Source organism: Podarcis bocagei (assembly GCF_964188305.1).
Source record: "Podarcis bocagei genome assembly, chromosome: 5".
In the NCBI taxonomy this organism is placed as follows: domain Eukaryota; kingdom Metazoa; phylum Chordata; class Lepidosauria; order Squamata; family Lacertidae; genus Podarcis; species Podarcis bocagei.
Window position 1 is genome coordinate 85,625,035 of NC_138129.1, and position 72,089 is coordinate 85,697,123.

At 42.6% G+C, this 72,089-nt stretch overlaps 1 protein-coding gene across 3 annotated transcripts; it reads right to left on the reverse strand.

The window, feature by feature from the left end:
* Positions 1-10,398: 10,398 nt before the first annotated feature.
* On the reverse strand, positions 10,399-53,419 carry LOC308587015 (complement factor H-like). Of its 3 annotated transcripts, XM_081194297.1 has the most exons (23): positions 53,235-53,418; positions 44,737-44,928; positions 43,524-43,629; positions 43,002-43,078; positions 40,987-41,181; positions 37,932-38,102; positions 36,879-37,052; positions 35,645-35,845; positions 34,036-34,218; positions 33,340-33,516; positions 31,445-31,621; positions 30,045-30,218; positions 28,904-29,086; positions 28,069-28,248; positions 26,073-26,237; positions 24,975-25,145; positions 24,302-24,478; positions 22,762-22,938; positions 20,639-20,815; positions 18,886-19,062; positions 16,386-16,568; positions 14,319-14,515; positions 10,399-10,896 (listed from the first exon to the last, which is right to left on the reverse strand). In XM_081194297.1, exons 1-23 carry the CDS (start codon positions 53,296-53,298, stop codon positions 10,894-10,896), a joined length of 3,681 nt encoding a protein of 1,226 aa, XP_081050423.1. In that variant the 5' UTR covers positions 53,299-53,418; the 3' UTR covers positions 10,399-10,893. The 3 variants fall into 3 exon arrangements, with proteins under 3 accessions (XP_081050423.1, XP_081050421.1, XP_081050422.1); XM_081194295.1 differs by lacking the exon at positions 10,399-10,896 and having other exon boundaries at positions 14,022-14,515; positions 53,235-53,419; XM_081194296.1 differs by lacking the exons at positions 10,399-10,896; positions 26,073-26,237 and having other exon boundaries at positions 14,022-14,515; positions 53,235-53,419.
* Between the last annotated feature and the right edge of the window lie 18,670 nt (positions 53,420-72,089).

Here is a 72,089-nt window from a genome sequence, read left to right on the forward strand (position 1 = left end):
GCCGAAAGTCAGATTTTTGATGAAATTGTGACCCCGGGCCTTAGGGATTTTTTCAAAAAAATCTTTTTCTGCCAGTTAAGTTGTCGAGGGCTGATTTCTTGTCCTGTGATAAAAAAGCCTTCTGTTTCGACCGCCAAACCTCTCAGGGGAGGATTTGCCACCGTTTGGCATCATTTTTGAGTCAGCTGCCGAGAGTCAGATATTTGATGAAATTGTGACCCCGGGGCTTAGGAACTTTTACAAAAAAATCTTTTCCTGCCGGTTAAGTTTTCGGGGGCTGATTTCTTGTCCTGTGAGAAAAAGCCTTTTGTTTCGACCACCAAACATCTCAGGGGAGCATTTGCAACCGTTTGGCACCATTTTTGAGTGAATTGCCAAAAGACACATTTTTTATGAAATTGTGACCCCGGGGCTTAGGGATTTTTTCAAAAAAATCTTTTTTCTGCCGGTGAAGTTGTTGTGGGCTGATTTCTTGTCCTGTGATAAAAAGACTTTTGTTTCGACCACCAAACATCTCAGGGCAGCATTTGCAACCGTTTGGCACCATTTTTGAGTGAATTGCCAAAAGTCACATTTTTGATGAAATTGTGACCCCGGGGCTTAGTGATTTTTCAAAAAAATCATTTCTGCCCGTTAAGTTTTCAAGGGTTGATTTCTTGTCCTGTGATAAAAAGCCTTCTGTTTCGACCGCCAAACCTCTCAGGGGAGGATTTGCAACCGTTTGGCATCATTTTTGAGTCAGCTGCCGAGAGTCAGATTTTTGATGAAATTGTGACCCCGGGCCTTAGGGATTTTTTCAAAAAAATCTTTTTCGGCTAGTTAGGTTGTCGAGGGTTAGTTTCTTGTCCTGTGATAAAAAGCCTTTTGTTTTGACCACCAAACATCTAAGGGCAGCATTTGCAACCTTTTGGCACCATTTTTGAGTGAATTCCCAAAAGTCACATTTTTGATGAAATTGTGACCCCGGGGCTTAGGGATTTTTTCAAAAAAATCTTTTTCTGCCCGTTAAGTTGTCGAGGGCTGATTTCTTCTCCTGTGATAAAAAGCCTTCTGTTTTGACCGCTGACCCTTTCTGGGGAGCATTTGCAACATTTTGGCACCATTTTTGAGTGAATGGCCAAATGTCACATTTTTGATGAAATTGTGACCCCGGGGCTTAGGGATTTTTTTGAAAAAAATCTTTTTCTGCCGGTTAAGTTGTCGAGGGCTGATTTCTTGTCCTGTGATAAAAAGCCTTCTGTTTCGACCGCCAAACCTCTCAGGGGAGGATTTGCAACCGTTTGGCATCATTTTTGAGTCAGCTGCCGAAAGTCAGATTTTTGATGAAATTGTGACCCCGGGGCATAGGGATTTTTTCAAAAAAATCTTTTTCTGCCAGTTAGGTTGTCAAGGGCTGATTTCTTGTCCTGTGATAAAAAGCCTTCTGTTTCGACCGCCAAACCTCCCAGGGAGGATTTGCAACCGTTTTGGCATCATTTTTGAGTCAGCTGCCGAGAGTCAGAATTTTGATGAAATTGTGACCCCGGGGCTTAGGGACTTTTTCAAAAAAATGTTTTTCTGCCAGTTAAGTCCGCAAGGGCTGATTTCTTGTCCTGTGGTAAAAAGCCTTCTGTTTCGACCGCCAAACCTATCAGAGGAGCATTTGCAACCGTTTGGCACCATTTTTGAGTGAATTGCCAAAAGTCACATTCTTGATGAAATTGTGACCCCGGGGCTTAGGGATTTTTTCAAAAAAATCTTTTTCTGCCCCTTAAGTTGTCGAGGGCTGATTTCTTCTCCTGTGAGAAAAAGCCTTCTGTTTTGACCGCCAAACCTCTCAGGGGAGAATTTGCAACCGTTTGGCATCATTTTTGAGTCAGCTGCCGAGAGTCAGATTTTTGATGAAATTGTGACCCCGGGTGTCAGGGGTTCAGGGACAGAGGCACAGGCGAGGGGGGAGACGGAGAGCGATGGGGAAGAATCCCAGGACTGTGAGGAAGAGGAGGACAATGACTTGAGGTCTTCCATGAGTCTCTCAAGTGAATCGGAGGATTCCCAGAAGGGGGCGCCCCTAGTCAGGCCAAGGGGGTTCACAGGGGGGACATGCCAGGGGCAGGGAAGCAGCAGGGAAACCCCGAGTGGGAGTGAGAGATCGGGGCCGGCTTCCCAGCAGGAACGAAGTGAAGAGAGTGGAGTTCCCAGTGTGACACACGGAGCAGAGCAGGAAGGAGACAGGGGAAGGAGATCGGGGGAGAACGTCCTGCCGGAAGAGGCGGAGAGTAGTACAGGGAGTAGTGTAAGTGTCAAGAGGAAGGTCAGGGGTAGCGAACGCGCGCCAAGTTCAAATGTGGAGGCGCGCGGAAATGGAGAGAGCCCGGAGGAGGAGCCTGGCCCCAAAGCACGAAGGAGGATGGAACAGGCATCTGAGGAATCCGCTTCAGGAGAGAGCAGGAGGGAAGGGACCCAGGGGGGCAGAAAGACCCTGCGGAAAAGGAAAGACAGGAAGAGGTGGACTAGCACAAGCCTCTTAAGCTGGTGTAGGGGCGGGACCGATTCAGAGGGGACTTAATACGTCTAGGCTAAGAGACGCGGGGCTGCGCGCCTCGGTTGTGAAAGCAATAATGAACTGCAATAAACATCCTTGTATATAAGAAGAACCTGGCGTTGGTCTTTTGTGAGCTGAGACCTGAGGCGGCCCTGACACCGGGCCTTAGGGATTTTTTCAAAAAAATCTTTTTCGGCTAGTTAGGTTGTCGAGGGTTAGTTTTTTGTCCTGTGATAAAAAGCCTTCTGTTTCGACCGCCAAACCTCTCAGGGGAGCATTTGCAACCGTTTGGCACCATTTTTGAGTGAATTGCCGAAAGTCAGATTATTGATGAATTGAGACCACGGGGCTTAGGGATTTTTTCAAAAAAATCTTTCTTTACCGGTTAAGTTGTCGAGGGCTGATTTCTTGTCCTGTGATAAAAAGCTTTCTGTTTCGACCGCCAAACCTCTCAGGGGAGCATTTGCAACCGTTTGGCTCCATTTTTGAGTGATTTGCCAAAAGTCGGATTTTTGATGAAATTGTGACCCCGGGGCTTAGGGATTTTTTCAAAAAAATCTTTTTCTGCCGGTCAAGTTTTCGGGGGCTGATTTCTTGTCCTGTGAAAAAAGCCTTTTGTTTCGACCACCAAACCTCTCAGGGGAGCATTTGCAACCATTTGGCACCATTTTTGAGTGAATTTCCGAAAGTCACATTTTTGATGAAATTGTGACCCCGGGGGTTAGGGATTTTTTCAAAAAAATCTTTTTTCTGTCGGTTTAGTTGTTGTGGGCTGATTTCTTGTCCTGTGATAAAAAGCATTCTGTTTCGACCGCCAAACCTCTCAGGGGAGCATTTGCAACCGTTTGGCTCCATTTTTGAGTGATTTGCCAAAAGTCAGATTTTTGATGAAATTGTGACCCCGGGGCTTAGGGATTTTTTCAAAAAAATCTTTTTCTGCCGGTTAAGTCGGCAAGGGAGGATTTCTTGTCCTGTGATAAAAAGCCTTCTGTTTCGACCGCCAAACCACTCAGGGGAGCATTTGCAACCGTTTGGCAACATTTTTGAGTGAATTGCCAAAAGTCACATTTTTGATGAAATTGTGACCCCGGGGCTTAGGGATTTTTTCAAAAAAATCTTTTTCTGCCGGTTAAGTTGTTGTGGGCTGATTTCTTGTCCTGTGATAAAAAGCCTTCTGTTTCGACCGCCAAACCACTCAGGGGAGCATTTGCAACCGTTTGGCACCATTTTTGAGTCAACTGCCGAAAGTCAGATTTTTGATGAAATTGTGACCCCGGGGCTTAGGGACTTTTTCAAAAAAATCTTTTTCTGCCGGTCAAGTTTTCGGGGGCTGATTTCTTGTCCTGTGAAAAAAGCCTTTTGTTTCGACCACCAAACCTCTCAGGGGAGCATTTGCAACGGTTTGGCACCATTTTTGAGTCAGCTGCCGAAAGTCATATTTTTGATGAAATTGTGACCCCGGGGCTTTGGGATTTTTCAAAAAAATCTTTTTCTGCCGGTCAAGTTTTCGGGGGCTGATTTCTTGTCCTGTGAAAAAAGCCTTTTGTTTTGACCACCAAACCTCTCAGGGGAGCATTTGCAACTGTTTGGCACCATTTTTGAGTGAATTGCCAAAAGTCACATTTTTGATGAAATTGTGACCCCGGGGGTTAGGGATTTTTTCAAAAAAATCTTTTTTCTGTCGGTTAAGTTGTTGTGGGCTGATTTCTTGTCCTGTGATAAAAAGCCTTTTGTTTCGACCGCCAAACCTCTCAGGGGAGCATTTGCAACCCTTTGGCTCCATTTTTGAGTGATTTGCCAAAAGTCAGATTTTTGATGAAATTGTGACCCCGGGGCTTAGGGATTTTTTCAAAAAAATCTTTTTCTGCCGGTTAAGTTGTCGAGGGCTGATTTCTTGTCCGGTGAGAAAAAGCCTTTTGTTTCGACCACCAAACATCTCAGGGGAGCATTTGCAACCATTTGGCACCATTTTTGAGTGAATTGCCAAAAGTCACATTTTTGATGAAATTGTGACCCCGGGGGTCAGGGATTTTTTCAAAAAAATCTTTTTTCTGTCGGTTTAGTTGTTGTGGGCTGATTTCTTGTCCTGTGATAAAAAGCATTCTGTTTCGACCGCCAAACCTCTCAGGGGAGCATTTGCAACCGTTTGGCTCCATTTTTGAGTGATTTGCCAAAAGTCAGATTTTTGATGAAATTGTGACCCCGGGGCTTAGGGATTTTTTCAAAAAAATCTTTTTCTGCCGGTTAAGTCGGCAAGGGAGGATTTCTTGTCCTGTGATAAAAAGCCTTCTGTTTCGACCGCCAAACCACTCAGGGGAGCATTTGCAACCGTTTGGCAACATTTTTGAGTGAATTGCCAAAAGTCACATTTTTGATGAAATTGTGACCCCGGGGCTTAGGGAATTTTTCAAAAAAATCTTTTTCTGCCGGTTAAGTGGCTGTGGGCTGATTTCTTGTCCTGTGATAAAAAGCCTTCTGTTTCGACCGCCAAACCACTCAGGGGAGCATTTGCAACCGTTTGGCACCATTTTTGAGTCAACTGCCGAAAGTCAGATTTTTGATGAAATTGTGACCCCGGGGCTTAGGGACTTTTTCAAAAAAATCTTTTTCTGCCGGTCAAGTTTTCGGGGGCTGATTTCTTGTCCTGTGAAAAAAGCCTTTTGTTTCGACCACCAAACCTCTCAGGGGAGCATTTGCAACTGTTTGGCACCATTTTTGAGTGAATTGCCAAAAGTCACATTTTTGATGAAATTGTGACCCCGGGGGTTAGGGATTTTTTCAAAAAAATCTTTTTTCTGTTGGTTAAGTTGTTGTGGGCTGATTTCTTGTCCTGTGATAAAAAGCCTTTTGTTTCGACCGCCAAACCTCTCAGGGGAGCATTTGCAACCGTTTGGCTCCATTTTTGAGTGATTTGCCAAAAGTCAGATTTTTGATGAAATTGTGACCCCGGGGCTTAGGGATTTTTTCAAAAAAATCTTTTTCTGCCGGTTAAGTCGGCAAGGGATGATTTCTTGTCCTGTGATAAAAATCCTTCTCTTTCGACCACCAAACCTCTCAGGGCAGTATTTGCAACCATTTGGCAACATTTTTGAGTGAATTGCCAAAAGTCACATTTTTTATGAAATTGTGACCCCGAGGCTTTGGGATTTTTTCAAAAAAATCTTTTTCTGCCGGTTAAGTTCTTGAGGGCTGATTTCTTGTCCTGTGATAAAAAGCCTTCTGTTTCGACCGCCAAACCTCTCAGGGGAGCATTTGCAACCGTTTGGCTCCATTTTTGAGTGATTTGCCAAAAGTCAGATTTTTGATAAAATTGTGACCCCGGGGCTTAGGGATTTTTTTTTCAAAAAAATGTTTTTCTGCCGGTTAAGTTGTTGAGGGTTAGTTTCTTTTCCTGTGATAAAAAGCCTTCTGTTTCGACCACCAAACCTTGCACAGGAGCATTTGCAAATGTTTGGCACCATTTTTGAGTCAATTGCAGAACGTCAGATTTTTGCTGAAATTTTGACCGCGCGGCTTAGGGATTTTTTTTAAAAAAACCTTTTTTTGCAGGTTAATTTGTGGGGGGCTGATTTGTTGCCCTTTTATAAAAAGCCTTCTGTTTCCACTGAAAAACCTTACAGGGTAGCATTTGCAACATCTGCATCCCATTTTTGAGTGAATCGCAGAACGTCAGATATTTGCTGAAATTGTGACCGCGCACCTTAGAGATTTTTTCAAAAAAACCTTTTTCTGCAGGGTAAGTTGTCGAGGTCTGATTTCTTGTCTTCTGTTTCGACCGAAAAACATTTCAGGAGAGCATTTGTAACAGTTTGGCACCATTTTGGAGTGAATTGCAGAACGTCAGATTTTTGCTGAAATTGTGACCCCGGGGTTTAGGGATTTTTTTTAAAAAAAAATTCTGCAAGTTCAGTCGTCGATGGCTAATTCTTTTTCTGATGATAAAAAGCCTTCTGTTTCCACTGACAAACCTTTCAGGGAAGCGTTCGCAACAGCTGGGCACCAAATTTGAGTGAATTGCAGAATGTCAGATTTTTGCTAAAATTGTTACCGCGCGGTTAAGGATTTTTTCAAAATAAAGTTTTTCCTCAAGTTCAGTTTTCGAGGGCTAATTCTTTTCCCGACGTTACAAACAAATCTGTGTCCACCGAAAATCATTCAGGGGAGCAATTTTGAGTGAATTGCAGAACGTCAGATTTTTGCTGAAATTGTCACTTAGGGTTAGGGATTTTTTCAAAAAAAAGTTTTTCCGCAAGTTTAGTCGTCGAAAGCTAATTCTTTTTCCGATGATAAAAACCCTTCTGTTTCCACCAAAAAACCTTTCAGGGGAGCATTTGCAACATCTGGGCACCATTTTGGAGTGAATTGCAGAACGTCAGATTTTTGCAGAAATTGTGACCGCGCGGCTTAGGGATTTTTTCAAAAAAACGTTTTTCCGCAAGTTCAGTCGTCGAGGGGTAAAACTTTTTCCGATGATAAAAGGCCTTCTGTTTCCACTGAAAAACCTTTCAGGGGAGCGTTCGCAACAGCTGGGCACCGTTTTTGAGTGAATTGCAGAACGTCAGATTTTTGCTAAAATTGTTACTGCGCAGTTTAGGGTTTTTTTTTTTTTAAAAAAAGTTTTTCCGCAAGTTCATTCGTCGAGGACTAATTCTTTTTCTGATGATACAAACAAATCTGTTTCCACTGAAATACCTTTCACGGCAGCATTTGCAACAGCTGGGCCCCATTTTTGAGTGAATTGCAGAACGTCAGATTTTTGCTGAAATTGTGACTCCGGGGCTTAGGGACTTTTTCAAAAAAATCTTTTTCCGAAGCTTAAGTTGTGGAGGGTTTATTTCTTGTCCTGTCAGTAAAAGCCTTCTGTTTCCGCCGCCTAACCTTTCAGGGGAGTATTTGCAACCATTTGGCACCATCTGTGAGTGAATTGGAGAAATTCAGATTTTTGCTGAAATTGTGACCTCGGGTGTCAGAATTTCACAAAAAATCTGACCTTATGCAATTCACTCAAAAATTGTGCCAAACCGTTGGAAACGCTCCCCCGAAAGGTTTGGTGGGGGAAAGATAAAGTTTTTTATTCTAGGCTTAGAAATTAGGCCTTGATACCTTACGCTGCAGTTTTTTTTTTTAATCCCAAACAATTTTAGCAAGAACCTGACGTTACCCCATTCAGTCAAAAATGGTGCCAAACGGTTTTAAATTCTCCCCTGAGAGGTGTGACAGTGGAAACAGAAGGGTTTTTATCATAGGCCATGAAATATGCCCTTGACACTTTCACATTCGGAAAAACATTTTTTTGAAAAAAACCCTAACCCGCTGGGGTCACAATTTCAAAAATCTGACATTATCAAATTCACTCAAATATGGTGCCAAACTGTTGCAAATGCTCCCCTGAATGGTTTGGTGATGCAAAAAGCACGTTTTATTATATACCAAAAAAAACCAGCCCTCAGTACTTTAACCTGTGGGGAAATGTCAGTATTTTGGCGAAGACTGTGACCCCTCGTTCTGGGCGCCGAGGGCTCATTTTTCAGCTTACATGGAAACGTGGCATTTGCACCAAAAAGCCTTGCAGGTGGCAATTTGCAGGTTTTTGGCAGCATTTTTGAGTGAATCGCACACTTTTGGGATTTTGGCGAAATCCGTGACCTGCGGGCATTGTTTCACTGATGGTTTTTAATTGTTTTACTGATTTACTAATGGTTTGTTAATTATTTTATTTGTTTTATGTTGTATTTGTGATGTTCCATTCTGTTATTGTTATTTATTGTTTGTAAGAGGCTTTGTGACTTGTGTGAGTGAAAAGTGGCTTTGGAATGTAGGAAATGAGCTGTAGGCATTCTTCTGTCTATGGGTGATCAACATTCCTCTGCCAAACTCATAGGCACGGGGTCACCAAGTTCATTATTAGGAAAAAGGAGACTTGAAATACACTGGCAAATTTGGGACGCAAAATGGTTTGTTTAGCATGAACAGATTTTTTTCTTTTTCAAAAAATGTGAAATGGTTTGGACAAGGACTGATATCCTATACTAGCGGTGGCAAAGATATGGCATGAGTCATTGTGCCAGCAATGCTGTTGTTTGGAGTTTTCAAATTGGGCAACCACTTCCCCCCACATTTCCTCGTGCGTAAACCGATCCCTCAAGTGCGCGGCTCCCACAGCAGCTTAGAGACTGTCTATCGGCTGCCAAGCAGGTGTTTTCCTGCCTCCCCCCCCCCAGCGATTGGCGGGATTTTTTGCAGCGAGCAGGAGATAGTCAGAGGCTGTAGTTCGTGTGATTGGTTGCTGCCTGCGATTGCTGAGACTATGTGTTGTTTCTGCTCCGTGTGCTACAGGAAGTATTTATAATGCATGTGAGTGTTCCACCCCCAAAAAAGAACAGTGATCCAAGCCCCTGCAAAAGCTCTGCAACTCTTGGCACCCCCCCCAAAAAAATCCCCAAAGCTCAACAACTCAGGGCAGCCCCCCAGCTCATTTTTAATGGAATATTAAATATTGTTGTTTAGTCATTTAGTTGTGTCCGACTCTTCGTGACCCCATGGACCTGAGCACGCCAGGCACTCCTGTCTTCCACTGCCTCCCACAGTTTGGTCAGACTCATGTTAGTAGCTTCAAGGACACTATCCAACCATCTCGTCCTCTGTCGTCCCCTTCTCCTTGTGCCCTCAATCTTTCCCAACATCAGGGTCTTTTTTCCAGGGAGTCTTCTCTTCTCATGAGGTGGCCAAAGTATTGGAGCCTCAGCTTCACGATCTGTCCTTCCAGTGAGCACTCAGGGCTGATTTCCTTCAGAATGGAGAGGTTTGATCTTCTTGCAGCCCATGGGACTCTCAAGAGTCTCTTCCAGCACCATAATTCAAAAGCATCAATTCTTCGGCGATCAGCCTTCTTTATGGTCCAGCTCTCACTTCCATACATCACTACTGGGAAAACCATAGCTTTAACTATACGGACCTTTGTTGGCAATCTGATGTCTCTGCTTTTTAAGATGCTGTCTAGGTTTGTCATGTTAAATTGCCGTGTTGGCACTTTGCGATAAATTAGTGGGTTTTGGGTTGCAGTTTGGGCACTCTGTCTCCAAAAGGTTTGCCACCGCTGTCCTATACCCTTTTAAAATGTGGGTGGTTTTTTTTTGGGGGGGGGGTTATTGGGTTGTTGTTTTCATTTTGATTATTATTTATTATTCATTTATAAAACAGCAAAATATATAAAGGGAGCAAAAGAACTTAAGACTGGGAAACAGAGAAGCAAAAGAAACAAAATCTATCCCTAGTTAGGGAACATGCACAAGATAATGTTATTGCATTTTGGGCGTACCAGAGGTATATGATTGCTTACTGTGGAAAACAGGACTAGAAGGCTGATCTGACAGGTACTTTCATGGTTTGTTAATATTGGGATTTAAGGACATAAGAAACAGATCTTTACTCCCAAATTCCAGTAGCCACCAATGCAGCCACATATCTCATCTGTGGGGCTGTTAATATGCCAAAGGGTCAATACACTTGTCTGAGCATATTCAAAAGCAATAGTAATAGCAATAGCCAGGGACATAATTTGGTGTTTAAGATTTCAGCAGTGTCCTAAGTGGGGCCCAAATTCAGCAACCCCCCCTTCTGTTCTGTTCAAATCACCATGTCATAGTTGTGATGCCCTGTGATGCTGCAGGCTCAGTGCCCAGTGCAGCAGAACCAGTCACACTGATCTAAATCCGCCTCTGTAATTCTACAATCCTATAAACGTTAACCCAGAAGTAAGCTTCAATGTACTCAATGGGGTTTCCTCCCACAGGTATGTAAGTTTGCTACTAGTACATTAAAAAACAATAATTTGTATGCTATGCGTTTTTATTATATACTAACAAAGGAAAGAATTTTTTATAAACAAGTGCTTTTATTTTTATTTTGTAATGAACATAATAGCCCTACAAGCTTAGAAAAATTCACTGCAGTTTTACACAACTAGTGTATTATTTACAGCTGCTAGGCCTCACTGAGAATTCAAAAGTCCAGAGCTGGAAATGTCTATATAAAACTGTTGGGTTCTTGTCTCCTGGTGTATTTCTTTCCTTCCTATAACATTTTCCATGATGCTTTCAAGTAGAATTTATTGAAAGTGAACCAGGCCTACATCTATACTCATTGTATCAATCCTTAAAAGTTGCAAGTGTGTCTTCAAGGAAGTCGGCTTCCAATTTTAGGTCCATGATCCATTGTGAGCAGCTGCATATAATCCATGGGGAAATCTATTGGTGTTTGTGAAGAAGTAGCTTGATTTGATAATATGAAAAATAAATCATCAATGAATTTTGAAGATCAGGTGCTGGTTAAAAATGTCTTCTGTATGCTTCTTCCAATTACTTTTGCTGTCACTGTTAAATAGAAAGTAAGCAATGAAAATGTAAGGTTACATACATACATAATTATCCTTTGTGTAGATACCTACTAAGAGTCTTTGATTAATTTATTATATTAAACTGGTTCAATATGCAAGTAACACTATGTAATAATTATATGATTTCAATTTTTTTTGTCTAGAGTCACTCAACAGACACTGCACAGACCCCATTGCACAATCATTGCTGCCATTATTACTTTCCAAATTATCTGTGTTACAATAAAAGGTCAAACATCATTTTCCATGAGTGATGGCATTAAAAATCGCATTCCACATGTACAAAATATGCCTTGTTAGGCAAACATTTCTGATATTGATAGGTAAACTTTAACACTAATTTAAAGGGTTGGACTCAACCCAAGATTTAAAAAAAGGGTAAAGGACCCCTGACAGTTAAGTCCAGTCATGGATGACTATGGGGTTGCAGTGCTCATCTTGTTCTATAGGCCGAGGGAGCTGCCGTTTGTCTGCAGACAGTTTTTCTGGGTAATGTGGTCAGCATGACTAAGCCACTTCTGGCGAACCAGAGCAGCGCATGGAAACGTCGTTTACCTTCCCGCTGGAGTGGTACCTATTTATCCACTTTCACTTTGATGTGCTTTCGAACTGATAGGTTGGCAGGAGCAGGGACCGAGCAGCGTGAGCTCACCCCATCGTGGGGACTTGAAAAACCAGTCAGAAATCAGGTGCTAATACAGACTCAGTGTTGCACCGCAAAGAAGAAGAAGAAGAAGAAGAAGAAGAAGAAGAAGAAGAAGAAGAAGAGTAGTAGTAGTAGTAGTAGTAGTAGTAGTAGTAGTAGTAGTAGTAGTAGTTTGGATTTGATATCCCGCTTTATCACTGCCCAAAGGAGTCTCAAAGCGGCTAACAATCTCCTTTTCCCTTCCTCCCCCACAACAAACACTCTGTGAGGTGAGTGGGGCTGAGAGACTTCAAAGAAGTGTGACTAGCCCAAGTAATAATAATAATAATAATAATTTATTATTTATACCCCGCCCATCTGGCTGGGCCTCCCCAGCCACTCTGGGCGGCTTCCATAAGAACCAAAGATACAGTAAAATATCACACGTTAAAAACTTCCCTGAACAGGGCTGCCTTAAGATGTCTTCTGAATGTCAGGTAGTTGTTTATCACTTTGACATCTGCTGGAAGGGCGTTCCACAGGGCGGGCGCCACTATCGAGAAGGCCCTCTGCCTGGTTCCCTGTAGCTTTGCTTCTCGCAATGAGGGAACCGCCAGAAGGCCCTTGGCGCTGGACCTCAGCGTCCGGGCAGAATGATGGGGGTGGAGACGCTCCTTCAGGTATACTGGACCGAGGCCGTTTAGGGCTTTAAAGGTCAGCACCAACACTTTGAATTGTGCTCGGAAACGTACTGGGGGCCAATGTAGGTCTTTCAAGACCGGTGTTATATGGTCTCGGCGGCCGCCCCCAGTCACCAGTCTAGCTGCCGCATTCTGGATTAGTTGTAGTTTCTGAGTCACCTTCAAAGGTAGCCCCACGTAGAGTGCATTGCAGTAGTCCAAGCGGGAGATAACCAGAGCATGCACCACTCTGGCGAGACAGTCCGCAGGCAGATAGGGTCTCAGCCTACGTACCAGATGGAGCTGGTAAACAGCTGCCCTGGACACAGATTTGACCTGTGCCTCCATGAACAGCTGTGAGTCCAAAATGACTCCCAGGCTGCACACCTGGTCCTTCAGGGGCACAGTTACCCCATTCAGGACCAGGGAATCCTCCAAACCTGCCCGCCTCCTGTCCCCCCAAAACAGTACTTCTGTCTTGTCTGGATTCAACCTCAACCTGTTAGCCGCCATCCATCCTCCAACCGCCTCCAGACACTCACGCAGGACCTTCACCGCCTTCACTGGTTCTGATTTAAAAGAGAGGTAGAGCTGGGTATCATCCGCATACTGATGAACACCCAGCCCAAACCTCCTGATGATCTCTCCCAGCGGCTGCATGTAAATGTTGAAAAGCATGGGGGAGAGGACAGAACCCTGAGGCACCCCACAAGTGAGAGCCCAGGGGTCTGAACACTCACCCCCCACCACCACTTTCTGAACATGGCCCAGGAGGAAGGAGCGGAACCACTGTATAACAGTGCCCCCAGCTCCCAGCCCCTCAAGACGGTCCAGAAGGATGCTATGGTCGATGGTATCAACGCCGCTGAGAGATCCAGCAGAACTAGGAAACAGCTCTCACCTTTGTCCCTAGCCTGCCGGAGATCATCAACCAGTGCGACCAAGGCAGTTTCAGTCCCATGATGAGGCCTGAATCCCGACTGAAAGGGATCCAAATGGTCCGCTTCTTCCAGGCGTGCCTGGAGTTGTTCGGCAACCACTCGCTCAATCACCTTGCCCAGGAATGGAAGATTTAGACTGGGCGATAGTTGGCCATCGTGGCCGCATCTAAAGATGTTTTTTTAAGAAGCGGTTTAATAACCGCCTCTTTCAGCGGGTCTGGGAAGGCTCCCTCACGGAGGGAAGCATTCACCACCCCACGAAGCCCATCGCCCAGTCCTTCCCGGCTAGCTTTTATAAGCCAGGATGGGCAAGGATCCAGGAGACAGGTGGTTGGTTTCACTCGTCCAAGCAGCCTGTCCACATCCTCGGAGGTAACAGATTGGAATTGATCCCACTCAACTTGACTAGACAGAACTCTAGCACTCTCCCGCCCGGGTCCTGCTCCCACGGTGGAGTCTACTTCTTCCCGAATCTGAGCGATTTTATCTGCAAAAAGGTCACCCAGCAGCTGCATGTGGAGGAGTGGGGACGCGGACCCGGTTCAACAGATTACGAGTCTACCACTCTTAACCACTACACCACACTGCTGCTGTATTTATGATACCAGCTGAGATTTTGGGGGGGTATGTGTGTGAATTATGGAACTATCCTGGGGAATATTATAAATCCATTCATTCAGAGTAAAAGAGCAACAAGAGATGCTTACTCCACAACGTGACGATTCTGATGCTTAGGAGCACTGAAGTTTAAATGGTCCTGGTGAATTTATTCTAAAGGCTGAGTAAGGAAGCGCTAAAACACTTGTGGCATTTCATACCCAAAGGTGGATTGTGTCATGGCTTAATTTGGGCTTTACTTGTGGCAGCAGAACTACTTTTTTCTCATTTTAATTCTGTCTAGGACTTTGAGAGAGAAAGGAGAAAACAGTGAAAGAAAGGGAAGGTGAGGGGAGAGAATAAGAGATGATGAACAACAAAGAAGAGTAACTCTGGGAGGAGATGAGAAAAACGGGTATAGATGGGGGGGAATTGAAAATCTGCTGGAGACCAAGAAAATTTCAAAGACATTTATTTTGTAATGCACATTGCTTTCTATAGCTAAACAAAAATCACAGATTTTTCTGTTATTATGCTTTAACTGCAATGTACCTACAGGCATACATCTTGGGTAGTCCAACTTGCCATCTCTACATTGGGCTCTGAAGGGAGGTGAGGATGGATCTGGCTGAAAGCCCCTTTTGCAGGCAAACTCTGTCACATCTCCAGATGTGGAATAGATTTTCTGAGTGGATATCCACTTCAGCCGTATATTGTTTTGATTCATATCTTCTTCAGTTGCTGTACAAGGAACTGTAGAAAGGCACAAATCATGCCATCTAAGAGATTAATTTGACAACGAGGAATTCACTTGACCAAAACGAGAAACGAAAACCAACAACCCTTTGGATTGTGTCCAAAGTTAGTCATACTCAGTCAAACCCACTGAAATAAATTGAGATTGATAATGTGGTCCCATCAGTGGGTCTCCTCTGAGGAAAAATAAGTAAAGCTTCTGTCAAATGAATAAATAAATAAATAGCAATTTGAATATTTTCCCCATTAAAACCAATTGGGAGTCACAAGCTTTAGATTTTCTGAGTTGAGATTCAGCCAATGTGAAGAAACCATCAGTAGCAGTCCACATTTAATTGGGTGCTTTCTGAATTGGGGTCTGATACCAATATTATTATACATTATATAGGAGTATGTGGCTGTTGTCATGATAGAAGAAGAAGAGTTTGGATTTGATATCCTGCTTTATCACTATCCGAAGGAGTCTCAAAGCGGCTAACATTCTCCTTTCCCTTCCTCCCACACAACAAACACTCTGTGAGGTGAGTGGGGCTGTGAGACTTCAGAGAAGTGTGACTAGCCGAAGGTCACCCAGCAGCTGCATGTGGAGGAGCGGAGACACGAACCCAGTTCCCTAGATTGTGAGACTACCGCTCTTAACCACTACACCACACTGGTACCTATGAGGTCCTTGAGTCAGTCCAGACTATGCAGCCTCAGCATGTAAATGAAGTGTCCAAGCACAAATATCGCAAGGGCTGTCACATGGGAGAGGGAACAAGCTAGTTTTTTCCTGCTCTGGCTCAAACCAATGGCTTCAAGTTACAAGAAAGGAGATTCTGACTAAACACCAGAAAAAACTTTCTGACAGTAAGAGCTGTTCCACCTCCCTCGGGATGTTGTGGACTCTGCTTCCTTGAGGTTTTGAAGCAGAGGTTGGATAGCCATGGATGCTGAGATTCCTGCATTGCAGGGGCTTAGACTGGATGACCCTTGAGGTCCCTTTCAACTCTATGAGTCTATGATTCTATGAAGTGCTTGGGGATTCTCCAGTACAACTCCCCAGATCATCTCCACTAGCTTAAACAGAGAGGCTGGTGAACATCAGATCGAACAGTACACCAACAGGATCCTTGTTTTGTGTCTCTGGCCCAACAGGAGGAACAACTCAACCCTGGCTCCCAGGTGGACTGGCTTCCTGGAGAGGAAGATAGCAGGTCAGCCCCCTCATCCATGATCAAGTCATGGAGGAATGTTTTATTGAGGCCTATCAGGGCATTCAGTAACATCAGAACAAGGTGTGAGGGTTGCCTGTAATGACAGCCCAAATTTTGTCAGAAGATGCAACAACTGTAAGATATCTCCTGTCCCTTCGCCTTATCTGGGGTAAAGAACAATATGGTCTCCATAATTGGTTATTGTTAATGTTCTTCTTAAACTATTGATTTTTGTCCAAAACATTACAACGTGAAGTTTGAAGGCTCATTATAGATGTTATTAACCTTAAGGCCCACCTAATAGTTTGTTGATGCAGCTGTTTGCAGGAAGAGGCACTGAGGGGAATATGGATTCACTGCTGTGAGGAAAGTGGAAAGTCAGTGTATGGGAGGAAAACCTTGCAAAGCGAAATACCCACATGGCTGCCTATTATCAGTAAAGCACCCAAAGTTTGGTGGGTGGCTCACTTTGCTTCATGAGAGAACTACCTGTAGTTCATGGGAGGAGCTGGGATGGAGGGTAACTAAAAGTGTGTAGTAAAGCAAAAACACATATAGAACAATGCCAACTGCTGACACCACACGGGTGCCACTAGGTCACAGGTTTTTGAATTTATTGAATATCCTTCAATAGAACAGAAAAAGCAAAGATTTAGAGAAATTTCCTGTACCTGTGCATGTTGGTGTATCTGTCCAATGACCGTTGAGACATTGTACATATTGATTTCCTTGTAGTTTGTGGAAAGCTTGGCACTTATACTCTACATATGCCCCTGGCATATATTCTGAATTTGCCAGGCCCAGAAAGTCTCCATTTTCAATAGGAGGTGGAGGACCACAATTTCCTGCAGCATCTGTGGTGATGCATTGAAACAGAAAAATGAATCTATTACATGGCACTTACTAGGATTACACATATGGCTGTGTACACAAGCATTTCTATAATTCAGCTTCTATATCAGGAAAAAAGAAAAGTATCATGCAAAGATTTAATTTAAAAAGGAAGAAAAGTTTTAATATACGTTTTATTGAGCTATGTATATCTGCTTGGTGAAATAATCAGTGAACAAATTGTCTTTCTATTGTCTCTTCAAGTGTGGCTGACATTCTGTCAGCACCTCCTTAGTCGGTCAAACAGACCAATCATTAAAACAACTAGAACCTATTTTGACATGGATGGGATCTCATTGGGAGGAGGAGCCGGCTGTCCTCTGAATTTTGCTCAGCTCTTCACTATCAAAATTTATCATATTCTGCTGTTTTTGAAAATCTCTTTCAGTATCTTGCAAGTGTCTATTTGTAAAAATTGATTGTGCAGAAGCTTAAAAGGTAAAGGTAAAGGGACCCCTGACCATTAGGTCCAGTCGTGACTGACTCTAGGGTTGCGGTGCTCATCTTGCTTTATTGGCCGAGGGAGCCTGCATACAGCTTCCTGGTCATGTGGCCAGCATGACTAAGCCGCTTCTGGCGAACCAGAGCAGTGAACGGAAATGCCGTTTACCTTCCCACCGGAGCAGTACCTATTTATCCACTTGCACTTTGACGTGCTTTCGAACTGATAGGTTGGCAGGAGCAGGGACCAAGCAAGGGGAGCTCACCCCGTCGCGGGGATTCTAGCTGCCGACCTTCTGATCAGCAAGTCCTGATCTTTAGTCTCATCCAGTATTGTGTTTATGTTCCTACCTCTCCAGTCTGCTAAAGTTCAGTTTGCATTTTTTAAAAAAATATTTTATTAGCTTTTATCAATAGAAAAGTTCAGAAAAATACAAAAACAGAAAAATACAAAATTACAAAATACAAAAATACAAACATTAAACACAAAAAAGAAGAAAAAAACACATATAAAAGAAAACAAAAACTCCCTCTTTCTTAATTTCTCATCTTTAGTTAACTTATTTTCCTGACTTCCTCACGTCTCCCTTTTTTGTATCCCTTTTAAAAATTGGTTCAGCAAATTCATGTCCTATTAGTTTATCTATTATCAATCCCATCTTACATTTTACCTTGTTGCTAGAACCCCTTCAATTCATTTCAATGTCATCAGCATTCAAAAATTTTACAATATTTCTGTAAATAAGTTTTAAATTTCCTCCAGTCTTCTTCCACCAACTCTTCTCCCTGGTCTCGGATTCTGCCAGTCATTTCCGCCATTTCCATATAGTCTATATTATTACTCTGGTTTCTCTTCAGATCGTATAAATCTTTCGCCTTTTACTAAAGTTCAGTTTGTAAGCTCTTTCAGGAACGGACGTGTTCTTATTTTTCTGCATTGTCTCCTCTCCACCCCCACTCTTATGCTTTAAAGCACCTTATGCATTGATGTAAAAAAACCATAATATTCCTACTTATGAGGTTATAAGGGTTAGCCAAATGGTGGAACGAATGTCTAAATGATCCACAGCACATATAACAACACAACTCTCACCACCTCAAATGGCATACTTCAAGGTACACAGGTAGCTCCCAGTCATCTAGAGCTGAGTAATCCAGCTGAACAATTGACTCAACAATTTCCTAGAGAACAAGAGGGCACGTGTGTGTCTTGAGAATGCATCAAGTATTATAAATTCTACTTGAATTTATTATAGAAAGGTTGAGATATTTCAGTTCTTCTGTACTTATTACAGTTCAAGGGACGCTGGCTACTAGTGCTGGAAGAGACAAAAATACTTCTAGTCTATCCTTTGCTATGAATCACAGTCATCTGGGAGGGAGACAGGAAACAGATCGGCATAGACAGTCTAGATCAACATGTGCCACAAACAGATGATTACATCGCAAATAGCTCAAATTGATTTAAATAAGCATTGCAAGCCACCTTGTGCTGTGGAAGACCAATTTGGTCTGCATGGATTTCTTCCCAATCACAATCGTGATGATTGGTCAATGAAGGAAAACTACCACCAACTACTGAGTGATCCCATAGGAATCTCCATCAGGCCCATTCTAGATGAAGCTTGTTGGTTTTCCCATAGCATACACTTCAGTCTTGACTCCCTCTGGTATATTCCTAATAGCCCAGAGATTAGCAGAAGGTAAATAATAAATGACAGTCCAAGACTATGCAAGAATCCGCACAGTGCAATATTTAACATACAACTTTATTTTTTTAAAAGGAAGAATGTTATATTCCTCTCTTTTAGACTATTTAAAAAACTGGACATCAAATACCTATGCATCTTGGTGGTTCTGTCCATTCTTTGTTCACACACTTTACTGTAAAAGCTCCAAAAAGGCTGAATCCTTGGCGACAGCGATAGCGCACCTTCTCAAGAGGCAAGTACCTTTGCTTGAGAGCAGTCGTAATCTGACCATTAGAAACCCGGGGTGGGGGAGGGCATGTTACATCTGAAATGATAGAGAAAACTTCTTCAATCCTTGAAAACATATTTTGTTTCCACAAAACAGCACCTACCAGTTTGTTCCAACATTCTGAGAGTGGACAAAAGATGTCATAAGCGAGGATACTGTCCTAACTGTGAGAATTGCTGGTCTCCAACCCCCATCAAGGGTATAGGTTCCTATCTACCCAGCTGTAACCATAAACACATGGACTTAGGAAAGAGCCCTGTTTGACACAGAGTAAACCTGCACTGGGGGAAGCTAAGAAAAGAGCACATGCTTGTGGGGTTGCAACCTCAAGCCATGAGCCTGCTATTTGCAACCCCAGTGCTGTCATTCTTTCTTATAAAAGTTAGAGGTCAAAAGTGTGTGCTTTTGTCAATGAGTCCAGGAAGAAAAGTCCCTGAAAATGGCAGCTGTATCAGGTCATTTAAGGATAAGTCAAGGTGCATATGGCAACTCTTCTTCCCTGCTGCCTGGAACACAAAAAGCACTGAGGTCCACCTAGATCAATTTTATCTGTGTCAGGGATCTTGTGGCCCTCCAGATGTTGTTGGACTACATCTCCCATCATCCCCAGCCAGCAAGGTTGATGGTCAGAGATGATGGGAAGTGCAACAACATCTGGGGGCCACAGGTTCCCCATCCCTGGTCCATATGGACTGGTAGAAGCTCTACAGGAGTTCAGGCAGTGGTTTGTTCTAGCCTCCACCTGGAGATGCCAGGGATTGAACGTGGTGCATTGCGCATACAAAACCCGTCTTCGATCCCTGCTAGTACATTACAATATTGAAATTCTCCTATACAATTCAAGTCTTCTTTGAGCCCAAAATGCACAGTCTGAGAGGCAGTTTCCATACCTTATTGCTGCCCTTCCCCATCTGAGGCTGACTGGAAAGAGGCATGTCTTAACACTGGGATACCATTTTTTCATGCAGTATTTCCTAGTGCAGAGGCAAAATTGCCAGCCTTCAGAGGAGGGCACATGGAAAACAGGGACTCACACAGGTGGATAATTCTCCTTGTTAGGACTTTAAAAATAAACTTCTTTGGCTGTAACAGTAAAGCATGCCTCCAGTTTTAACTCAAAAATAAAATATCTGCCTTGGCCACCAGGCATTTTGTAATCTCTTTCCAGTTTCTTCCACTTCCTTTTTCACATTTATGTTTGGCACACAGAAGGAAGATCAGGAACCCAGTATACCTGAAGGAGCATCTCCACACCCATCGTTCTGCTCGGACACTGAGGTCCAGCTCCGAGGGCCTTGTGGCAATTCCCTCCCTGCAAGATGTGAGGTTACAGGGAACCAGGCCAAGGGCCTTCTCGGTAGTGGCGCCTGCCCTGTGGAACACCCTCCCATCAGATGTCAAGGAAATAAACAAATATCCAACTTTTAGAAGACATCTGAAGACAGCCCTGTTTAGGGAAGTTTTTAAGGATTGGTGCTTTTATTTTGTTTTTAGATATCTTGTAAGCCGCCCAGAGTAGCTGGGGAAATCCAGCCAGATAGGTGAAGTATAAATAATAAAAAATATCATCATCATCATCATCATCATCATCATCTGCAATGCCAGGTCTTACCTACACATGTCGGTGGTTGTGACCACTCTTTATTTTGACATGTTACATTAGGCGATCCAGAGATTTCAAAACCTTCATGGCACTGATAATGCACCTCGTGGTCAGGCAAATAGACCTCTGCTGTCCCCGCCACAATGTCAGCACTGGCAACTGCAGGGGGCTCTCCGCAGGTTGCATCTAAATGGGGAGAGGAAACCAACAAATAAGCTTTTCCTCCACAAATTGTGCTTTCTGCATGATAGATACCCATCATTCTTCTTAAAAAAAGAATGCCAGAACCTAATGTGAACGAACACAAAGAGTGCAAGAGCTTAATGCAAGCAAACCTTGCTTACAGACAGAGTCGCCAACTTTTCAAAAACATTGCAGGGGCCCCATGCAACGCCCTGGTGTCACATGTGCAACATCACAGAGAGCTGAGCGGTGGAGCCAAATGCGGCTGCAACATGGCCCCAGCAGCAGGTGGACCCCGTCCTCCCCAGCGAGCTGCCGTGCAAGGGAAAGAGGTAAAGGACCCCCGTTAGGTCCAGTCGGGGTTGCGGTGCTCATCTCGCTTTACTGGCCGAGGGAGCCAGAGTACAGCTTCCGGGTCATGTGGCCAGCATGACTAAGCTGCTTCTGGCGAACCAGAGCAGTGCACAAAAATACTGTTTACCTTCTGGCTGGAGCGATACCTATTTATCTACTTGCACTTTTTGGTGTGCTTTCGAACTGTTAGGTTGGCAGGAGCAGGGACTGAGCAACGGGAGCTCACCCTGTCGCGGGGATTCAAACCGCTGACCTTCCGATTGGCCAGCCCTAGGCTCAGTGGTTTAACCCACAGCGCCACCCGTGTCCCTGTGCAAGGGAAAGAAGTCACCCCCAAATGTCTCGGCCCCTATGTTTACAGATCATGGTTAAGGAGGACCAAGCTTAACTGCAATCCAGCTGTCCAATGCCTAACTAAAGCCAAACCTTGGTTTAACTACCACACCTGCATGCAAAGACCAACGGTGGGTCCAACAGTTAAGAAGGCAGTTTCTGCAAATGCTATGAGGGGCAGATGGGGCTCACCAACTAGGTAGCCCATCTAGGAAAAGGAAAGCTCTGATCCTGAACCTTCACTGATTCTTGCCTGATCGAGCACACTACAGTGGTACCTTGATTTAAAAACAGCTTAGTTTATGATCAAATTGGAAATAGAATGCTGCAAACCCGGAAGTAGGTGTTTTGGTTTATGAACTTTGCCTTGGAAGCTGAACATGTTCCGCTTCCTGTTGAGTGTGTTCTGTTTGTAAATTGAGTCCCCCGCTGCTAATCAGAGGCTTCCTGTTGAGTCCCGAGCACCCACACAATACAGAGGTGACATCTGGAGCTTTTGTTTTTGCTATATTTCTGCGTTTTTGTTTATGTGGCTTTTACATTCTTTTTGACTGTGACTTGTTCTTCGTTTTATGGGACTGACTTGTGACTGTGGCTTGTGACTTTGTTTTTGTGACTGTAGCTTATGCCTTCGTTTTTGTGACTGTGTGGAACCCAGTTCAGCTACTGGTTGATTGTGTGACTGCAGAAATGGATAAAAGCCCCCCCCCCATCCAAACAATGACTATCATCAGTGTACGTAAGAAAAAATAATAATTTTAATTTTTATCATCTACAATACTGTCTTATACTACAGTACATTGATTATTGCCTTCATTTTATGGATCAATGGTCTCGTTAGATAGTAAAATTCATGTTAAATTGCTGTTTTAGGGGTTGTTTTTCATCGTCTGGAACGGATTAATTCATTTTCCATTACTTTCTATGGGAAAGCACACCTTGGTTTAAGAACACTTTGGTTTAAAAACGGACTTCCAGAACGGATTAAGTTCGTAAACCGATGTAGCACTGTATTGCCAATGCTGATCAGCAGAAACTCTCCAAGGTATCATCAGAGTTCATTCCAAGCCTTTCTACCCCAGATCATTTTAACTGGAGATGTAAGGGATTTAAGCAGAATCACATTTGTGAGCCTAAACATCTACAGAGATGAACTTGCTTGTTCACTATGCCCCTTGCTGTTCAAACCAGTGCTTGAATTGCTCTGTTCCCAGAAGCAAATTACCTTTAGAATTGTTACCCAGGCATAACATGCAACATACCTTCACAGGTTGAAGCTTCCGACCACTTTCCTTTGTGGCATGAAATATTCCGTGGTCCTTCTGTAGCATAACCTGGTGCACAGTTGAAAGCTAATAGGTCCCCAGGCTCATAGCGATTTTTTATTAACCCTTCATATGCAGCATCAGTGAGTCTGGGGGGTTCCCCACACGACTTTTCTGCGAAGATAATACAAATGAAAATATGATTCCCAAAAAATGTCACCACACCTGTGTCCGGATTTCCCTACTAAAATACTGAACAAAGCTGCATTTCAAAGGCTGAAGGGAGTTGTGTGTTGTTGGTTGTCCCCCCCCCCCCCAAGAGTGAGATATGAAGGCAGGCAGAAAGTGTGGAGAGGGATCAGTAATCAGAGAACTTCACAATGGGTTAAATGCTGAAGAACATAAATATTACCGGGAAAGAAAACAGATGGTTTAGTAATTTAATATGTCTGCTATGGCCAATCCGCAGAATTTAGATACATGTTTAAGTCTGGCCAGGTCCTTAGTCCAGTGGTTTTCAAACTTTTATACCACCTTCCTAATTGCCTGCTCTCAAGTTTCAATTTCACTCCCAAAAAAATCCTAAATACTGCAGGATTCTGGAGTCACAACCTAAAGTACACTCTCAATTTAAGCAGGGTAGTGGCTATACCCAGTGCTTTTTTTTCCCCTGGGGTACGCATACCCCTAAACATTTTGTGAATCTTTGTACTTTTGTCCATTTACTGTATTTATTTTCCCCAATCTGAACTATAAAATGGTGATTTTCTTGAGTCAAAATGAGAGTACGCCTAAACATTTTCTTAGAAAATAAGCACTGGCTGTATCTGTTGGGTTTTGCCACTGCCCCATATAATCTTACAGTGCAGCCCATAATACACATTATGCCTTTTGCTGCTGTGCATTACAGGGGGAAACCAGTAAATGTGGATCAGGTTCTATCAATCAAGTTTTCTTTCACAGACGCTTGTCTGTTCTGACTAGGGATGGTAAGCCAGTAAACCAGCGTCTCACTGAGAAGCCCCTGAAAAGTTTCTGAGACATTCAAGTGCTGCCCAAAACCAAAAGCAAGGTCATGGTTGAAATATTAAAGCAACCAAATGTTAGACTGCAAGTTGAATTACCCTCAATTCTGCAAGAGGGAGAATATTTCAAAACTCTGAATGTTTGCTGGTTGGCAGGACACTTCAAGTGAGGCAGTGTCACAATTTCTATAGGTTTGGCAAAATGTCTTCCATGCATACTCTTGATGGAACAAGACTGAAGTCTCATTGAAAGCTCTTCATTGGCTATATAGTTACCCCTCCACTTTTGAATGGAAGCTGAGGTCCAGCTCTGAGGTTCTAGGAAATAAACAACTATCTGACTTTTAGAAGACATCTGAAGGCAGCTCTGTTTAGGGAAGTTTTTAATGTTTAATGTTTTATCGTGTTTTTAATATTCCATTGAGAGCCGTCTAGAGTGGCTAGGGAAACACAGCCAGATGGGTGGAGTGTAAATAATAAATTATTATTATATCATAAATGTATTTTCTTACCTCTGCAAGTTGGCGGTGGGGACCACTCCCTATTTTCGCATGTTGAAGTACTTGATTCGCCAAGTTCAAAACCTTCATGGCAATGATATTCCACACTTTCACCAGAAAGATACTTTCTCTGGGAACTATTATTTACCTCACCATGGGCAATTGCAGGGGGGTCTCCACATCTTGTATCTGGAAAGGGAGTAATAATAATAATAATAATAATAATAATAATAATAATAATAATAATAATAATAATAATAATATCTTTATTGTCATTGCCCCCTTCGGGGACAACGAAATTACTTGACTGCTCCATAAAAACACTAATTAAACAATACAGTATAATACAGCAAGGGAGATTAGATGACTTTCAAATATATAGCATGCAGTCTTCATGAATACAATTAAATGGCATAAAAACATTTCCAGAGTGTTTCATATGCAGAACTGCTCTCTCCTTTTTCTTCTGGTAGAAAGTTTCAGAGGCAGCCATTCAAAGTCAGTTTACAAAGTGAGGCAGGGAAGAAAGAAATTTGGAGGCTTATAGTATTGCTGTGATATCTGTTATTTTATTAATATGTGCACTGCAGATGGGAGAGTGGTTAGGTACCTAGACACCACCACCCTCAATTCTCTGACTTCTTGAAAACAAAAAAGGGAAATATGAAAGGAAGATCATACTAACCTAAACAGCGTGGTGGGGTTTGCCACTTTCCATTGTCACATTTTATTTTTTGTGGCCCTTGAAGAAAGAAGTTCTCCTGACACCTGAAGCTTATCTCCTCACCACTCTTATAGTTTCTCGTATCAGTTATGTCAATGGCATTGGGAAGCTGAGGTGGTGGTGGACAGAATGCTTTAATAAAGAAATAAAAGTCTATTAGAATTCAATGATATAAAGTTATGCAAGGAAACTATGAAAAGTGAGCATCTAGTCAAACCTCCTTATCCCTTGAATGGATTCAATGTTGCAATGAGTTAGTTGCATTGGTCTTGAACCAAAGAGCTGCCTGGTAAAACCTGCAAGAGAAGCAGAACTTCTCCAGTTTAGTTCCAGTGAGATCCCCATGTTGCCTCATCAGGCTCTCCAAAACTCAGTGCAGGTGAGGTGTCTGTCTACAGAAGTGTGGAGAGTTGCTGCCGCTCCTGAAATTTATATTTGCATGCTACCCTTCCTCTATTGCAGTGTTTTAAGCTGCATATGGTTCAGTTCAGCTTTGCACGCTTGTGGTATACCAAAAAGGTTCTTGCTGGCAACCTAAATCTGACATGTGATCTCAACCCAGATTTTACTATTATAAAGCTACCGGAAGGTCACTCTTGAGAAAGTAGCAAGATATGCCACCCAATCCAGTTTTATGTGTTTCTGAATCCTGGGCACCACAGTTAAGTTGACCTCCAGGGATGGTGCTCTCAGACAGGGATGCAGAAGGGAAAATATACCCTGTGCCTCTATTTGCAAGAACCAACAGCCTGTAGTGACTGCTTTGCAAGCTGCTAATTCTATCCTTGGGTTGAATGATTGCCTTTCCCATGTGGCAGCAATGCTTCTGCTCCTGAAGTGGATAAACTAATATCCTGATCTCACACCAGCCAAGTACATAAGGCATGCAGAATTCATGCAATCTTAAAGGAAGCTTTATGTGATCTTTCCAAAGGAGATGAGTCTAGCCTACCCAGGAAGGCACTCCTGAACAGGTCTTTCCCACTCTTGCTTCCAGTGGCCACATCTGTCACTCAAGTTGAGAAACCATGCATTTGTATATAGCATGCAAAACTGTACCTGTGCATTCTGGCTCAGGTGACCATTTTCCATTAACACATTTTGTTTTATGTTGATTGGAACCACAGATGTAGGTTACAACGTTGTTGTGCATAAACTTTTTCTCCAGAGAAGCATATGGTACAAACTCTGCATTCTGTGGACGTGTACATTTTGCTGCAACATCTAACAATTCAAATATTGTTCAAGTAAAGTTGTTTGTTAGCAAATCACAATCATATGGAGTTAGTCAACTAGAAAATCTCACTGGTATTTTTCATGCACATCTATTTTCCAATACGCCTTTCAGTCTTTATTAAAGTCAATCCTTGCAGCAGTTTTGGAGGAGAAACCATAATTATTGCCATTTTTTATAGGGCAGCTGAGGTGAAGAAGTAGTAACAGACTTGATTAAGACCACAAAGTATGTCTGTGGCAGAGGTCTCCTGGCAGTAGGTCTTATTTCCTGTCCAATGGATCACAAGCATATAATTGCTTATGTTAATAAATGGCAATTAAATATGAAAAGTGTCTATATAAATATGAGTGGCATTTATTTGTAATGGTATAGCTTGACACTCAGCTCTATTTCTCCTTTACATCTCCAGGTGAGGCAGTGGAAGTGTTGGACCAGTGTCTTGCCTTGGTAATGGACTAGATGAGAACCAACAAACTGAAGCTCAATCTATATAAGACTGAGCTACTGTTAGTGGGTGGTTTCCTAGACCAGATAGGTGGGAGGTCGCCTGCTCTTGATGGGGTTACACTTCCTCTGAAGGAGCAGGGTTGTAGCTTGGGGGTACTCCTGGATCCTTTGCTGTCGCTCGAGGCTCAGGTAGCCCAGAGTGCCTTCCATCAGCTTTGCCTGGTGGCCCAGCTACTCCCCTATCTGGACAGGGATAGCCTAACTACTCTTGTTTATGCTCTGGTAACCTCAAGGTTAGATTACGGCAATGCGTTATATATAGGGCTGCCTCTGAAGACGGTTTGGAAACATCAGCTGGTCAGAATTCAGTGGCCAGGCTGGAGCAAGGCTGTTTGAGCATATTACACTGATCGTGGTCTGACTGCACTGGCTACCAATTAGTTTCCGGGCTCAATTCAAAGTGCTGGTTTTGACCTATAAAGCCTTAAACGGCTCAGGACCACAATACCTCAAGGACCGCCTCTTTCCCTATGAACCTACCTAAGATCATCTTCTGAGGCCCTCCTTTATGTACCTCCTCCTCGAGAGGTCCAGAGGGCGACAACACGACAATGGGCCTTCTCTGCAGTGGCTCCCTGTCTGCGGAATGCTCTCCCCAGGGAAGTTTGCCTGGCGCCTTAATTATACACTGTTAAGGCGCCAGGCAAAAACGTTCCTTTTTAACCAGGCCTTTGGTTGATTTGATTTACCCTTTCAAAATGTTTTTTTTTTTGGGGGGGGGCTATTGGCTTGTTGATTCTGTTTTTATTATGTACCGTATTTTTCGCCCTATAGGGCACCGTCCCATAAAGCGCACCTAGGTTTTTTTTTTGGGGGGGGAAATAAAGGGGAAAAAATTATTCCCCCCCCCAGCCCGAGCTTCCCCCGACCCCAGTCCCCAGAATAGGCAACTCTCCACAAGCCGTGGGAGAGCAGCGCCCGGCTCCCGCGCCTTGCGGAGAGCCGCGCCAAGCCTGGGCGTGTTGAGCTCAGCGTGTGCAGGCTTCAGCACCCAGGCAACTCTCCGCAAGCCACGGGAGCCCAGCGCTGGGCTCCCGCGCCTTGCGGAGAGCTGCGCGAAGCCTGGAGAGTGAGAGGGATCGGTGCGCACCGACCCCTCTCGCTCTCCAGGCTTCAGCGAAAGCCTGCATTCGACCCACAGGACACACACACATTTCCCCTTCATTTTTGGAGGGGGAAAAGTGTGTCCTATAGGGCAAAAAATATGGTATTTTGTGGTTTTATATCAATTTTATTCTGCAAACCACCCTGAGACCCCTGGGTGTAGGGCGATATATACGGTAAATTCAATAAACAACAATAATAGCTTACCAACACATAATGGTAACTCCCACTGCCCATGCAGACACACAGCTTCTTTAGTTCCAACAATGAAAAAACCTCCATTACATTCATATGCCACAGTTTCGCCATGCAGATATCTATCTGAGTCAACATTGACAGGGCGTCCATTTCTAATATTTGGAGGTACTTCACAAACTCTGGGTTCCTCTGTTGAAAACAGAAGGAAGTGATGTGAAACAAAATATGAGTTCTGAATTTTCTTAAAACTATAATCTCAGTCCCCAGTTGTTTTGGCTGCTCATTCTCTTCAGCCTCTCCTACACGCCAGATAAAAAATGCCAAGGGAAGCTCTTCATTTTTCAGCTCATCAGTATATATTGCAGAAGTAGAATGAAGAGGCAGACTTTGATATTATTATGGCTGGTATGATTTTAACTTCATTCTTAATAACTGAGCATTGATTTGTTGTTATTTTTCTCTGTTCAGTTTTGATCTTATTTCCAGTTCCAAGCATTGGAAACTTAAGGCTGGAATTTAGAAATGGTTTATTTTATAACACATTTGGGAGTTTTAGTTTAAACATAGCATTTCAATGATAAAGCAAAGCATGAAGACACTTAAGATGGTCTGGTTCTGCTTCATATGGAGACATCAAATGTTACGCTCCACTTTCCCTTCGGCAGACCTTTTTCTTCTCCTGCAACTTGGGAAACTTCTGGGACAGAAAATTCCAGCATGTAAATAGAAAAGAAATCCTAGTGGAATATATGCACATGGTGGACTTTGCTGAGTTAACAAAAACAGTTTTATCTGCACATAGCATTTGCCCTGTGAACATGCCTTAGTTGCATCTGTAATTTACCTTTGCAGAGTGGTAAAGATGTCCACTGTCCATCCAAACACTCAATCAACTTTGATCCAGTCATTGCAAATCCGAAATTACACTTGTATTCCACCTTTTCTCCATGTTCATACCCTTCCTTAAGGTCACCACTAATACTGCCATCCGAAATGCTGGGGGGTGGCTGACAAGGATCGACTTGTGCTGGAAGTAAGAGAGCATCACTTCAGTCTTGTATCTGTTAACTCAAAATAAGTCTAGACAGCACACCCTTCCACATAGAATTTTCATAATTATGAAATGATGTTGGATGCGCTGAGTTCCAGCCAGTTGTGTGGAATGGATGGTGTCATTTATGTGGGAAAAACTCAAATGAACAACACTACTCATGTAGCTCCTAGTTTCACCCATTACCAATAACTGCGTAGAGGAAGCCAGGGGGAAATGGTTGTCATGTTGCTGAATGAACCCCCCCCCCCAGCTACAGATAGGTAGGGATGCTCACACAGGGCCATTCTAGGGTTACTCCTGCTTTACATAATTTTGCTTATGGTAGCAAGGAATGTAACCCCTGCATATGATGAAATTTACCTGTATCAAATGGGACTATATAATGGGGTATATTGCGTGTATAACATACCATATTTTCCCATATAATTTTGTGTTTCATTTCATTTCAGGCATTTTCTTTCTCTTTCAAAACTCAGCAATGCAGAGACAGCTTGGACATAACTGGCTGGTTGATGCAATAGGCAGTGCAATGTGAGCAAATCTCAGTCAGGTTGGAACCAGCAAATTCCCTACATAAATCTGTTAAAAACACATTCTTCCTCCATTACTATACATGGAGCTGCCTTTATTTATATGTAATCCAAACTCCAGCAGCTAATTTGCTCACCCCATTGTGTGGATTCGAACCCCCGACTTTCCAATTAGCAAGCCCAAGAGGCTTAGTGGTTGACACCACAGCGCCATCGGTGTCACCTCCTTTCCATACTCCACTGACCACACAAGACTAAACAAAATATATATATCTATGCACTAGCCAGTGAAATCTTCCCCAGTAAGACTTGGGAGAAACATTATTAAAAAAGGCTGCCAGGAAATTTTTAAGCACACTGATATTTACTTTTTGTATAAGCTATGGAAAAAAAATGCATACTTTTACATGTTGGGGGCTGTGGAGACCATCCAAAATGATAACACTGGGCAGAGTCAGGCCCAACTCTTTTGTACTTTCCGCGGCAGGAAAATTTCACCACGTCTCCGTGCTGATATTGGTTCTTTCTAGGGTCAGGTAGCCCATTCTCCAGAAGGAAACCATCACAATGTATTGCTAAAGGAAATGTTGAGCAAAGCAGATTGAATATAATTAAGTGCATTTCAAAACAAACCTGCCTGAAATTAAACTTCTGAGCAAAATGTTTGCAAATGTTCATCAAACTTATTGCAGGCTTGCATAACCTCTGACCCCCTGGGAGTGGAGACCAATAAATCTTTAACAAGACAGCATGCCATGTTTCTCAGCTATTGGGTGAGTACACCTTCCTCATACCTTCAAAATTTCCATGCCTGAAAATCTCTCTAGAAGAAGTCAAATTCTATTTTTTTCACAACAACAACAACAACTGGCACACTCAGGTGAGTTGCTGGTGCTACTCTTAATCTAGAAGATGGTGTGAATTCTTTGAACAACCTGAGCTTGGATATATTCCATTAACTTTTTGCTTTCCTGTTGTTTTTTCTTCATTCTTTACATTCCAGGTGAAAGATTCTTATCAGTCTGCCTGGATGGAGGAACCACTGCAAAAAGGTGCTTCAGTTGGGGTATTTTATTCTCAGATGTTTTCTCTGAACTCTGAGCAAGCCAAACACATTGTTAAACACAGAGCAAGTTGCCTGACTCCTATATGTAGCAATTTCATCTACAGAATCAGATTGCTAAAAATCCAGCTTCACATCTTACTTTATTACATCCGAGATGAGTACATATAGTCTTACTGATCATTATTAATTAGATCACTGATGTATGCCAACTTGAGGTATTTTAGTTATGTAAAATCGTTAGGAATCACTGGGAAGAAGAAGAGAAGAAGAAGAGTTTGGATTTGATACCCCGCCTTTCACTCCCTTTAAGGAGTCTCAAAGCGGCTAACATTCTCCTTTCCCTTCCTCCCCCACAACAAACACTCTGTGAGGTGAGTGGGGCTGAGAGACTTCAAAGAAGTGTGACTGGCCCAAGGTCACCCAGCAGCTGCATGTGGAGGAGCGGAGACGCGAACCCGGTTCCCCAGATTACATGACTACCGCTCTTAACCACTACATAAAGGATATTGCTGGTTATAGCAATATCTGAAGAGAAACCAGAGTATTGTTGGTTATGACATACTAGATAATCCTAAAGTGTATATCTAGGATAATTGGAGGCCTTGCTTCTGAAAGATTGTAAACTAGTGGCCTGTGTATGTAACCACATAGGAAACATCAGTGAAACAAACCTTGTTTGATTGACAAAGGCTGTGTTATATACTGGTAATTAAACAACGGTATTTTATAACTTACGTAGACATTCAGGATTTGGACTCCATCCATTCTCTGTGCATACTACATGGTCACCTGTGGCCTTTTTAATGGTTTCAAACCCATCTTTACATTTGTAGTGAAGTATTTCTTCAAACAAGAAAACCGATTGACTTGTGTTAAAGATTACATTATTTTGAGTTGGTACTTGGCATGTCTCTGAGGAAATAAAGAATGAATTATATTTATGATTGGTTTTATATCATCAGTTTACATGCTCTAAAATCTTGCTAGTTCAGACTCCATGAACATACGTGTGAAATTAAGATTTTTTTGCCCCAATATGCATCACTTTACAGTTGTTTAAATTGAATTGCCTTTGCCATTCTACCACCAATTCCCTCAGTTTGGAGAGTCCCATTTGGAGCTCTTCACGGTCTCTTTTTGTTACAACGACCATGAACAATTTAGTATCACCAGCTTCCTTGGCCATTTTACTGCTCACCTCTAACTCTAGATTGTCTATGGGCTAGTTAAAAGGAACAGGTCCCATTACTGATTCTTAGGGACTTCACTTTCTGAATCCCTTCATTCAGAGAACTGTCTATTTCTTGCTTCCTGCTGGTTAACCAATTCCTGGTTCATAAAGGAACTTCACCTCTTATTTCATGACTGCCAAGCTTATTTAGGAGTCTTTGGTGAGATACCTTGTCAAAAGCTTTTTCAAAGTCCAAGGGGTCAACCAGATCACCACCATTCATATGTGCCTGCTAACACACTCAAAGAACTCTACTAGGTGGGTGAGACAGGATTTGCCCTTACAGCAGCCAGCCTGTTTCGACTTCAGCAAGATTTCTTTCTCTATATGGTTGGTTATTTTATTTTTCACAATACTTTCCACAAATTTCCTCAGAACAGGCATTAAGCAAGCAGAAATTAAGCAACTTTAACCTCGTACCTATGGGACCGCCTCTCCTGGTATGCCCCGCGGAGGACCTTAAGGTCCACAAATAACAACTCTTTGGAGGTCCCAAGCCTCTAGGTGCTTAGATTGGTCTCAACTAAGGCCAGGGCCTTTTCAGTACTGGCCCCGACTCGGTGGAATGCTCTCTCACAAGAGACTAGGGCCCTGTGGGACTTGACATCTTTCTGCAGGGCCTGCAAGACAGAGCTGTTCCACCTGGCTTTTAGTTTGGACTCAGTCTGACCCTTATATTTCCCTCCCCTTGTGTTTTCGATTTATGGGCTACTATTAAAATAATCCTGCATTATAAATTGTATTTTAACCTGTATTTTAATAAACTGGTTTTTTGTTTGTTTGTTTGCCCCCCCCCCATTATGTTTTATTGTAATTTTATTCATGTTAGCCACCCTGAGCCCAGCTCTGGCCGGGGAGGGCGGGGTATAAATAAAATTTATTACTACTACTACTACTACTACTACTACTACTACTACTACTATAACTTCCAGGCTCTCCCTGGATCCCATTTTAAAAACTGGAGATACATTAGCTATTTTCCAGGCCTCATTATGAAGGCTAATCTGAGGGACAAGTTACATTTTGTAGCTAAATGGACAGCAATTTCACATTTGAGTTCCTTGACTACTCTAGGGTGGATTTGCCAGTTTGCATTTCATCATTGAGGCCCAGAACTTTGTCTGTCTCTCATCAATTGATTGGCAAGAAAACAATTTCTTGTTGTTAGTTTGAGTCTCCTGCTGTAATACGTTCCTCAATATTTTGCTTTCGAAATTACTACCACTGAAAGAAGATGGAGGAAACAGACAGAAGAAATCCATATTGTGTAGAGTTTAGCCAGGTTGCTCATGGTTATCAGAGCAGACTGCTTTTTAAGCTTAAGTTAATGACTTTTCCAATGTGTGGTCTAAACCAACCCATTTTTCATCCATAATACAAGATTCTTTAAACTCCTTACTGATACACTTTGGTTCAGGCTTCCACCCTTCTTCATGGCATTGTATATCTCCCGTTTCAAGTCCTTGTGGAGTTGTGAAGCCAGGCTGACAGCGATATGATGTTTTGTCATTCAAATTATATTGGTTTCTTCTTTCAGTGAAAAAGCCGTTTGGTGGTATCGCGGGTCGACATATTTCTAATGAGGAAAAGGAACATATTAGATACATGAACCCATAAATTATGGTGAGCTTTGTTAGCTAAGAATCAGCTTCTTGTGAAGTCCACTACAATGTTTCATAAATTTCTCAACTGAGATCTAGTCTGGTTAAGTTATGTAGCTCAGGTTTTAGAGAGACTTTAAGGTTCATTCCACAGCCTGTCAGAAGTCCCACCCTTTGAGTACAAATATTAAACAAGTTCTTCCAGGTTCAGCTCCATCTACCACATGTTTGGTAAGTACCCAGACTGCTTGTGATTGCTTCACCAGTGAAGAAATGTTCAGAAGAGATATGTGCTGCAAAGGCCTCTTTCCTCTGCTGCTCATTACAAATCAACATGAGATTTGCAAACATGCACATCCTTAAGCTTTCCTATAACTGTGAAAAGTCCAAGAAAATAATATAATGTATTGGTTGTTCACAGCAGGACAGGGCAGGGGAGGCACCAGGTTCTCAGGTTCTATATTGTCAAATTGGATTCCATAAATAACACTTACTTTTTACATTACAACGTGGAGTAGGTAACCAGCCATTTTTGGTGCACACGGTCTTAGCTTGTTGATTTATAGGATCATATCCAGCCTCACAAGAATATGAAATTTCATCACCTTCTATGAACTTCTGCCGAATATGGGCATTGAATGTACCATGTTGAAGCTGTCTAGGAATATCACATTTTTCTAAAAGGGGGGGGGAGGAAAGGTTACATCATTGATTGACACATATTTTGGCAGTTGAAATCTTATTTTAAAGATAGATGGTGCATTACTCAAGAGATGTGGTTTAAAGTTCTCCTATATGCTTTTGCAACATATAGATGTAGAAAATAGACATACAATATGATTCATAAAATAGGTCCTTTATGGACCCCTTCATGTGTTGAAAGAATCTTTAGGCGCCACAGTGATACACCACTTTTTTTCTCTTTTAACAAGCTTTCCTAGCTGCTTAAATACGAATTGATCCAATTCATATTTGAAGGTGAATCTGTATTTGAACATGAATGTTATTTGCCTTCGCAAAACAATTCAGAAACCAAAACACAGACATCCTTTGAAATTCTCACTGCTCTGAATTTTGCAATGCAGTTCTCTGGCCAACTGATGTGCAGAAAGGTGCATATGCTAGGGTACTGTGTGGATTAAAATACATACATATTTGGAAAATAGCATACAAAAATACATTGTGTAGGGGGAAATGGCTTTGCAAAAATATTTATGTTAGGCAAACTGCCATACAATATTAGCCAACATTTATTGACAATTTGTCACTACACACACACACACACACACACACACACCACAAACCAATAAACTGATGTGGAAATGTGGAGAAATGAACTTAAGATTGGAAAAATTAGAAACCCAAAGAAACTAAAACTAACAGATTTGTCCATCACTAACTAGAGGCCCCTGGAAGCGGGGGGACGGGACACATTGTGATGTGTGACATATAGAGAAAAATAGAGGTGACTCCATAGGTATCGGAGGGCAACCATTTTTTTCTCCATACAATTACCCAGGAAGGGGTGTCACGTCATAAAGCTCTATGGCCACCAGGTACTTATTACACCAAACTCGAGCAGTTAGATTTTTTGTTAAAGGAAAAAGTGTATCACGGAACCCCTTCAAATACCATTATAACTATTATTTTTTATACTTAAAGAATAGGCGTATATTTAGGATTTTGTCTTAAAATATTACACAGGCATTTGACAGAAGGGACTTACAATGTACTTGTGTGACAATCACAAGGATGAGAGATTAAGATGATCCAACCCACCCCTACGTCCATAGCCACCTGCCCAAATGCCAAGATCTTCCACTGATATCAGGGGGTGGTGATCACGCAGAAAGCCTTTCCATCAGCCCCCCCCATATTTATGGAACACAATTGCCACTACCAAATGGGTCAGCGTGGTACTCAGCTTATTATATTTTTGGTGCCATATGAAGACATTTTCATATTAAATTTTAAAGTTTTCCACTCTGATTACTCACTGTTTAACCACGTTACACATTTTCCTTCCACATCTTTCGGAAGAGGCATATTTTGTCGTTTCCATTTCTAATCAAATTTGAGAATGCAAGGGAAATGTTAACTTACTGAAGCATTTTGGTTCTGGATTCCAGCCGAATTTGGTGCATGAACTTCTACCCCATGTTTCTTTATTTCTTGGTAGAAAACCATAACTGCAACTATAGTCAACTGTTTGTCCCACCCTTCTTGGAAAATAGTAGTCTTTCCAGTGTTCATAGGTATCAGATAGTTGTCCATTCTCAATCCGAATATAGTCACAGTTCTTTGCTTTGGAGAAGATGAGAAAAAGGTTAAGCCAAACATAAATAAATCAGGATGTTCCACTTGCTATTTTCCTTGGGCTGGCTGGTTTAATGGAGGATGCACATTTGGCTCAAGTGTATCAGTGTCTGAATATTATCTGGGTTTCCCTCTTTGGTCTGTGTATGAAAACAGAAATAGATGACTGTGGCAGAAGATGCAGGTGGTCCCCGGACCCACGTTTGCTGCTGGGGAAAGACAGTTTGCTGGGGCTTGAAGACCACAGTCTTCTCCAGCCCAGAGATAAGCTTTTGACCCTTAGAACAAGGACATAGGGTAATGGTGCGGGGAACTCCAATATTTTAGCAAGCATTGAAATCAAATCTTTGCAAAAAGCTCGAGCCTATGCAGACATTCAGTCGGATGTGCCTGCATCCCTATTTCTGTATACCTGAAGGAGCATCTCCACCCCCATCGTTCAGCCCGGACACTGAGATCCAGCGCCAAGGGCCTTCTGGCGGTTCCCTCATTGTGAGAAGTAAGGTTACAGGGAACCAGACAGAAGGCCTTCTCGGTAGTGGCACCCACCCTGTGGAACACCCTCCCTTCAGATGTGAAGGAAATAAGTAGCAATCCTATCTTTAAAAGACATCTGAAGGCAGCCCTGTTCAGGGAAGTTTTTAATATTTAACGCTGTATTGTTTTTAATACTTGATTGGGCGCCGCCCAGAGTGGCTGGGGAAATATTATTATTATTTCGTCCGATATATTTATGAATGAAAGCAATAAAACTTTGTACTTGGGAACAACATTTCAGTGGGCAAAAATCTGAGCCCTTACTCTGACTGTGAATAACCCAGCCTCCATCCAAGGGACCCCATGTGCCTCCATGCACAGCCCCTCACCTCCAGTCATAGAGCAATAGGTAGAGGTTCATGGCTCTCCCTGCATACACACCTCAACTATCATCGCGATGGACATATAATTCATAAACTACAAAGTTGGATGCATTGAACACTAGTTGTTCATGTTTTGAAACTGCAAAGAGAAATCTACTTACGAATACATATCGGAGGAGGAGACCACCCCGTCTCTGTACACGTGGAAGTGGATTGGCGGTTCTGAAGCTGATAGCCAGGCTCACACTGTGTTTCAATTGTGTCTTGATATTCATAGTGACTCTCCTTAGGATGGTAGTCGCCATTTTCTACTTGGGGTGGGGAGCAGACAATTTCTATGGAGGAATACAAGGGGGACACTTGGTCAGCAACAGATCAAGCAACAAACTCTTTCCCTGGCTAGATATAATTCAGTACATCGGTATGAGAATGTATTTATTATTTGTTAACCACCCTGAAACCTCCGGATATAGAGCAGTATATAAATTCTAATTCTAATTCTAATACAGTGGTGCCTCGCAAGACGAAAAGAATCCGTTCTGTGATTCTCTTCGTCTAGTGGTTTTTTTGTCTTGTGAAGCAAGCCCATTGAAGGATTAGCGGATTAGCGCTATTAGCGGCTTTTAGAGGCTTATCTGCTGATCGGATCAGCTGATAAGCGGCTTAGCGGCTTAGAAAAAGGGGGGGAGGGAAAAAAACCAGCAGGAACTCGCAAGAGCAAGCCCATAGGAAATTTGTTTTGCGAAGCACCTCCAAAACGGAAAGCTCTTTCGTCTAGCGAGTTTTCCGTCTTGCGAGGCATTCATCTTGCGGGGCACCACTGTAATAATAATAATAATAATAATAATAATAATAATAATAATAAGAAGAAGAAGAAGAAGAAGAAGAAGAAGAAGACGACGACGACGTGCCTTTCCGGACACCACTGTAGGAGCATTCCCTCCTATATGCAAGATGTAAGTGAGGAATAAATAAATACCGGTATAAAACACAAAATGGCATAGTTTTAAAGGTGTAAAAATCATTGTCCCGATTCACCAAGGACAATGTTCTGATCTATTTTAAATTATCTAATCCAATCCACTTGACTAAAATTGCAGTCTTGTGCACAATTCCCTCAGAGAGTTGTGCAACAGAGTGGGCTTACTTCAAAGTAAGCATGCACAGGGTTACACTGAAACGACGACAGCTCTAGGAACTGGAAACATACAAACCTACGCACGCAAGTCTTGAACTCCACCCATTCCGAGTGCATGTAGCATCCGATCTCTCAGCATGCTTGTACCCATTAGAACATGAGAAGTGCACTCGGTCCCCCTCTTTGTAAAGTTTCTTTGGGTTTAGTATATATCCATGATCAATGTTTTCTTCTTGGCAAGTAATTTCTATCGCAAAATACAAACAAAATTTCCATATTAGGAAACGAGGTGTTAACTTGTAACAAAAAGAAATGTAACTCAATGTTTCTAAAAAGTTCCTTCCATGAACAATTCACTGTATTCCCATTTCTAAGGTGCCAGAACTCAGAAGGAGTCACGGACTCATGCATGAGAGCAGGATAAATGCAGAACCGAAGTCATAATTCTCATTCAGGAGTGAACTAGATTCAAGCCCAGTGACATAAAATATTCTCAACAGCTTCCATATGTTTCCTAGGTGTTAAAAGAATCTTTAGGCGTCACAGTGACACACCACTTTTTTCTCTTTTAACAACCTTTCCTAGCTGCTTAAATATGAATTGATCCTATCAATATTTGAAGCTGAATCTGTATTTGAACGTGAATGTTATTTGCCTTCGCAAAAAAATACAGAAACCAAAACACAGACATCCTTCGAAATTCTCACTGCTCTGAATTTTGCAATGCAGTTCTCTGGCCAACTGATGTGTAGAAAGGTGCATATGCTAGGGTACTGTGTGGATTAAAATACGTACATATTTGGAAAATAGCATACAAAAATGCATTATGTAGGGGGAAATGGCTTTGCAAAAATGTGTATGTTAGGCAAACTGCCATACAATGTTAGCCAACATTTACTGACAATTTGTCACTATATATGTGTGTGTGTGTGTGTGTGTGTGTGTATTCCCCCCCCCCCACACACAGAGTTGTGGCTGGTCGGCTGGTGTGGGTGGTTTGGCACTGCTCACCTGGGCTACCTAATATCATACATTGCTGCCAACTACCAAGAGTGGGGGGCAAGGCAGTGGGGAGTTGTGTGACAGGTGCAGTGGCAGAGTCAGTCCAGCACTGCCACTGCACTGTACTGTACTGAGCTCCTCACTGCCTTGACCTTCCCCTTTCTTCTCTAACTGGCAGTAATGGCACTGCCTCCCTATCATCCTGAGCATTTCCCTTGAGCATCGCAACTCGTTTACTCAAAAAGTGAATACCTCTGTCATAGAAGCACAACAAAGGAAGTGAGCCGTGGCAACCTTGCCTCTCCTCCCCTGCTGGAATTGTGCCTGCCCTCATTGCCTAAGGATTCTGGATGCGTGAAAATGCCTTGCTCTACACTGGATTGCTTCTCTGCCTGGCCACAAATCCAGTATTTGGCCATTCATTAGCCTTGGTGAGAACAAAAATGACCTTTCCAAAAACACTGTCTCTACAAGCTGGCATCTGGAAAGGCTAGTTGCCCAGGTTTGAACATGATACTCTGAATGGCAGAGGTACTCTATCCAATTTGCACAAAGTACTCATCTCTGTTGGGAAAGATGGAGGGCACAAGGAGAAGGGGACGACAGAGGACGAGATGGTTGGATTGTGTTCTCAAAGCTACCAGCATGAGTTTGACCAAACTGCGGGAGGCAGTGGAAGACAGGAGTGCCTGGCGTGCTCTGGTCCATGGGGTCACAAAGAGTCGGACATGACTAAACGACTAAACAACAACACTCATCTCTTACTTTTTCCCTCAGCACCAATGGCTGAGAACGATGTGCTCAAGCAGCTTCTTAAACTACCTGTGACAGGAAGCTTAAAATACCCTACCTCTATTTTGTAGATGGCTTGTCTGTTGTGTCAAGTAACATCCCCCTACCTTTTAAAGAAATAAAGCATTTAAGAGTGCCCCCATTGTTCAATCTTCATTCAGTCTTTATGGGGCCTCATCAAAATTGCTCCAGCCTGGTTCAGCTTTTCCCTCACCTCTTTCTCTACTTTTTACCCTTGCCTCTCCTCCATCTTTGTCATTTACTTCCATTCTACTCAGGTACCTAGAGAGGACAGGAAGCCTCACACCTACCCTTTAAAGCTATTTTTCAATGAACTGAGAAGGTTCAGGAGAATCCAAGGTGCTTGCTTTGGAAACCACACCATGTCAGGCTCAAAGGAACCTATGCATGTACAAAATCCTTTTAATTTACATGTCAGGGTTGTTCCATGAAATCTAGGTCTCTATTACAGTGTGCCAGATCCCTAGCAAACTCTTCTTGCTTTATAATGTGCCAGTAGCTTTCCCCACCTCCCTCTCTTTCTCTCCAGGCTCTACTCTGTGGTTATAGTTATAGGCAGTTGCACACTTGCTTATTGTTCTGTGATAAGTATGTATAAGCCTTGGTTTTGTACCTCTACTGCCAATCTCCCCCTGTTACTGTAAGAAATAAAATGTCCCCATGGTGAACCATCTTTTGACCCCCAAGTATTGGAAGACATGCTTCCATTGATGGCACATGTACACATGAACATCACATGTGATAAGGGACACATGTTAACACACCATCAATAAATTCAAGGACTCATTAAATTGTTGATTTAGTTAGGTAAAGCTAAGGGGAACTGCAGACCCTATTTCCCAGGGATGTTCCTATTTCCCAGGGATGTCCCTGATTTAGAGAAGCCATCTTGGTTTCTGATTTGATCCTGGAATGTCCCACTTTTCCTTAGGATGTCCTTATTTTCATCAGAGAAATGTTGGAGGGTATGGAGTTATCTAACCCCCGAGCCATCTTTAGCTAATCCTGTATAGTTTTAAAAATGTTATTATGTTTTTATATATGTTGGAAGCTGCCCAGAGTGTCTGGGGCAACCCAATAAGATATGTGGGGTATAAATAGTAAAATTAACATTATGCAACGGAACATCCCTATTTTCATCAGAGAAATGTTGGAGGGTATGGAATTGATGGATCTAATTTTAATGAACCGCCCTATTATTTTATGCAAACTCTTTGGTGATAATTTTTGGCATGCAAAAGGGGCTTTAAGCACTGAGATTTAACATATCTTCTGCTGCTTTCGATTGTTCGTTTTATCCCCACCTCCCAACTAACCTACACATCTTGGTACATCATCACTCCAGTTTCCATGAGCTGTGCAAAATATTTGTTCGGACCCCTGGATTTTGAAACTTCCAGAGCATTCAAATCGTAACACCTGGCCAAACAGAAATTCCTGGTCTAAGTCTTGTACTCCAGTCATAAGGATTCTTCCATTTTCTGGTGCTTTTACTGGGAAACACTTCGTCACTATAAAACAAATAACAACGTCATGCAAAGTTTAGCAAGATATTTTTTGAAGGTGATAAAGAAATACAGCAGAAAATGAGTAGCATAATTACTACAACCATAATACAGTTGTACCTTGGAAGTCGAACGGGAGCCATTCCGGAAAGCCATTCAACTTCCAAAACATTTGAAAACCAAATTGCAGCTTCTGATTGGCTGCAGGAAGCTCCTGCAGCCAATCAGAAGCCCTGTAAGCCCCGTCGGATGTTCAGGTTCCAAAAGAACGTTCGCAAACTGGAACAAACACTTTGTGGTGTTTCAGAAGTGTTCCAGGGCATTTGGGATTGAATGTACTCAACAGAAGACATTCAAGTGTACTATTTATCAACCGAAGAGGAATGCAGAAAATGCAATTCCCCCATCATTTTCTGATTATTTCCGTCTGTCTCTCTCCACTGTGTTGAGACAGGCATCTATCCCTTTGCACACAGGAAACAGGAAGCCCGGCCCAGATTGAATTATTGAGCAGATCTATCAAAATTAAACCTGGCTGTGTGTGGATTTAATACACACAAGATTTTCTGTTCAGTTTTTCTTATATTTGCCATTGGCCATAACATACAATCTATAGCCAAAGCGTTGGCTATCACAGCAGCCAAAGATTCCTTTTAAAACCATTAAATCTTCAATCTCTACAGTATGAATTGCTAGCTATGTCAATGTTTCCATTAGCAAAGAAGAAACTATTCCTCCACAAAAAGTAGACCAATATTCATAGATTCTCACAATTTGGGAATGAGACACAGGGGTGACTGCGCTGTTTTGTGATCTATGGTTTATTTACACATACATAGAACCTGAGTCTATGATGGAGGGATTCATCCCATAGACACAACTTTTGATTCAAACAGGCATCAAATATTGTGCTCTCCCTCCTGCTTTTCTGCTTCTCTGTCATATAACACCTAACTCTAACCTTTCTAACCTAAGCTCTGTGGCTTTATCTTTTGAGGGAGAGGCCCCAACCATTTGCCATCTCACAATGAGTTCCTTTGACTTTTGTCGTCTTAATGGCCCATCTCAACACAGGAGGCTAGCTGAATTTAACTACCTTTTAACACTTGCTGATTCCAGGGGATTAGAAGTGCCTAGCATACAGCCTAATACACATGGGTCTGGAACCCAGTTTTAACATCCCAAGCCTTCATTGAATTCTAACACTTGATCAGCCTGGAGATTATGGTGGTCTGGCACCAACAAACTTATAACACTATGGAATCCTGGGAGCTGTGCGAACAAAAGAGAAATGCTTCTTGCTCCAAGTAAAACAATTAAGGGACAAAGGCTCAGATTCAGTCCCCGCACACATATAGAAAAAACTTCCAGATATACACAGGGTGGAAGCTACCTTAGAGAATGGGGACGCAAGTGGCACTGTGGGTTAAACCACAGAGCCTAGGACTTGCTGATCAGAAGGTTGGCGGTTCGAATCCCCACGACGGGGTGAGCTCCTGTTGCTCGGTCCCTGCTCCTGCCAACCCAGCAGTTTGAAAGCACGTCAAAGTGCAAGTAGATAAATAGGTACCGCTCTAGCGGGAAGGTAAACGGCATTTCTGTGCGCTGCTCTGGTTCGCCAGAAGTGGCTTAGTCATGCTGGCCGCATGACCCGGAAGCTGTACGCCGGCTCCCTCGGCCAATAAAGCGAGATGAGCACTGCAACCCCAGAGTCGGTCACGACTGGACCTAATGGTCAGGGGTCCCTTTACCTTTTTACCTTATAGAACCTTAGACAATTCCGATGTACTCTGAATTTCAGTCAAGATCTCTGAAGGTCCACTTACCTTCACAGTGAGGGACATCATTGCTCCATCCATCCGCACGACAATCACGGTAATTTGTATGACTGAGCATCTTGTACCTGGAAGTACATTTTTTAAAAAAATAAACTGAAACTTTTTAAAACCATAGAATTACAGGAGTGGATCAGCTTCTGTAATATTACTTTGAGACATGATAAGGCTTCTGGAAAAGAAAGAGCATTTTCTACTTGTTTCTAGGGATAACACAGATATTCAGGAACAGCTGCCGCTTGCACACTAGGCAAAGTTGACAAAAATAATTTGCAGCCACTTGTTTTGTTCTGACTGAAATACTTTGTGGTGAAATGGGTGCCTTAGCCCAAGAGTAGTCAGGCACCCCAGCACTACCCAAGTACAACCACCCATTTAAGCATATAATATACACCTGATGTTCTATTTTTTTAAAAAAATGAGTTTTTTAAATCAATAGAGTTTTTAATCATAAAGCAGCTGTCCTAAAAATACTACCATGATTAAATATCTGAAGGAGGGGGGGAGACTTACCCATCATCACATCGATACACAACACGAGCACCAAAGACAAATTCGTTTTCATTAACAATATCAAAAGAGCCAGACTGAATATCTCCAGGATGTCCGCATGGCTTTTCTGGAAATTAAGAAAAAGTGAAATGTAATGCATTATAACACTTCTGGTTAGAAAAACATGGCATTTGAGAACCATGCAATGTTAGGAGGAATATATGAGATTGTGAAGAACAGCCTTGCATCTCCTTGTCTCTCCATGAAGAAATAGAAGGCATGCAACATCACTGAGCTCAAAATTCCCACACTCCTGCTCTGATTCACCAGGTGCCTCTCGTAGAAAGATTGGGGTGGAAGTCTTAAGTTGCTTCAAGCACCTTCTTTTAGAAGTCATAACCAGGGAGATACGGAGCTGTTTGTGGTGGCAAACAACTTTTCTTCATAACATTGTATTTGGCCCTCAGCTTCTGTGTGTGTCCGTGTTTGTGTGTGCAATGATTCTTCAACATCAACTTTGTTGGACTGGTCATGTTGTGCAGATACCTGAATATCATCTTCTAAAGCAACTACTCTATTATAAACTTAAAAATGGAAAGCGTAATGCTGGTGGTCAGCAAAAGAGGTTCAAAGACTCTCTCAAGGCAAATCTTAAAAAATGTAGTATAAACACTGACAGCTGGGAAACACTGGCCTGCAAGCGCTCCAATTGGAGAACAGCCTTTCCCAAAGGTGTCATGGGCTTTGAAGATCCTTGAACTCAGGAAGAAAGAGAGAAATGCACTAAGAGGAAGGCACGCTTGGCAAACCCTCACTGTGATCAGCTCCCACCTATGTCCCCACTGTGGAAGGACATGTGGATCCAGAACTGGCCTCCACAGTCACTTACGGACTCACTTTTAAAACCGTGTTTATGGAAGACAATCTTACTTGGCTATGAGTGATCATCAAAGAAGAAGGAGAAGAGAAGTAGTGTAGGCAGTATTCAGCTTTCAGTTAAAAAGGAAAATGATAATATTTCTCCACCTCTCTGAATGGAAACAAATAATGGAATCCAAATGTCAAACAAAAAAAGGAGATAGTGCCTACAAACTGAAATAGAACCTTGTGGTCTCTGTTAGAATGCTAAAAAAAATGAGTCATCCCAATGATTATCACAGAGAGAGAAATTAACTGCTCAAAATATTTCAATTGCCTGTGATTCTGAATTCTGCAAAGTTATGCTTTTACTTACTTCTGCACTCCACATGTGGCACAGATTGCACCCATTCTCCATCATTGCACTGAAATCTAAGGCGCCCAAGTTTGATATATCCAGGCCGGCAGTTGTAGACTACTTCTTCCCCATGGGAATAGGATGGTTTGCCTGGTAATTTTGCAAGTTCTTCACGGTCTCTTCTTGGGGGTGGTCCACAGTCATTTCCACCTAGATGCGAGTGAGGGGGGGAAAGCATCAATCAAGTATGACTTCCAGGTCCTGTACACAAACATTTAAAGTATCTGAAGAAAAAAGAGCAAGAACTGAGAATTCCAATGAATAAAGCGATAAAAACGCTGGCTTCGTAACTGTGATTGCTACCTAATCTCCCTTCATTGTACTATAAATCAGGTTTGAACAGAAAGTACATTGCTGTCCATCAGTGGAAAGTGTTCAGAATACCCCGTTGCTGGGATTCTCACAAAATACTGGTCTTATCCGGCAACACGCTAATTCAGCAAAGACACTAATCACTTGAATACCTTACCCGGGAAGGTGACAGTGATAACGGGCTAATATGATCAAGATAATTTGAGTCTAAAAAGGTTGCTCCAGGAGTGTTCTTCAGGGAGGCTTAGTGAAGAATTAAGTTTCTTAGACCTACACCCCACCCAGTTAGATGCAATGCAATAAAGTAAAGGACCCCTGACAGTTAAGTCCAGTCGTGAACGACTCTGGGGTTGCGGTGCTCATCTCGCTTTGCTGGCCGAGGGAGCCAACGTTTGTCCACAGACAGTTTTTGTGGGTCATGTGGCCAGCATGACTAAGCCGCTTCTGGCAAAACCAGAGCAGTGCACGGCTGGGATTAACATGTGAAACAGATTGCAGAAAGGTTGTTAGATATCTTGAGTGGTGTTCAACTGAAGAGCTGCTGTTAATGGCTGTGATGTCAAGAGATGTGGATGTTTCTTCATCAGATTTAAGCCATTAAATTAGATTAGTTTATTTGTATTGTTTTATGCAATATTGTTTCACTGAAGAAATCATTTGCATTGTTTTACACAATGTTGTACAGATTGATCTTTTTATTATTGATGCTAGTATTATTTCTAATTGTTTCTCTTTATCTGTTTTGAATGGTTATTGTTCATCTGATATGTTGTAAGCCATTTGGGGCACAATTTTGTGGAAATGTGGCACACAAAGGAGGAGAAATAGTAATAGAAGAATGATTAAAAGCTTTAAATTCAGGTTAGAGGTATTACTTTTAGAAGCCTGAAACTTTCCCTCTAAACTCTATATAAAAGTAATCAAGAACTGAGATAACACCAACAAGTACATTTTGTTTGTTTGGATTCAAGTTTCAAGTTCAATACATTCTCTTTAATGACTTGATGAATAGTGAACTTTATGGAATTGATACATTAGTGAATTAACATTTGGTTAATGATGACAGGGGGAAGGAGGAGGTCTGTGCTCATGAAGTGATACTGGTGTTATTTTAAAGGGAGTGGCCCATGTACAACCAGACAGTTGTTGGCATCCTTCTGTCTCGAGAGACAATGGAGTCTGCTTCTGGGGGGTGAAGTCAGACTGCTACCTTAGCAGCACTGAAGTGACCTCTGGTGTGCAAACCTGGGCTGCTGAGACTAGCCATGCTGATGTGGTCCAAAGGAAAGCAGAGCAATACTTTTAGCACCAACTTGGCTGCAGGAGTTGCCATAAGGAGGTGTACAAGGTGCCATTCATCCAGATTAGGGACTGTACTCCGGATTTGTGTAGTGTTTACTGCTTAGCCTTTCCCTCTCCTGAAGATATCCCACAAGGCAACGGAGGTTTAGGATCAGAGACTTCCTTCTCCTAGACCAGTGGTTCTCAACTTGTGGGTCCCCAGATGTTGCTGGACTACAACTCCCATCCCTGAGCTCTGGCCTTGCTAGCTAGGGATGATGGGAGTTGTAGTCCAACATCTGGGGACCCACAGGTTGAGAACCACTGTCCTAGACAAACTTCATTGCCCCTCACCTCTTTCTACAGCACGTGCAGAAATCACCTTCATGACCATTGGACCCACTGTTGACCTCATCCACTCAATCCGTTGGAGATTGTCTTATTCTAGGAGCCACAGGCGAGAGCTGAGTGCAGGGTGGAGACTAACTATGGTCAAACTACCCCAGAACAGGCACGATGGCCCCCTACCAGAGGTACTCTTCCTCCCCTAACATCCCATAAAAAACCAGACTAGTGCAAGGCAACTCAGATTGCTCTGCCAATCAATTAACTGAACGGCATACTCCTACACAAGGCGACGTGAGCTCAGTGGTTTAGGAATGAAACTGATTCAGCTGCCTTAATACTACATTTGTAGTCACTGGAGCATAGCCTCAGACTATTATTGAAAAAAGATTCAGCTCTCTCTTTTTCAAGTGTGCAGTTGGATTTTATATAGTACTTTGGCTCCCACTAGAGGGTGCAGTCATACTATCCAAAGGATGCACTGTCTGATTAAAGACTATGAAAGACCCATTCAAACTTGTTTTCTTCTACTTATTTTTCAAGATCTGTTTCCTTTGTTTGATATGCGGAGCTGTTAACTTGTTGCACTACTGTTTCAACCTTTTCATGATTTGAGAAATCATGTGAGTAATTATTATTTTTTGCAAATTGTCCTGGCCCATAGCATCGTCATCACCATTTTGCTTCCAACCTCACTATTTACAGGTCCACCTCTCCCCAACAAACCATGCAACTCAATGACACTTCATGAATTTGATGACTTCAGTCTGCAAAGGTACATGGCATTATAAATGCTATACTTTAAGATAGTCATAAAATAGTAGAGATGGAAGGGACTCTGAGAATCATCTGGTCCAACCCTCTGCAATGCCAGAATATGCAACTGTCCCATATGGGGACCGAACCTGCAACCTTGGTGTGACCAGCACCATGCTCTAACCAACTGAGCTATCCAGTCACCAGAAGACTCTCTGCTGCTTTTGCTGCAAGAGACTAACACCGCTACACCTCCGGGCACAATCTGAGAATGCCCAAATTCCATTCTGCAGGCAATCAATAGCGTATAAAGTGCAAGGCAGATGGGAATCTTTTCTATGGGGCTGTTTGCACGAATGCATTGCATCCAACAGCAGCCAGTGATATCCCTCTGAAAGCTCACATGCATCATGTGAAGGAATGCGTTGCGTAGGGGAGAAACTTGTGGATCGCCCAAAGACCCACTGTGACTAACTGGCTGCACACTTTGAAGATTAAGTCATTCAACTTTGGAGTGATCTTGACTCTGCACTTGCTGAAGCTCCAGCTGAAATATCATACTGGCCCGAATATAAGCCACACTTTTTGTTTCCAAATTCCGACTGTGAAAAGTTCAAGTGTGGCTTATATTTGGAACTGGGTGCACCCGCCTCCCAGCACTACCACCCTGAAGTGCGTCTTCTGTTTGGGCCTGTCTTTGCCTACAGCAGCTCTTAAGAGCCAAAGGGACTGGGCTTCGGGGCATGTACACATGAGAAGTGTTCCCATACTTGCACCACAGACTTAATGATGTGATAGCAGGGGAGCAGGGGAGAGAAGGAAGAGGCAATTTTATACAGTGACATACATACAGAGAGAGAGAGAGAGAGAGAGAGAGAGAGAGAGAGAGAGAGAGAGAGAGACCTAGTTTACTGGGCCTCACAGGCTCACATTATAATTTAGAGCCCTGTGCAAATTGTCTCTTGGAATTCTCCACTTCATTTGTGGCTGAAGAAGATGGAAGGGCCACTTCAGCAACTTTCTTCACAGGGAGAAGACATTTTCCAACAGGACTCAGCTCTAATAGGAGTGAGACTCACTGGTAGCAGTAGCACAATGTTTTCTTTCCTTTCTATCTTAGGCTTCTCGTTGTGGTCATTTTAAACCACAGAGGCGCAGGTTAATTCTGTGTCAAGGGCGGCTGTCTACCAGCTCCACCCGGTACGCAGGTGAAGATCCTACCTGCCCACGGACTGTCTCGCCAGAGTGGTGCATGCTCTAGTTATCTCCCGCTTGGACTACTGCAATGCGCTCCACGTGGGGCTACCTTTGAAGGTGACCCGGAAACTGCAATTAATCCAGAATGCGGCAGCTAGATTGGTGACTGGGACTGGCCGCTAGGGCCACATAACACCGGTCCTGAGAGATCTGCATTGGCTCCCAGTACGTTTCTAAGCACAATTCAAAGTGTTGGTGCTGACCTTTAAAGCCCTAAACGGCATCGGTCCTGTATACCTGAAGGAGCGTCTCCACCGCCATCACTCAGCCCCACTGAGATCCAGCGCCCAGGGCCTTCTGGTGGTTCCCTCATTGCGAGAAGTGAGGTTACAGGGAACCAGGCAGAGGGCCTTCTCGGTAGTGGCACCCACCCTGTGGAACACCCTCTCTTCAGATGTGAAGGAAATAAGCAGCTATCCTATCTTTAAAAGACATCTGAAGGCAGTCCTGTTCAGGGAAGTTTTTAATATTTAATGTTGTGCTGTTTTTAACATTTGATTGGGAACCGCCCAGAGTGGCTGGGGAAACTCAGCCAGATGGGCAGGGTATAAATAAATTATTATTATTATTATTATTATTATTATTATTATTATTATTATTATTATTATTATTAAACAGAAGCAGAGGCAATGGTGTCGACAACCCACCCACTATTTTTGCCTTCTCTACAATGCCCGGTGCCATGCCAGAGCTTTGGGTTGGGGGGAGGTGTGAAAGTTGCAACAAAAATAGGGTGAAGAATATTCAGAGGAAATTCGGTGGTGGGGGTGCCTTTCTTTTCTGCCAGGAGTTGGGGGGGGAAGGGGGGGATCTTGGAAATTTCTCTCAGAAAAAGTGTCCTAAGGAATTTCAGCTTAGCTCCTGCTAAGTGCTGTTGCATAGCATGCAGCCCTGCTGGCTAATAGCATTAGAAGCACAACAGCCATGGGCTTTCAGCTTCTTTTCAGATTTTAAATGTATGAATTTTGCTTTTCAAAAAGATCCCCAAACATGCATGCCTTCCTTTGCCTTTATATAATGGAAACATTTCAGAACATGTTAGAAAACATTCTGGGTGAAGAATGGTTTTCAAAACAGTTATCAGCAACAACTCTTTGTGATTTGACAGCATGGAAAAGATTGCTGTTCCTGGTTATTTTAATCTAAACAGGAATCCTGATCAACACTGCAGACGAAGAATTCTTATCTAGGAAATACTCACTTCTTTCCCCATTACCACCCACAAGAATATCCGATGAGCAACGGATATAAATGGAAGTCTACAATATTATTTGTTCTGTTATACCTGGGAGCACAGAATGAAAAATTGGACTTGAGCACTGACAAAAAGGAGCATAGCCTGACTCTTTCGTAACTAATGATTAACTACATTCTTGCCCAATGTCGACTTCCAATTGAGGTTTGCAGTTCATGGCAATATAAGGGTATTTACAAGGCAAGATCTGAATAATCTAGCTGGTGTTGTGTGTGTGTGTGTGTGTGTGTGTGTGTGTGAGAGAGAGAGAGAGAGAGAGAGAGAGAGAGAGAGAGAGAGAGAGAGAGAGGGGCTGGAGGCAGAGTGCACAAATTAGGACTGGTTCACACATTACAGTTGCCATGGGAATGCTGTCAAAAATGGCTACCCAGTGATGGCTCATAAGGTTTCAAGCATTGACTACACAACAGCCACATAATATTTGCAAAAGTAGCCCTCTATGCCCACAGTAACCACATTTGTCTGGCACAGTGTGCTGGCTAATACTGGGCACTATGAAAAGGTAGCAAATGGTTAGTTATTTAATTTATTGTTGTTCCATTTTCCTTCCCAGAGTAGAGTGTTTATGGGTTTTTTTCTATGTAAGATGCTAAAATAACTTTACTGGCCTTAGGTACTATGGGGAAATGCCATTTTCTGCTGTCCCTCAGGCAATAACTTGAGTGGGCCCCAACTGTGGGGGCAGTGAAAAACCACAGTGTAGTGGGGGTGTGTGTGTCACATTGTATGATAAATACTTCCAAATGTTAGCGACCAGCTGGAATTTGCTTGCCAAAACAATATTTTTTCTAAGGTTATCCCCCATCCTAACCATATCCCCTGCTTTGGGACATTCATGTTCATTGCATAGTGCATAATGGCAGCTATGGCATCTGATCAATATTTTGTACCCATTAAGAAAGTTACCAATAAGCCCTAAAATAATTAGTTTGAACATCTCAAGTTGATACAAAGCGCACGGTGACACAGAAATATTTTGAAGATGGGCTATTAAAGAATGCACAGAATAAGCATTCATTGCTAAGAAGGTGGATTGTAACTAATTTTTAGAAATAACAGCAGCAATAGATACTTGCTAAATATTTTTCTGCTTGCATACTTTTTTTAAAAAAAATACTCTGACACAATATGGAATAGTAAGCTGTCCTAGTTCAATCTAGCTCAGTATTGTTCACATCAGTGTTTCTCAAGCTTAAGTCCCCTGCTGTTGTTGGACGACAACTCCCATCATCCTTAGCTAGCAGGACCAGTGGTCAGGGATGATGTGAGTTGTAGTCCAACAACAGCAAGGGACCCAAGTTTGTGAAACACTGGCTACACTGACTGACAGTGGCTTCCCAGGGTTTCAGGGCAAAATGTTCCCCACCACTAGTACATAGAACTGTAGCTTTCTTATAACAAATACAATTTACATGTGACATTCTGCACTACAAATATAAAAGAGACACTGTTCTTGCAATGTAACGGAACAGATATGAGTACTAATTTTAAGCTTGCATTTTGTTTTCCAAAAAACAGAAAAGCACAATTCTTTCACAAATTTAGCATTTTGTTGCTCTATTAATGCCTCTCTTTAATTGGATCCAGAAAAAAGGTGAATATACCAGGACGTGACCACCATACATACATTATAGTCTGTTGGTGTTAAGCAACATTTCCAACATGTTGTACCTTTTGCTTCTCCACCTTTCAGCAAATGCAGTCCCCAACCATAACAAGCTACATCTACAAGAACGTCTTCTTTCATACAACCATTAAAGGTAAAGGAACGCTGATCACCAAAGAATTGATGCTTTTGAATTATGGTGCTGGAGGAGACTCTTGAGAGTCCCATGGACTGCAAAAAGATCAAACCTATCCATTCTTAAGGAAATCAGCCCTGAGTGCTCACTGGAAGGACAGATCCTGAAGCTGAAACTCCAATACTTTGGCCACCTCATGAGAAGAAAAGACTCCCTGGAAAAGACCCTGATGTTGGGAAAGATGAAGGGCACAAGGAGAAGGGGACGACAGAGGATAAGATGGTTGGATAGTGTTCTCGAAGCTACTAACATGAGTTTGACCAAACTGTGGGAGGCAGTGGAAGACAGGAGTGCCTGGCCTGCTCTGGTCCATGGGGTCACGAAGAGTCGGACACGACTAAACGACTAAACAACAACAACGCTGCCTTATGCCATCATACCTATACAGACAAAACCTCAGCAATGACATCAAATGCACCGCTTCTTCTTCTTTTTTGCAAAGCAAATGAATATGTAAAACCCTCTCCACTTCTATGTTTATGCAAAATTTCTTGGATCCGTATACCTGCTTTTAGCCTCTCTGTTTTCTGTTCACACTTCAGTTGTGCATAACAACACACACTCTCAAAGTTCAGTGAGATGGAAAATTGGTTTCTACTTAATATGGTGTATTTTCAGCTGGGTGGTTCTACCATTTTGTATATACTAACAATGTAGTATTTGCAGTCTACTCAGAAGTTGCAGCTGCAATCCAGAGTCTTCAATGGAACTTACTCCTAACTGGTTTACAGCTGATGCTCAAGTATCTCCATGCATGCACACAAAAATGCCTCTTAATATGGTCCAAGTCTTCATTTCTGATTCTCTGGAGGCAGGGTGTGTTACAATGCTCCCCTTTCTAGTAGAACTCCTACCTTGATAAGATGGTAAGAACAATCACATGAGAGAAAAACCCATTGAACTTAGCGGGACATACTTCTGAATAAACGTATTTAGGGTCACACTGCACAGCTCTCTTCTCAAGCATCCCTGAAACTAGAGCTGAGTCAAACCACTCACATCTTTAACTGCACAATGGAAATCTGAAAGGAATGAATCTGGAACTCGTACAACTTTTGTAGCCAAATCCCAATGAATTAGGAGTACCGTATTTTTTGCTCTATAAGACTCACTTTTTCCCTCCTAAAAAGTAAGGGGAAATGTGTGTGCATCTTATGGAGTGAATGCAGGCTGCGCAGCTATCCCAGAAGCCAGAACAGCAAGAGGGATTGCTGCTTTCACTGCGCAGCAATCCCTCTTGCTGTTCTGGCTTCTGAGATTCAGAATATTTTTTTTCTTGTTTTCCTCCTCCAAAAACTAGGTGCGTCTTGTGGTCTGGTGCGTCTTATAGAGCGAAAAATACGGTATTTAGGATTGCAGCCTTAGAGAAGTAAAATACAGGCGTATCAACCACATCATTCAAACACTGAGATCTATTTTCTGCATCGGTTTAAAATTCAACTACTTACCCTTCTGCGCAGAGCAACATATCCACAGCAGAAGCAGAGCAGTATAGCTCAGCAAATGTGGCATTGTTACCAAGCCTTGCAAAGGGTTGACACCCTTTGCAAACGGATTCTGCCTGGTTGCCTCTTAGTCTCTGCTACATCCACTTAGCCTCTCCTGATTGTGCCAAGGAATGGACCTTGCTTAAGCTTTTTCTTCTCACTTCACCAATCACTTCCCCCTCTAACCCTGTTGCAACATGCACACAATCAGCCTTTTCTTTTGGCAGAGAATTATGCAAACAAAGTAGAAAATACTTCCCCAATTTCTCAACTGCCTCTGTCCTTCCTGCTCTGTTTGCTTTCACTCTTTCACGCTTCACATATGTGGCTATTTTCATTGGGAATTTCCCAGAAAACTCAAACAGAGTTGCACTGGGCTATAAGCTGCCTAAAGGATTCCAGATTTCACAGAGGTTCCAGAATTTTACCATATGGGCTGCTAACATTTACACCTATTTCTCGCTCCCCACCAACACTAACCCCAAACATGGTTCATTACATCTTATTCAGTTCTTCTGAAAATATTATTGGGGGAGGGGACCTGCATCGTTTACATAAGGTCAACAAGGTACAGTGGTACCTTGGGTTAAGTACTTAATTCGTTCCAGAGGTCCGTTCTTAACCTGAAACTGTTCTTAACCTGAAGCACCACTTTAGCTAATGGGGCCTCCTGCTGCTGCTGTGCCTCCGGAGCACGATTTCTGTTCTCATCCTGAAGCAAAGTTCTTAACCCGAGGTACTATTTCTGGGTTAGCAGAGTCTGTAACCTGAAGTGTATGTAACCTGAAGGTACCACTGTGTTGGGTGCTGCATGTTAATGTACGGTACTTATTTATTTGAAACATTTCAACTCAAGGCAGCTGGCTGCAAGGATAAAAACATGTATTTACAATTTAAAATGAAGTAACAATCTAAAATAAATCTTAAAGTATAGCACTAAAACAGTAAAGGAGCAACAGAAAATTACAGAAGACAGCAGGTAGGAATGGGTAAATCGGACAGTCTTTCAGTTTATCATTTCCCCACAAAAGTTCAGTTCTCCACAGTTTGCAACTTTTCTTGTTAAAAGCCCTCAGAAAGTTCATCAGAATGTTAGTGTGGATTTATTCTCCCCCCCCCATGAATTTTTGCCTAACATACTTTTTTTTTTTTTGCAAAGCAGTTTTCCCCAATAAAATGTATTTTATATGCTATTTTCACTAATATATGAATGTTATGTACATTTTACACCAGTATATGCATTGTGTGCACACATGACTTGAATGGGCAATTGATTGCAAAATTCAGGGAGTGTTCTCAATACATGGGAGAACAAAGTAGAGACCTTTGCAATAGAAAAGGAAGGCTAGTAGCAGCACAGAGTCAGCTTTTATGGATGAAATATAATGGAAGTTAAATGTCTTGGGAAAAATTGGGTGCAATTCCACCTCTGACAGCATTTGGCTGTAACATTAAAGAATGGTTTCAGTGCAATGATAAACTATAAGACTATGCAAGCCTCAGTAAAGCACACACAGCCATGCAGAATGTCTGTGAGGATGAAATCAGCAGCTTTTGTTTGCATTTTACTGACAGCAGTGTAGTGTTACATTTGAACACAGACAAACTGTGGTTAGTTAGAACTATGGTTTACTAAAACAAGCCGATTTCAAACCATGGTTTATGAAGCTGGCTTGTTTCAGGAAACTTAATATTAACCACAGTTTTTTGGGGGTTCAGATGTAATACTAAATTGGGGATAATTGAAAATAAAATTGTTGCCTAGGCTCATATCTGTAATTAAAAGCTACCGTTTACATTGTTCCCGAACACCTTTAAAAGCAACTGCTTAAAGCAATCTAAACAAATCAATGGTGTAGGCTTCCTTGGAAAAATACAGTGAAGCATAATCTCAAGGAAGTGTGCACAAGATTGCAGCAACTACCTATTGCTAAGTGTGCTTATTCATAAGTGAATTCTACAGAATTCATTAGGACTTATTTCCTGGCCATCAAACTTAACATTTAAGTCTTAGAGTCAAATGTTGCCTTTAAAGCCCTAAACGGCCTCAGTCCAGTATACCTGAAGGAGTGTCTCCACCCCCATCATTCTGCCCGGACGCTGAGGTCCAGCGCCGAGGGCCTTCTGGCGGTTCCCTCATTGCGAGAAGCAAAGCTACAGGGAACCAGGCAGAGGGCCTTCTTGGTAGTGGTGCCCGCCCTGTGGAACGCCCTTCCAGCAGATGTCAAAGTGATAAACAACTACCTGACATTCAGAAGACATCTTAAGGCAGCCCTGTTCAGGGAAGTTTTTAACGTGTGATATTTTACTGTATTTTTGGTTTTTATGGAAGCCGCCCAGAGTGGCTGGGGAGGCCCAGCCAGATGGGCGGGGTATAAATAATAAATTATTATTATTATTATTATTATTATTATTATTATTATTATTATTATTATTATTATTATTATTATTTTGTTTCAGGCAGCAAAACGAGCCTCCTTGTGCTTTCAATTCTGCATGAAGGAACCCTGCACACACAGGGATGCACAAAAGGCCTGTAGAAGATATCCAGTTAGTTATTTAATTTTAAATTTATTTTTTTTTAAAAAAAGGAAGCATCATTTTCAAGACAAGCCTTCGTCATTCACAAGCCTGGTGAAACTGGAGCTATGTCTGATGATCTGAAAATGCTGATAATCTTTACCTGGACTTTATTTTAACCCATTTTAACTCATTCTGCGTGCCTATTTTATGGTTTCGTATTTCATCTTCCAATTTTTGTCTGTTATAATCGTTCTGTTTTATATACATTATAAAATGAAATAATAACTTTTACCCTCCCCCCCCCAATTCTGCCACCATCTAGAGATGTTCTATATTTTCAGAATAGTAGATTTGGTGTACAAAAGCAAGGTTCAGGATCACTCTTCTAATGAGAAGATTGAATTATCTGCTTTCCCCAAAATATTCCTACCATCTCTGTATGATTCTTTTGGGGGAAGAGAGATGCAAAGGTATAATACATCTCAATGAGAACAAATGAGAAAAAAGTAGTAATTCTGTTGGGGTTTTTTAAAGACCTCTTAACAGCAACCCTGTCTTGAATAAGTTTGAGATCCATTAAAGTGAATGGGTGCACTGGATTGAAGTCTTAGAAGCTGAAATATCCCATTCTTTCCCCTTTGGAGTTTTTGAGTCTTCTGCCCTCTTACTCCATTCTTTGCTCTCTCCGCACTTTTCATCAATATCCAGCCCCTCATTCCAGCTGGCTTTATGGTTAAAGCCTCCTCTAAACTTTGGCCAGCTGAAATTAAGTTTATCGTTAGTTTTGGCCTAAGAATTATCCAAGGGAGTTCCTTCTCGGAACATGAAAACAAACAGTCCTTCTGCAATGTTTGCTAACTGGACATGTCAGCATGTTAGGGAGGCAGAAGATCAGACAGATATTTGTGGTACCATAAATGGCTGGGGAAATTGCTTTCTTAACTTTTTTTTACTTCCTTTAGTATGTTACTGTTGTTACAATGAGGATTTTCTAAACCCAGATGTATTTCTTTAACAATAGGTAAAGGTAGAAATTTTAAGCCTAGAGTTTTCTGTTTAAATGTTTTGAGAAACCTGATGTTTGCACAGATCAACAAACAGAGTAAAAGAAAAACTTTAAAAAGGGGAAGTGAAAGAATAGCAGTCCATTTTAAGTTAATAGATATGTAACTATTTAATTAGGTGTGTAGTCTGATCACCATTTAGCTTCACTTGGAAGCTAAACAAGTGAAAACATCAGATCATGAGACTGAGGTTGCATATATATATATATATATATAATTTTATTGTCAGTCCAAGCACTTGTGGTTTTTTTTTTCTAAATTGCTCAATTGTAATCTAGATCCATTCCACATTTTCTGAAACTGAAAAGTGCTTTTTGAGCAATTGGTTGCATTCTGAAAACAAAGGCTCATTGCAGATTGACTTTGCATCACCCCACAGTATGTCCATTTGAAAACAGATGATAGCACAGGTAAGTGGACCTGGCAATGCGGGCTGTATCTGTACATCCCCGTTGACATGTGTGGCCAATGTAAAGGTAAAGGTAAAGGGACCCCTGACCATTAGGTCCAGTCGTGGCCGACTCTGGGGTTGCGGCGCTCATCTCGCTTTACTGGCCAAGGGAGTCAGAGTACAGCTTCCAGGTCATGTGGCCAGCATGACTAAGCTGCTTCTGGCGAACCAGAGCAGCGCACGGAAACGCCGTTTACCTTCCGGCCGGAGTGGTACCTATTTATCTACTTGCACTTTGACGTGCTTTCGAACTGCTAGGTTGGCAGGAGCAGGGACCGAGCAACGGGAGCTCACCCCATCGCGAGGATTCAAACTGCAGATCAGCAAGTCCTAGGCTCTGTGGTTTAACCCACAGCACCACCCGTGTCCCAATGTACCAAGATTTTATTTATTAGGTACATTTCCATATCACCCTTCATCCAAAGATCACACAGTGGTTTACAATAGAAAAACACAAAAAATAGCAAATAATAGCAAAAACAAGAAACCCTCCCATCACTAGTCCAGGAATAATCATAAGTTCATTTATCATTGTTGACCTGCAGTCAACTGCAGACAAAGCACAATCTTCACTTAGAATCATAGAATCATAGAATCATAGAGTTGGAAGAGACCACAAGGCCCATCGAGTCCAACCCCCTGCCAAGCAGGAAACACCATCAGAGCACTCCTGACATATGGTTGTCAAGCCTCTGCTTAAAGACCTCCAAAGGAGGAGACCACCACACTCCTTGGCAGCAAATTCCACTGTCGAACAGCTCTTACTGTCAGGAAGTTCTTCCTAATGTTTAGGTGGAATCTTCTTTCTTGTAGTTTGGCTCCATTGCTCCGTGTCCGCTTCTCTGGAGCAGCAGAAAACAACCTTTCTCCCTCCTCTATGTGACATCCTTTTATATATTTGAACATGGCTATCATATCACCCCTTAACCTCCTCTTCTCCAGGCTAAACATGCCCAGCTCCCTTAGCCGTTCCTCATAAGGCATTGTTTCCAGGCCTTTGACCATTTTGGTTGCCCTCCTCTGGACACGTTCCAGTTTGTCAGTGTCCTTCTTGAACTGTGGTGCCCAGAACTGGACACAGTACTCCAGGTGAGGTCTGACCAGAGCAGAATACAGTGGCACTATTACTTCCCTTGATCTAGATGCTATACTCCTATTGATGCAGCCCACTATTGATGCACTATTGATGCAGACACTTTTAAAACTTGTCTTCCTTCCCCCTCTTTCTGCGGTTCCAAAGTGGTTTCCAAATAAGATAAAACAAGAAGACGATCAATACGAAAAATTAATGGAAATAATTTGAGACTTTTGGAAAGCTCAAACAGCAACAGACTAAGATTAAAATTCACAACAGCATTTCTAAGCAACTGGTTTTGTTTAACCAAGAACATTTTTAGCAGGTGCCAAAAAGAGCACAGCGAAGGCTCCTTTCTGATATCAAGTGGCAGGGAGTTCCAAGGCTCACTAACGAGCTTCGTGGCCAAGTAGGGACATCTGAATTTAAACATCTGAATTACACCGCCACAGCACCCAAATCTCAAACTAGAGGGCAGGCCCTCTGTGCATAAGCTTTAACAACAAAACTTTGGTCCAGATTTAGGAAACCACTTCCTGGTGGACTCTGAACGCCAAATCTCCTTCTTCATTCACCGGAGGAATGTAATTCTTTGCATATATCATAGTATCTTTGGCCTTAACTGATGGACTTTACACCCAGTTCAAAAGAATGTAAGATAATATGGAGACAGCACAATATGGTTCTGAACAGAGTACACAAAAGTCTAGTGGGGCATCTAATGAAGTACTTCCAGCAGTTCAAGGATTTCTACTTGCACAATGGAATGTCCACTCCCTCTCCTTTACCCATGAGTCCTCTGTGCCCACCCCAAATTTGCCCAGAACTGATTTAGGTTAGCACATGGGGAGAGCAGAGGGAGGGAGGGATGCAAAACTTTCTTACACAGCAAAATGTCACCACTGTACAGTGGTACCTTGGGTTACAGACGCTTCAGGTTACAGACTCTACTAACCCAGAAATAGTACCTCAGGTTAAGAACTTTGCTTCAGGATGAGAACAGAAATCGTGCTTCGGCGGCGTGGCAGCAGCAGGAGGCCCCATTAGCTAAAGTGGTGATTCAAGTTAAGAACAGCTTCGGGTTAAGAACGGACCTCCGGAACGAATTAAGTTCTTAACCCGAGGTTCCACTGTACTAGACATACTTTGTGGGATGAAACAACAGCCTAGTTTTTGACTGTGGTGCATGTTTAGTACTACTGATGACATCCACAACAGCAGAGGGAATAAAAATGGGAGCACATGATGCACCGTGTTTCCTGTTGCTCTCTATGAGTGCCTGGAACATTTAAGGAACACCCTTGGCATTAAAATAAAGCATATCCTGCAGTTAATATAACAATCCACAATATGCCTGCCTGTAGATCATTACATTTGCTTCGCCCTTTTTAAAATTAGATATCCGGTTTGTTGGGTTGCCAACCTGACCACAGCCAAGGTTGAACGATTCAACAGCTCAGCTGTGCCAGTTGTTCAGAACAAGTCCCTGGCTTACTGGTTTATTTACATTTTAAATCCTGCTGCTAGAAGATGTATGACGAGCACTCTTGCAGAGACCCACAGGGATGTTTTAAACATTGGTTCTTATGGCAAAATGCATCTGTGGATTCAGTTTCTGAAGAATGGTTGCAGATAGTTCATTCCTGAATTTTGCAAATTTTATCCCATGCCTGAAATTCTCTGCTCCCAGGAGTTGAGTCCACCAAACTGTTTGCAGTGCCTGTTATTATCAATCTTCCTCCATCAGCATATATTTCTTACCCTGTCCTAACTAGAACAAGCTAAACCAATCTTGTGCCATACACTATCTGTTCTCTTCCCTGCCCATTTAAATTTGTTGCCGTCATTTCACAATTTACCTGTATTGAAAGACAAGGCCAGCTTCTACAATGTTCAGTATTTGGTAGGTTATAACAACAAAGAAAGACAGTCTTAAACGTTTGTTTTAAATAACCTGCTCAGTGAACTTTGCTAACTAACATATTTCTTCTCCCCCCCCCATAGATATTTTAAATTTATTTTCCTGTTGATTGTCATGATTGTTTATAGTTAACAAAGCAATGCAAGTGAATTGCTTAAAATATGTTAATGCATCTATTCAGCTGCCTTCTTTTAAACATATCTACTGAGAAGTCCCAGTGACTATAATGGGACATTTCTCATACGTATTCATGGGAAAGATAGCAGTCCTTCATTAATCTAATCGATTTATCACTTGTGTTAGACCACAGACTCCATGCAAGGTTATTCTCTTAAATTACATTGAGGTTTGGAGATGGCTCTTTTCGGGAGCACTACACAATACACACCAACATATACCCAGATAACAAGCCAACACAAGATAAGACAATAACTTTTTAATGTGACTCAGAGAAACATGAAATGTGGGCCATGAACAATGAAGGGGACAGGGAATCCAGAAAGCATAGAAAAAGATTCATTCATTGTTAGTCAGACAGAAAAAACAAACACCCATACCAATGGGTGTGTCAAGCAATAAAGGAATTTGGAAAGTCTAAAAAAACACACACGTTGAAACCCACTTTGTGGGTAATGAAGATTCATATAAACACAGTGACACTGGACATAATAATTAACTTATTAGGCGAATGAGCCTTTGGCATGAAGAATCTCTTGCTCCAAAGTTTAAAACTGGCTGCTTCTTATAAGCCCCTTTTGAGTCAGTTTGGGTTTTGACATGATGCAAATAGTGGTTAGACAAAAACAGTAGCAAAAGTTTCCAATCTCCTCACAGCCATCTCAGAAAAGGAAAAGAAGGCAAGGAAGAAGCTCATAAGCTTGGGGGTTTGCCCAGGCTAGTACGCTGAACAATAAATCATAGTTTATAATCATTTATGAAAGCAACCACTAGATATGTTTGGACCATTCTCCTGTGCTCCCTTTCTCTTCTTTTTCCTAAAGTGTTTTATTAAATGTTTTTAGGTTTCATGGACACGGCAAACACAAACTAAAGTGAAATGAAATAAGTTGGTAGCAGGAGAAGGGGCGAGGGTAGGGGAGAGGTATGGAGAAAGGTTTGCTCACCTTCCGTGTATGGTCATAAACAAAATACCTGAGTTCAGCACAGGCCTGATATATTGTTTAGTAAACATCTGTGATATGCAGGTAGTTCATGTATGGTGAGCAAGGGTAGCTCTTTGGCTTGTTGGTGGATTGTTGAGCTGTGTTAACTTTTTCATTTTTGTAAAAGGATGGGAAAAGCAACTAACAGAGCTCAACTAATCCATTTCTACCGTAATGTTACAAGAATCCATACAACTGAGAGGCATCTTATCAATATGACTTTATCCATAAATGTTATTTCTGTTTCTTTTTTGTTTGTTTAGTTGTTTAGTCGTGTCCGACTCTTCGTGACCCTATGAACCAGAGCACGCCAGGCACTCCTGTCTTTCACTGCCTCCCGCAGTTTGGTCAAACTCATGCTAGTAGCTTCGAGAACACTATCCAACCATCTTGTCCTCTGTTGTCCCCTTCTCCTTGTGCCCTCCATCTTTCCCAACATCAGGGTCTTTTCCAGGGAGTCTTCTCTTCTCATGAGGTGGCCAAAGTATTGGAGCCTCATTTTCATGATCTGTCCTTCCAGTGAGCACTCAGGGCTGATTTCCTTCAGAATGGAGAGGTTTGATCTTCTTGCAGTCCATGGGATTCTCAAGAATCTCCTCCAACACCATAATTCAAAAGCATCAATTCTTCGGCGATCAGCCTTCTTTATGGTCCAGCTCTCACTTCCATACATCACTACTGGGAAAACCATAGCTTCAACTATACGGGCCTTTGTTGGCAATGTGATGTCTCTGCTTTTTAAGATGCTGTCTAGGTTTATCATCACTTTTCTCCCAAGAAGCAGGTGTCTTTTAATTTCGTGACTGCTGTTACCATCTGCAGTGATCATGGCCAAGCTAATATGAAAAAACCCTCAGTCCAGTATTAAATAGTTCAGTAATGTATCATGTGTGGCCAGTGTCACTGGGGATCACACAATCCTAACATATCACACTGTTTCTGGTCTGGCTGCACAAGCAACCAATATGAGCCCGGTTTTATGTGCCGATTTTAAACTATAAACTCTTACATGACTTGGGACCCCAAACCTCATACACCTGGCTCTTACAGTAACATGTAGTCTGCCTTCAAATTCTGAAACCAGCAAGCAAATCCCTCCTAAAAGCCTTTTTAGGGGTCAATGTGTAATTAAAAAAGGGTAAAGGTAAAGGACCCCTGGACGGTGAAGTCCAGTCACAGGCGACTAATGGGGTTGCAGCGCTCATCTCACTTTCAGGCCAAGGGAGCTGGCGTTTGTCCACAGACAGCTTTCTGGGTCACGTGGCCAACATGACTTAACCACTTCTGGCGCAACGGAACACCATGATGGAAACCAGAGCGCATGGAAACGCTGTTTACTTTCCCGTCACAGCAGTACCTATTTATCTACTTGCACTGGCATGCTTTCAAATTGCTAGATTGGCAGAAACTGGGACAGAGCAATGGGAGCTCACTCCATCACGGGGATTCGAACTGCTGAACTTCTGATCAGCAAGCCCAAGAGGCTCAGTGGTTTAGAGCACAGTGCCACACCTGCCTGGTTCTGTCTTATTGGTGCAAGGGGACTCCCTCGGTTTGTGTGCCTGACATCCTTGCTGTTTTTTTTTCCTTTGGCTAACACCTTGATACTAACAAACTGGTTGCATCCATGCCTGGTCCCCAGTTCAAGATCTGCTATGAGCTGTAATGCTGACATCGGTATTATATTGTTCCAGAGATCCTTGCTGCCATTTTTAGCCTCATTGGATACAGACCTCATTCTTTGCAGGATCTGTTTTCCTCCTCTTCCAGTAAGTGCAACAAATGGATGAAATGCAGGCAAGGAGCGTATCAATTTTTAAAAATGGAGATGCAATATTTTCTTGGAAGTTGTTGATGTTTTCCTTAACCAAGTTTGTTTTAGCTGGAACTTAGGAGTTGTTTTGATTATTGTGAAGGCGCTGTGCCAGTAGGCAAATCAGCTTTTATGCACATTGCCATAATAAGCTTGGTTAAAAAACAAAATGCAAGCCTTGGTTATGCTTCAGTATTTTTAATGAGATAATACTTTCCCCCGCTAGCCACTAAAAGCTATCCATAAACTCTATTTGAACCACTATGTTGTTCCTCTGTTGCTTTTACAAGAAGTTATCACTCCACCCTTCCTTAATGATGCAATCCTTGGATTCCTTTTGCCCACCAACAGTTCTCTACCAATTCATAATTACTGATGCTTTCCAAAGAGCTAAAACAGGCCAGGATGTCAACAATTTGAGTTCTGGGTCCAGCAAATTACTCAGTTACCTCATCTAAGAGATCTTAGTTCCGGCCCTGTAAAAATACTAAAATTATGAATGAGGATCTCATTTCTAGATGGCATATTCCAAAGCTGCCTACCTCTGCTTGCACCTAAGAGACTATTATAACAAGCAATACACAAATCAGGGCAAACATCACTTTGGATGACTTTGCAAAGGTAGTATTGTGAACACTTGCTGCTGAGCACCCTTTAGTAGTAAGGCAATCACACCGAGCCTTTAAGTATGGAAAACAAAAAGTTATGTTTATTACAATAAATACATATTGGATAGTAAAGAATTCCCAGTTTTAGCAACGTTGAGGATGCAAAGCAGCCATGTTTGCTGTTTGATCTCTGCAGGAGAGGAACAAAAGGAAGATGCAGCCTCTCCTCTCTGCTTCAGAAGTAGGAGTGTGAGAAAGCAGGGAGGGGGAAACAGGAAGTCAGATCAACAACCCTGAGAATAGTCTAGCAATTTAGAAGAGGTCAGTGGTTAGGTTAGAAAAACAGTCTAGGAAGGATGAAGGTTCCTCTTTCCGTCTCATTTGTCCCTGGGCAAACTCTTCAGCTTTAATATAAGTTGACACACCTTGTGTCATTTCCCGACACACAGTCCTGATCATTTGTCCAATTGACAAAATGTACCAATTGTGTAGTACATGTGATGGCCTGGGACTCAGGCTCGGACTCGGAACCAGAGGAGTCTCAGTCCGCACCGGATCCTTTGCCTCAGGCGGCATCTGAACCTAGTCTGGGGCCTGATTCTGAAGAGTCCCAGTCTGCACAGGTTCCCCTGCAACAAGCCTGAGCTTGCCCTGGCTCCAGATGCGGGGATTACTTCGTTGCCTTCAGCTGGGCAATCACTTACAGCTGCTCCACTATCAGTTGGGTCAGGAGAGGCTGAGGCGGCCTCCGAGTCTAGTAACCCATCAACATCTCCCGAGCCGCAGAGACTCAGGTCTGAGAGAAGGAGAGACCCGAGTACTCGTAGGAGAAGTGCTTGCCTTCGGGTGAGACAGGGAGGTGAGTCACCGGGGGATCAGGACCGGTCGTTACCCCGAAGAAGATAAAAGGCTGTCGGACCCAGGTTGCGGGAGCAACATTGCTTTTTGCCAGAACCTGTCTGAGACCCTGTGCTTGCTTTCCTGCCTTGGCCCTGTCAGACTGACTCCTCGCGGAACCATTGGATTTGGGACCAGACCTGGACCGCGTTGCTCGGGTTAGCCCCTGGGCCCAGCACAGTACATAAAAAACTAAGAGCATTGCCTCTTTTTAGTGTATTACTACAGAGTGGGTGGCAAGGAAGAGCAAGGAGACATGAAAGATCATTCAGAATATATGCATCCTAAAACCCTGGCTGACCTGGCAGCAAGTCAGTATGCCAAGACCCCAGTCCAGCTGTGTGTCCAAAGTCCAAAAAGGAACACAGTCCATCAGAGATCCTGGAGCATCCAAGCTGAGGTTCACCAACATGTGCAGTTGAGCAGACCCAGCACCTCAGCTTGGCTGCCCTTTAATACTTTGCTTGCTAATTGCAGGGCTGGATGAGGCAGGTGACCCTCACCTGCTCCAAGCCTACTCCAGCTGAGGTATCACATCCCTACTTCCCAGAGCTAGCAAGCTCCACCTGGCCAGCTAGGGAGCTGGGCAGTAGGCCCTTGCCTGCCTCAGCCTCCTACTGTGCCATTCCTGCTGCTCCCTATGCCTTAGAACCTGCTCTGGTCGTGGGGACAGGGCTCTGGTGGTGTGCACTGACCTCCATCCCCTTGCCTCCTTCCGTCACCCTGTGAGTACTTCCTACACCAGCCTCTCCTTCCCCAGCTTGTCCTGGTGTGTCTCAGTACACCCTTCGCCGGGATCCTCTTCCTCCTCTTCCCCATTGTCCTGCCAGTTCATGATATCCCTGTTTAGGGAAGTTTTTAATATTTGAAGTTTTATTCTGTTTAATATTCTATTGGGATCAGCCCAGAGTGGCTGGGGAAACCCAGACAGTTGGGTGGGATATAAATAAATCATCATCATCATCATCTTCATCATCATGCTCACGAATCTGCCCACATTCAAGGGCACCTTCGACCACTGAACTATGCAAAAGCTGATCAAAAACTTGTGTCTGAATTTTATTTTTTATTTCCCCTCCACTCCCTGCCCCTTTGTATTTTTTGAAATAAAGAAAGTATTATTTATACCCCACCCATCTGGGTGGCTTCCAAACAAATGTTAAAAACACAATACAGCATTAAGCAGTAAAAACTTCCCTAAACAGGGCTGCCTTCAGATGTCTTTTAAAAGTAAGGTAGTTGCTTATTTCCTTGACATCTGCAAGGAGGGTGTTCCAGGGCGTGGGATCCCACAGCTAATTCTCCCCTGGTCTCCTCGCTGGCCCAAATAGGACTAATTTAGCCAGCTAGCCCTGGTGATCATCTAATGTTTATTGGATGGATTTCCCCCCTAAATTGATTTTTGATTTTATTGTTATTCACGTTTTATACCGTATTTTATGCTGTTTTTTGTAGCATCAATTAAGTGTTTTAAATTTGTTGTGAGCCCAGTTTTCTGAACTGGGAAGGGCGGGGTATAGATAAAAAATTGTTGTTATTATAAGCCTGTGGTGTCTAGTTTTAATTGATTGTATCTGGTCTTTGGTCTGTTCTGGCAGGGTTTTTCTTAATGGTTCTCAAAGTTTCTCAAAGTTTCTTGTTAACTGATTTAAGCTTGGAGATGCAAGCAGCAGTTATAGCTTATGAGGATAATCAAGCTTGCAGTAACACGGCTGAGTCAGAAAAAATCAAGTAAGAGAACAAAACATATGGATGTTCGATACCACTATATTAAAAATTTATTTGATGAAAAAGTAATTAAAATTGTGCATTGTGCAACTGAAAATGTAGTAGCTGGTGTTCTCACAAGATGCTGCATGCAGAAAATGGGTTGAGCGAATTGAAAAAAGCTGCAATGTAAAACTGTATAAGGTGTCATTTTTAATGTGAATTAAAAAGAGGGGTGTTAAATTATTTGATACTACATAAGAAAGATTGGGGTGCAGGTGGCGCTGTGGTCTACACCACAGAGCCTAGGGCTTGCCAATCAGAAGTTCGGCGGTTTGAATCCCCGCGGCGGGGTGAGCTCCCGTTGCTTGGTCCCAGCTCCTGCCAACCTAGCAGTCCAAAAGCATGTTAAAGTGCAAGTAGATAAATAGTTACCGCTCCAGCGGGAAGGTAAACAGTGTTTCCGTGTGCTGCTCTGGTTCGCCAGAAGCAGCTTAGTCATGCTGGCCACATGACCCCGGAAGCTGTACGCCGGCTCCCTCGGCCAGTAAAACGAGATGAGCGCCGCAACCCCGGAGTCGTCCGCGACTGGACCTAACGGTCAGGGGTCGTTATACTTTTTTACTAAGGCAGATAGGCTAGAAATGCGGGAGAAGGTGCTATGGTTTTTAGCTCAATAGCTTAATTTTAGCTAAGTCTTTAATCCATATACAGTGGTACCTCTGGTTACAGACACTTCAGGTTACAGACTCTGCTAACCCAGAAATAGTACCTCGGGTTAAGAACTTTGCTTCAGGATAAGGACAGAAATCGCGCGCCAGCGGCACGGCAGCAATGGGAGGCCCCATTAGCTAAAGTGGTACCTAATTAAGAACAGTTTCAGGTTAAGATGGGACCTTCGGAACGAATTAAGTTCTTAACCCGAGGTACCACGGTACTTGGAGCAGCATGTGTTTATCTATATGTGCGACAATACATTGTGGCTTTTGAAGCCAAATTCTGCTAGTAAACATCTAATGCCCTTTTAAGATGTGTTGTGGAAGGGGGCATAATTGGGTTGTCTTTGTTTTTGTTTTTATTATGTATTTTGAGGATTTTATGCTTGAACTGTCCTGAAATCTACGGGTCTAGGGTGGTATACAAAATAAATAACTGAAAGCTTGTGGATATGCTAGTACAGTGGTACCTCGGGTTAACTACTTAATACGTTCCGGAGGTCCGTTCTTAAGCTGAAACTGTTCTTAACCTGAAGCACCACTTTATCTAATGGGGCCTCCTGCTGCCGCCGTGTCACCGGAGCACAATTTCTGTTCATATCCTGAAGCAAAGTTCTTAACCCGAGGTACTATTTCTGGGTTAGCGGAGTATGTAACCTGAAGCGCCTGTAACCTGAAGCGTATGTAACCCAAGGTACCACTGTAGTATGGATGTGGATGGGTCAATGTATGATTTAGGGGTTTTTTTGGTGTGTTTTTTTACCTCTTTTGACCTTTTATGAAAAATATGAAAAAGCAACATTTTTATTTCTTACAAACACGTCATTTTTTTGCCATCCCAAGGAAGCCAGGGGACACCAAGCTAGATCCAGAAAGGTCTAAAATGTGAACCTACATGGTCCTGGAGGGCCTAGGCAAAGAGAAGGGTGAGGAACACTCAGTGCTATTTTTTATATATATATAAAGAGGTGCCGGAACAACCATGAATGCCTCCCTCATTCTCTTAGAATGGCAATGGTGCCCACCTGAGAAGTGACAGAACTGAGTTCTGGTGAGTTTTGGCTGAGATTCTTGGGAGTCCCATGGACTGCAAGAAGATCAAACCTCTCAATTCTGAAGGAAATCAGCCCTTAGTGCTCACTGGAAGGACAGATCCTGAAGCTGAGACTCCAATACTTTGGCCATCTCATGAGAAGAGAAGACTCCCTGGAAAAGACCCTGATGTTGGGAAAGATGGAGGGCACAAGGAGGAGGAGACGACAGATGACGAGATGGCTGGACAGTGTTCTCGAAGCAACCAGCATGAGTTTGACCAAACTTCGGGAGGCAGTGGAAGACAGGAGTGTCTGGCGTGCTCTGGTCCATGGGGTCACAAGGAGTCGGACATGACTAAACGACTAAACAACAACAAAGCCCTGGGAACACTTTTTTAATGGGCAGGAGCTCCATAGGTGACCAATTTGGCTAGGAATCAAGATTCAAGACAACCTCTTGGTCAGGGTGCCTCTTGGTCAGCCTCTTGGTCACACATCTGATTGTTGGGCGGGATACAAATACCCAAACTTTCTGCACTTTCTATAGTGACTTTCATTAGGCCAGTGATGAATAGCCTGAGACTGGTTCAACTGGCATTCCACCTTACCACAATCACATGAGATGCATTGCTATGTACTCGCAGTGGCAATAACTGCAAAAGATTTTGATTTGAAGTCAACAGTTGTTGAACAGGAACTTGGCTTTCCTTTTGTTAGTTTATCATGGTATTAGAATAGAAGGGAACTCCCCAAACACTTTCACTTATAATCTGCGCTAAGCACATTCTTGGTTTAGTATACATTTCAAGATATGCTAAGTCCAGGCCTCTGACCTGTGCTTTTTGCAACATGCCATTGCCAGCAGTTGCTGGGGAAATGTGATTATTTGGAAATATTTATTTATTCTGGCAGGTCTGACTTTTAATAATAAAGGTCCAGCGTCAAGGGCCTTCTGGCAGTTCCCTCGCTGCGAGAAGCCAAGTTACAGGGAACCAGGCAGAGGGCCTTCTCGGTAGTGGCACCCACCCTGTGGAACGCCCTCCCACCAGATGTCAAAGAGAAAAACAACTACCAGACTTTTAGAAGACATCTGAAGGCAGCCCTGTTTAGGGAAGCTTTTAATGTTTAATAGGTTATTGTATTTTAGTGTTTTGTTGGAAGCCGCCCAGAGTGGCTGGGGAAACCCAGCCAGATGGGCGGGGTATAAATAATAAATTATTATTATTATTATTGTTATTAGTCAGGTGGTGACCAAAATAATGGGAGGTAGACCTTTATTCTGTCAGTTCTTCAAAATGTTTTGGTTGTGGGAATGAGTCACAACAGCATGTACCATTTCTGGCAAAATTGATATATTTGATGTTAAAGAGCCACACCCAAACACCTTTGTTGGGAAAAAAATGCTTTGATAGCACACTGAAATTATAAATCTCTGGATGCTCTACAAGCTTATGTATTACTATTTCTGATGTTTAATAAGAAACACTATTTTAAAAAGAGTTATTTGTCAACAAATTCTCCATTCTTTTGAAGAACTCTTCATTGTTGACTGAAATGCCAGCTTCTAAATGTCTTTCTTCCTGGCACTAACAGCCTATGAATGGTTAAGTGGTGGCATACTGTTCAGCAGACTCCCAAAGACATCACCTCTAAAGAGGCTGAGTGTTAAATGCCTCACATGATAATTACTTAGGCACTGAGTGATTATTTAAGCCTCTGGTGTAAACAGAAACAGCCATTATCCTAATGTAACTCCATCACTTCGAAAGGCCTAGAGACAACAGGAAATCCCCATGGAATATCACGAAAGTGCAACTTTCCATTAGAAGTTCTGATTTCAAAACCATGCAGAGTAAGCCTGATCAGAAATGCCTTCCTCAGCTTTGTCACCCCCTTTTCAAATGCTGCCAAATTTTGTAGAGGGGCACTTTGGCAGACTTGAGCACAGCAGCAAAAGGGGTCAAAGCCATCAAGGATACCACCCCAAATCTCAAAAGCAGGAGGCTACAACATTCCATTCCAGCAGGGCCAGCCCAAGACATTGTGTAGCCTGAGGCAAACAACAAGATGGTAACTTCCCCTTTCAACCTACAGAGGACAGATAAACTGGTGGCTGAACCGTATTTCAAACACTGGTGACGGAAAGACGTTCAGCACCATACTAGGGGACAACAGGTTAGTTGAGGGGACTGCTGCCCTGCATTCTTTCTTTTCAACCAAAACAGCTTTCTGAAGAAGTAAAGAAACATCATTTCCTAATCTCTTCTGGTGCACTGGGAATTCCCCTTAAAATCTTTGTTTGCGAGGCAGTGTCTGGGTTAAATCTAGTTTGGCAATGCAGTAGTTCAATAATAATTTTGCATTTGTAAAGCAACAGTGACTTTCTTTCCAGCTTTGCCGCTTTTAAAGTAGGTTGGATCATATTGCAATTTAATGATTAATCAGTATGATCATTTTATAATTTATGTCAAAGGGTTATAATTTTAGCACCTTGGTGACCCTTTAGCATTGCAGGATTGTGGGATATGTTTTGAGTTTGCGCAGGCGACTCCGTGCCCAGTGGGACACTTTCCCCCCAAAACGCAGGTTAAAATGAAAGCATGTTTAAGATTGTTTGAAAAGCTAACAGACATACAGTTGTACCTTGGAAGCCAAATGGAATCTGTTCTGGAAGTCCATTCGACTTCCAAGGCGCAGCTTCTAATTGGCTGCAGGAACTTTCTGCAGCCAATCAGAAGCCGCGGAAGCCCCGCCAGATGTTCGGCTTCCAAAAGAACGTTCGAAAACCAGGACACTCACTTCTGGTTTTTGATTGTTTGGGAGCTGGAACGTTCAACTCCCAAGGTGTTCAGGAGCCAAGGTACAGCTGTACTTCTTTCAGGACAGAGGAAGTTTCAGAGATATTGAAACACCACTGAAAAGGCCCCATCTCTAGCGCCCAGAAGTTTGATGAGTAGTTTCATATTATCATAGAATTGTGGAGTTGGAAGGGACCCTGAGGATTATCTCGTCCAACCCCCAGCAATACAGGAATGTCAACTAAGCATCCAAGACAGATAGTCATCCAAACTTTGACTGACTTTGGCCTTGATGGAAAGCTCTCATCCCTTTGAGCTGGCGCCACATTGACTAAGGATGAGATCCTAATTCCACTTACCTAGGAGCCCCACTGAATTCTATAGGATTTACTTCTGAGTTGAAATGGTGGGATTACACTGTAAGAATGTGAATTCTGAGTCTCGGTCTTGAACTTGAACAATCTTATGCAAGCCAATTTGGGGATATACCTTATAGGCTTTTTGTAACTAGCATTATAGAGATGATGTGTTTGAAAACCTACGAATACTCTAAAAAGTGATGCATCACTACCATGTCTTCCTCCTGGCTGAGCTCCCAGAACTGGGAATAAATATAGGCAGCATGTCAAGCTGTAGAGGTTTTGAGAAGAAATACAGGGAACAGATCGGTCTGTAAGGGGTCAGATTTGGAAGGATGCTGGTAGTTTGGTCCCATAAGGGCTCAAATGACACTATATAATCATTTCAAATCGATGTGGCGCTTTCTACATTTGGAAGAAAACTCAAGAGTCAGACCATGATATAAAATATACTGTCTACCCTGCATTAAGCAAGTGAAAGCAAATAAGGAGGACACATAAATCAGGATAAGAAGAATTTTCCAGAATGAAAAGAAATGTGTAGAATATATCAGGAATCCTCTTTCCAGTCTCTTATTACAGAATTCCAGGACGCCTCTTTCTTGTAAACTGATTTGTGTTCCCAGAGACACAAAACCAGGGTAAAAAATACACCAATCAAGTCAAGGCCTTCTATATCGGAATGAA

Bases quoted from the DNA above. Each gene is read 5' to 3' on its own strand.
- LOC308587015 (XM_081194295.1), bottom strand. From the start codon at position 53,298: ATGCCACATTTGCTGAGCTATACTGCTCTGCTTCTGCTGTGGATATGT. The intron at 33,517-34,035 runs GTAAGTGTTATT...TTTCCTCATTAG, and splicing joins TCCACGTTGTAATGTAAAAA to AAATATGTCGACCCGCGATA. The intron at 16,569-18,885 runs GTATTTGATGTC...GCATCACCACAG, and splicing joins AGAACCACCAAGATGCATAG to ATGCTGCAGGAAATTGTGGT.